Here is a 70,666-nt window from a genome sequence, read left to right as displayed (position 1 = left end):
TGTTTTGATTCTACCTCTTGTCAAGAAGTTTCTCAAGCAAACCCTGTTTCCCACAGGGTGTGGGGGGTTATGTGCCTCTGTAAATCTGCCTTCATTTAGCCAGATAGATTGAGGGTCGGTGCAGCATATGATCCATGTTGAGGGAGATGCATTTGTGTATGTTCACCTTTTGCAACAGGTTGGTTTTGGTTCAGAATTTCAAATTGCAATTTCTGATATGGATTGCTCAACAGAGTTTTAGTGTAATTCAGTGTTGGAGAAGACTCCTCAGATCTTCACACTCATGTTTTTCAGTAAAGAGGTGACCCGTATTGTTTATTACCTACCTGAATGGCTAACTTTTCTGGCAGACTGGTGCTTTGAGTCTATAAGCTATCCCAAATGCATCTCTATTTGGAAAAATTAGTTTCACTTCTTCTGTTGTGTATTTTGTCATAATGATATTCAACACAATTTTATGTTGCATGATGCCTCGTCAGCTGCAGCTAGGTTCTACTTTCCAGCATGTCGTGATGGAAGGTCGAGTAGAAAAAGCAAGTTATAGAAGTGAGAGCATAAAGCTTACAGCTGGGAAGCAGAATGACTAATTTCACCACAGGGTTTATGGGTAAAACAACGGAATGAAACTCTATTCATTTCCTATCCCTGCAGTGATTTGCAGTAGTGACTGTAATAAAGTAATTACGTGATGCTAAATCAGACCGACAGTCTTCAAATCTGCTCTTTTTACTTTTCATTTGACCATGATAGTCTGATTTTGGAGCTGACTGTGTTCAAATTCATCAGTACTGCAGATTTGCCTTGGGCTGCCTTTGGAGGTGTGTGTGGGGGGTGATTTTCTTTCCATACGGAAAGGGCATGAATAGTTTGTAAACAGAAGCTTCTCAGCCCCCAGTTGGGCTTGATTTTGTTGCCTCTGTGTGTGTTTAGCAACACATTAGTAGCTTGGGTATCTAAGACAATCACATGGCACTGGCGGATCTGACAGAGAGCCTGTGCCCTTTTGAGGTGGACCAGGCTGTAACCCTAGAGTGTCTCAGATACCACAGGCAGTCAGCAGAATCCAGTCATATACCTGGTACTCCGGTGATGGGATTTGGCTGCAGGGAGCTTCACAGAAAGGCTTTTAAACACAGTTTTTCCTGTGCATAATGGAAGTCTGAGTTCTTGATATGATCAGTTCTGTTCATGTCTAATGGTTGTGGTGGTAACTGAAAGAGCCATTGGTCTTAAAGGGCCTCTTTTATAAACACTGAATATCTCTAAAAGAAACTGTGAGAGGGTTTTCTTGCATTGCAACTGTTTCTGCGTTACATTTAACTATCCTTTGGAACTATCTGGCTGTGATGCTGGGTGCACCACTGTGGAAGCCAGCTAGTACCAAGTGTTGTTTACACAGTGGCTTTTAGTCAAAAGTAATATTTTTGCATAGATTGCTCTAGTTTTCAGTTTCTTTTGAGGCGAAAATTCAAGAATTTGATTTTGATTAATCTCCAGCTCTTATGGTTTCAACTGCCTTAAAAGCAGCAGTTGAGATTAACTGAACACAGTTCATTGTTGGAATTCAGCAGGAGCTTGAAGTTGTCATCAATATCAGAGGTTAGTCCCCCCTGCAGTCTGATGGATGTTGCTTGTCAGCCCTGCCGGCAGGTTACAAGACTATGACTATTGTTCAAGTTTTCCTTAAGGTGAAAGAGATAAGTCTTCCTAATTTTGGAATAGGTATGCTATACACATGCCACTCTTAAATTTGCACTATCTTCTTTTTTGGAAAAGAGAAGAAAATGTAACTACTGTTGAAAACAAATTAATTCTTAATATGTAGTAACCAATTAGTTCATATGACTGTTGTAAAAGGTTTTCAGTTGCCATGTTGGTTTGAAGAGGCTGGTTTTTTGCACTTCATTCTTCCTGCCAGGTCCAGTGTTGATGCTGAAATGATGTATTTTGAGGTTTGAGAGAGAAAATATTGACTCATTTGTTTATTCAAGTGTTCTCCTAAGCCTCAGTTGTGCATACTATCTTGAACATCAGGTACTTTGATGCTTGTCCTAGCTCTGTGTGACCCTGTTTTAAAAGGCATAAAGCACACAGAACTCTACTCTATATTAAGAGCTGTGAGTGTTCTGTGTGCCTGAAAATTAGACCTGGCTGCCTCCTTGACATACTGAAGATACATCAAAATCTTGGCCTAGTTTCAAAATGAACGATTCAAGCAGTTTTAATATGTTGTGTTGAATCATTCAAAAATGCAAATCTTTATAACATAGCGCTGTTGTATTTTTTTAAAAGTTGTTTAATTTTCTAATGTGCATTTCTGTGTGATCCAACAGGTTTTAGCTGATGCTGTTGCATGCTTGGTTGTAGATAAATTCAGTGATTTGACAGAAAATTTCACATCTCCACATGCCCGTAGAAAAGTCCTTGCTGGAATTGTCATGACAACAGGTAAAGAAAAAAATGCTGTTTTAACTGTCTAAATACCAAAGCTTTGTTTGTATTCTAAGTCAACCAGTACTGAAGTATATGCTACTGTTTAATCTGGAATGTGCACTAAATATAGCAATTAAATATTGGCTACAGATGATTAGTCTGTTTCTGGAGTTGCTATCTTCTGCATAGTTGATACTTCTGAGGTAACTCAGTCTACAAAACAGATCTTTTTGAAGTATTTTTTAAAATGAAGTATGAAACTTTTTGAAAGGAAGTCTAAAATACATTTCGTGACATTGTTCACAAAGATGGCATTCTTGTTTTTGGCATATTATGTAAGATACTATGCTTGTTTTCCAAGTCCTTAAAATTCTGCACTTTGTTTAATTAGTTGTGCTGTATTTTATTCTTAGTGCTTTGTGTCTCGGTTGTTCTAGTAAAAAAGAAAGCAACTTGTGTTTCAGCAGCTGCATCTATTGTGCATGTGCAAACAGCAATATTGTCACAGGTCTCTGACTGCTGTCCTGAGACAGCTCTGCCAGAAAACTGAGAACAGTGAATCTTCATCCTAAACTGACTGATGTTCATTCTTTTCTTCAGTCCAGCTCATCCTTGACTGGACATTCATTTTGTGCCTGTCGCCAATTGGCAATTCATTTTGTGCCTGTCATGAGGTGCCTCCACTTAGTTGTACAAGTCAGACCAAGATCACTGATAAATGTGCAGTCACATTTCATTTGGATGGCCTTTATGCAGCCATGTGCTGTGAGCTTTTTTCTCGTTCTTTTGGTTTACATGTTGACTTCTATTTTCTTGGGTAGTAGCATCCCTTTCCTATTCTGGGGATATTTGTAGGGACCTTTCAATTTCATTTCTGAGATGTGAGGGTGCTAGTAGAAAGTAATGCATACTCTAGAACAGGGAGTGTGACTTGGGGACCTTTGGCCCAAGCCATGTTGCCGGATATCTCTGGCTGGGTTGACCCTCTCCAGCAGCCAAACACCCACCCAGCTTTTCACTCAACACCATCTCTCAGGGAATGGAGAGAAGATGTAAGGAGATAAGCTGAGATAATGATAGCTTAGTAGGGAAGCAAAAGCTGCTTCTAGAAGCAAAGCAAGATAAGGAAACCACAAAATTACAAAATGGTTCTGCAACATTGACTGTTGTAGAAGTCTGACAAGTATGACTGAAGTAAATGCTATAGTTCTGACCAGTTTTGATCAACTGCACCACTCAGCTTGCAGATGAAACCAAGCTGAGTGATACAGTTGACATGCTAGAGGGAAGGGATGCTATCTAGAGGGACCTGGACAGGCTTGATGGGTGGGTTTGTGACAACCTCATGCAGTTCAAAGTCAAGCGCAAGGTCCTGCATCTGGGTAGGGGCACTCCCAAGCCCAAATACAGAGTGGGTGGAGCCCTGAGAAGAAGGATTTGGGCATTGTCCATTGATGAAAGCCTCAACAGGACCCAGCCATGTGCACTTGCAGCCCAGAAGGCCAACTGTGTGCTAGGTTGCATCAAGAGAAGCATGACCAAGGAGGTGATTTTGCCACTCTGCTCTGTGCTTGTGAGACCTCACCTGGAGTATTGCATCCAGTTCTGGAGCACTTAATGCAAGAAGGGCATGGAGCTGTTGGAGCAGGTCCAGAAGAGGGCCACGATGATGATCAGAGGGCTGGAGCCCTGACTTCAGAGGACTGAAGCTTACTTCTCTAACATCCCTAGTTTTCATGAAGTATAATATGACCCATAAAAGCAAGTGGTGTGTTTTTAATACAGGTCCTTAAATGTAAGCTTGTAAAAAATTCTGCTTTCTTCTGGATGATTTAAAAGAAGCCCTGACTGTGGATGTGATTGTTTTCTATCACTGCCTTTCTACTCCAGGTAAATTCCAAGTGTATGTGGAGTAGGAAACCAAAATACTTCCTGAACCTCATTTGATGAGAAACTGCTAGAGAGGAAATGGCTCTGGGAGATGTTATAGCAGCAGTCTACAGGAAAACTGGGAAGGGTTCTTTATCAGGGAGTGTAATGATAGGACAAGAGGTAACATATATAAAAAATGAGTTTTAAATTGGGTATAAGGAAGAAATTATTCACAGTGAAGTTGGTGAGGCACTGGAACAGTCTGCTTAGAAGTTATGGGTACCGTATCCCTGGCAATATTTGAGGCCAGACTGGATAGGGTTGGGCAACCTGGGCTGGTGGGTGGTGACCCACTGGTAGGGTTCCCACCCCATGACAGGGGTCGGGGGCTGGGACTGGGTGAACTTTTAAGGTCCATTCCAACCCAAGTCATTCTGTGATTCTATGGTTCTGTGATTCATAACAATGACCTATCTGTGAAGAACATGCTGTAAAACTGTATTTCTTTTCTCTTTTTGTAAAAAATTTCATTGTACTTAGCGGGGTTTTATAGTATCTGTGTCCAAAATTATCAGAAAGTATGTTTGCCCAAAGAATCAAGACTTTCTTAGCTTACATGCAAGCGCATTTTAATTAACTGAAGAACGAGCTTTACATGGAGTTTGAAACGGGCTTCTCATAGATAAGTTCAATTCCTGGAGGATGCCTGGACTCCCTTAAACAGCTGTTCTGTGTTGTAGCAATGAAATGGCTCCCCACTTCTCCTCTGCCTGAAGGAGATGGGGCAGCTGGCTTCATCCATTTTTGTCAAGGCTGTACTTTGATGAATATTTATTTCATAAGCAGTGAGAGCTGGTAGGACTGTCCATTTTATGGTGTTATTTACTTTATTTAGGTGGATGCAAGGTGGATGTAAGGCTCTGATCTATCTTTCTGAATTCTTAATGGAGCTGACTGATTTATAGTTTAATGAAGATAGTTGTTTGTATAGAAAACATAGAAATCATTTTAAAATTCTATTGTGCTGAATTATTTAACACCAAAGAATACATCTCAAGAAGTCCTGTGCTGCTGATAAGTTCTGCAGCGGCTTAAGCACTTTCTTCATTCTCTAGTTTTACCTTCCATGTTGATGGCTTAATACCCTTTCATTCTGTGTCTTTTCTTAATTAATGCATTTCAACAATAAATTTCTAGAGTTGCTGAGAATATCTGCATATATGGCCAAAGTTACATGCTATAAATCAGCTGGTTGTTTGGGCTCAGATAAAAAAATAATAATAATAATCTTTGGAGCTTGAGCTTGAATAATAATTCGTGAAGCAGTGATTTTTCACTACAGATTTTCAATTTCTAACTAATCCACACTCCAAAATGAAGAACTGTCAGGAACCAGAGACCATACTGGATAAGTCTGTGTAAACCAGTTGGACTAGATGATCTTGTAGGTCTTTACCAACCTTGTGATTCTATGATTCTATGATTGCTTTTAAGAAAGAAGAATAAGATTTTTTTTTTTTTTTTTTAAAGGAACAGAGTAAAAAAGTGCCTTGTTTGTGCGCTACAGGAAGTTCTCATCCTAGATTGTTTGTGATTTTAACTGTATCTTCTAAAATGTTGTTTTTCCAGGTGCAGATGTGAAAGATGCTCTGGTAATAAGTGTTTCTACAGGAACAAAATGCATCAATGGTGAATACATGAGTGATCGTGGTCTTGAATTAAATGATTGCCATGCAGAAATTATATCACGACGGTGACTGCTTAAATTTCTGTATACACAACTTGAGCTTTATCTAAGGTAAGCTTATGGGAAGACAAGCTGGATCCATAGAGCTGAAAAGATGAATGAACAGAACACATATTTGGTTCACTGTCAATCCTGAGAAGGCAAACATGTAGTTCAAAGTCATCTCAAGTGGTCTACTGTGTGATATTGTTTTGTTTTCTGAAAAGTCTCCAAAGCCCACTGTGAAGAATGTAAAGGGCTCTCTATTTATCTTCTCCGTTGACTTTTAGCTTATGTTATTTATGTATTAATTTTCTTTTTGACTTAAACTTTATTCTCTGTTTCAGCAATAAAGATGATCAGGAAAAATCCATTTTTATCAAATCAGAGCAAGGAGGCTTTAAACTGAAGGAGAATGTGCAGTTTCATCTTTATATCAGCACATCTCCTTGTGGAGATGCTAGAATTTTCTCACCACATGAAGCAGCACAAGAGGGTATGGCAGCAGTAATATTTTAGTATTGGTGTTTAAAGTATTATTTGAGCACGTGGAAATGACATGGTTGAAATTCAGACGTCTTCTTTCCTTTTAGTGCAGATGTGTAGTAGTCAAAGTTCTGAGCTGTTTGTATTGTATTGTAGAATTTATAGACTGATCATCCACATGGTCCACATTATTGGCCTTCCAGTATTCAAAAGGAGCACATAAGCAGGAGGGGGAACGACAGTTTACGAGGGTGGATAGTGAAGGGGGAATGGTTTTAAACTGAGAGGGGGGGGTTAGGTTGAATATTAGGAGGAAGTTTTTCACCCAGAGGGTAGTGACACACTGGAACAGGTTGCCTAAGGAGTCTGTGGATGCCCCATCCCTGGAGGCATTCAAGGCCAGGCTGGATGTGGTTCTGGGCAGCCTGGTCTGGTGGCTGGTGACCCTGCATGTAGCAGGAGGTTGAAAAGATGATCATTGTGGTCCTTTTCAATCCAGGCCATTCTGTGATTCTAAGATTTTATGATTCTGTGGTCTTCAAGAGGCAAAGATAAGCCAGTGATTCAGCAAACATAAGCAAAGTGAATCAGCAAGCGTTCTTACTAAGCTAGTCAAGCCATCTCAGTGTTTCTTTTTTTAATGGCTGTTCTCTGTCCTGATCTGTTAATTGACTTTATTGTAATATTAAAATGCCCGAAACACTACTTAAGAATTTTCTGCTGACTGTGCTTCCTGATGGAAAGCTTGGTTTAATTGCAGTTTTAGAAGACATAATGTTTATTGCTGTAACTGAAGTGTAAGGAATGATAGAAATTGTTATGCAAACAGCAGCTATGCAATCAAATGACTTTTATAGACTCTTCTCATTAATGCTGTAAGTAAAATACTTTGAGAATGTTTCTTGGTTGACTGTAAGTAACTTTTGTCATTTAGATCAAGGGGACAGACATCCAAACTGCAAAGCAAGAGGACAGCTACGAACAAAAATAGACTCTGGGGAAGGGACGATCCCTGTGCGCTCTACTACCACTATCCAGACATGGGATGGAGTATTGCAAGGAGAAAGGCTAATTACTATGTCATGCAGTGACAAGATAGCAAGGTGAGAGACTACTTTTCTACTGTTGCCTTTTATTGCTGAATAAGAAAGGAGGGATGCATGGCAGCTTTAACGAATGTGCAGGTTGTTGATTGCTTTCATTGCTTAGCTGTAGCTTGCCTGTAATTCCAGTGATTCTGATTCCTCTCCAGCAGTTGTTGTCAGACCTCCTGCTGGCTTCAGAAGCGAGATGAAAACATCTGTCATTTCCGGTACTTCAAGTCATGACAGCTTTCTTTTGTATTTATATCACAGGAAAATATCAGAGGAATTCCTATTCCCCCTGGTCTAAACACAGCATTAACAAAAGAGTGTTATAAATATATTACATTAGTTAAATTTGAATTAAATCTTCTGATGGTATAAATACTTGTATATCAATGGGACATATGTATTACATGGACAGATTTAGATTTATGCTATTGTAATAGAGAGAGCATATATAAAAATATAAATATATACAAAGTGTGAATGAAAAAAAACAAAGTATACTTTATAGTGTACGTATATACTTATGTATATATATGTGTCCAGTTAATTGATGAGCACTTTTAATTTCTAACGTCAAAATCATTTGAATATTAGATTCAATATTTTTATCGTAATTAAATATTTTGTTTCCAGTGCAAGTACTTTTATTTATATTTTATTCAGTACCTCCTTTCTGGTCATTTGGAGAGGTAAATATTGAGAGATCGAAAGGCTTCTTAAAAATTGGTAATGGGCAGACTCATTATGCACATTTTTGTCCTTTTTTGGTATGTTTTTTCCCTACATTCATTTCAAGCTTTTTGGCTTCAAATAGTTACTTAATTTCTCACAAAACACTCAAGTCATGGTTTGCTATCTTGATAAGAAGAATTAAATTTCTTTTTTTTACCCTTTTTCCTTGCTAGGAAGGCTCTGGGATTTGAGAAGTGGTTTAATTGAGAAGTGGTTCAGTTGTGTAAAGGGGAAGTCATTGGTGGTCTTCTATCATAGAAGAGAGAAAAATATTACTTCTTGTTCTGTTGTGCAAGAATATCATGTACCTGCGTACTGACTTTGGTGTTATTTACAGCGTCTTATCCAAATGGAAGTTTGTAACTCTCTTGCTGTTTATTCCCTTGATGGCTTCTCCTTCTTGACCCCACAACCTAGGTGGGGACTGATGAGGTGTCACAAAAACAACTTGAAAATTCTCTGTGTGCTCACTAAAGGCTGTATGTTCAGCAGCTGCCTATCCAGCTTTTTTTTTGTTTCTGAGTTATTCTAAATGCAGAGCTCCATGGCAGATCTTGTATGCTTTCTGAACAGCAATCAGAAGAACGTTTATTCTGAACAGATCTTAGTCCAAGTGGCCGATTTGAATGACTTACTTTTGGTATGTGATGGTTGTGCAATGCCTAGATTAAAAACCTTAGAGCAAGAGGTAGGAACAAATCAGAGCTGTCTGGTTGACAGCCTAGATGTGCAGCTGCAAGTGAAGATAAATATTATTGTCTGTAGTTGACAATTTGATCTCAGGATGAGTAGAAAGATGCTTTTGAGAAGTGCTGCTGTCAAAGACCGTGGACTTGTTATGCTTATTGATCTAAATTGTGGTGACTATGCCACCTGAAGAAAAAGACTGGCTGCTCTACATGAAGATGTTGCTGCCAGTTGATACAGCGGCTCAAGGAAGGAAGACTGATCATAGACTGAGTTAATCTTTTCAGAAAGCAAAGAGAAATCAGGTTTACACGTGAGAGGTTAGGTGAATGAAATCAGCTCTGCCTGTTCCATCTGCAGGGAACAGCATGTAAGTGGTGAATATATAAGATCTGCTCCAAAAGTAATGCTTACTTTTATGATGTTGGCGTACAATGTCAGAGGCACAATGTCAGATGGTGGTTGTATGGCAGTAGAGGTTGAACCTTTCCACCAATATTCTGTTACATTTTGATGCTGTGTGACAGATGGCAGCAGAAGGGTATCTGACATGGTATATGAAACAAGGGTGTGCTATTAAATTCCTCCTTAAGGAAAAACTTGCACCCACTGACATTCATTAATGCTTGCTGAATGTTTATGAAGACCAAACGGTGGATGTGAGCACAATGAGGCAGTGAGTAGTGCACTTCAGCAGTAGCAACTTCTGGTGCAGATTTTGACACGTGTGGCATTGCAGGCTCTTTTTTATGGCTGGTGAAAGTGCATAGCTAATGGTAGTGATTATGTTGAAAAACAGTGTTTTGTAGCCGAGAATGGGCTCTATCAAATAGTGTTACTGTGCTCTTTGTAGCTGTTGTAGTTTCTGTGGAAATGATACCTGTAAATAAATGTAAGGTGTTCAGCAATTAATTCAAGCTCATCAGCAGAACTGTTCTCTCGGGAAGTTTTTATTCCTGGAGAAGGAGGACATCTGGAGCCTTAAAAGCAAAGTCACCACATTGTACCAGCTTTGAGAAGGAAATAAACTGTACCCTGCTAGGCTTGATAATAGGTGCCATAACAAGAACACAGAGCCAGTTGAAAACCTAGTCAACAGCCATATACATTTGTATGGCAAAAGAGGGTGAGGTCTGTGCCTTTGAATGAGACACAGGCACTATAGATTGATAGTAGGTAATAATGAAGGAAAATTGGCTCACCCCTTTCAACAACCTGTTGATGCTTGGGTGCAAGGTTACTTCTTAGATGAGATAGAGGACATAGCAAAATCTTGGTGACAAGGAAAATCTGTTCTTCGGAAAATTCACAGCTGTAAAGTACCGACACAGGGTGGCCTGAGCTGTGCTCCTAAGAAGACAATTCAGCAGCACTTTTGGATTGGAATAATTTTTGTTTGCATCTGAAATTTTTGAGGTAGTTTGTAAGAGGCCATGCTTTTTACATTACTGTCTCAAAGTCTGCTGAAATGGACAAGTTCAGGGAAGCCTGGCCAAGGTTCCAGAACTGCCTTTGTCTGAGACACACAGAAGGACAAGTCCAGGCAAGTCTGAACCAGGGTTCCAGACCCCCTTTGTTTAAGGGTGACGTGACAGATGACAGACAGATGACAGATGGACAAGTCCGGGAGCTACGAAAGGGAGATAAGATACTGATGAATGGCCCTTAAGTGGTCTTTTGTGTGGGCCTATCTCAAGGAAGAGGGCCATCTCAGAGGGATTCACAGGACTCTGAGCCAAGCCTTCCAGAAATGTCCCGAAGGCTGGGAAGAAGTAGGATAAAAAGAGCATGGACAAACTATGGATTTAGGAGAGGTTTTCTGACATCAGATGCCTCTCTTCATGAACAAGGAGGTTGTCTGACATCAGATGCCTCACTACGTGGACGCCTGCATGCTGAAGAAGATGCTTGCATGAAGAACTCTTAGGTATCTGGCTTCAGATTCCTCCAACGTCGTCCTACGGCGGACACCGGATTCACCTGGGCTTGCTGCTCGAGACTCTGCTCCGTGAGACCTCGCTTCCCGAGACTCTGCTCCGTGAGACCTCGCTTCCTCCCGAGACCTTGCTGCCCTTTCTACCTCCCGCTCTGCGCTGCACCGATCTGCTGCTTGCGGCCTGACCCTCTGCTGCGGCTCTCCCCTGCGCTTGTTCCTCCTGGACCAACGAAACGACGTGCAGCGGGACGCTGCTGCGTTCAGGAGGTGACTTTCCCCGCTTTCCGTAATTCTTGCCTTTTCCACCTTTCCTATCGCTCACTTTCCCTTCCCCATCACCCTAATTTTGATATCCGCCGCTCTCCCTTCCCCATCCCCCTCAGCCGTCTATTATTCCCAATAAACTGGTCGGATCAACATTTGAATGTTTCTCTTCTTAATCTCACGCCGAGCATAATTTATCAAAAGAACCTTGCCTCACTCCTTAATTGGAGCGAGACATAGTTGAACCTTTTTATGCAAAACAGACGCTTATTGTGAAGCAGGATTTCTGTGCAAGAAATTTCTTCATCAGAACAAATAGTCTGTCAGTGCAAATTTGATTTTAACTTATCAACAAAATAATAAGCCTGATACAAAGTGAGAGATGTACATTATGCATTATTTCTTCTTCATAGCAAACTGTGAATATGTGAATTCATATACAATAATAGTGAGTTTAGAGAAGAAAGATAAACATACTTCTTGTAAGGATACATATAATGTGCAGGTGAGGCTGAGCAAATTGTTGGTACTCACATAGTTTGCTGCATCTTGCATTATCTCAGCAGAATGGCTCCACTGAAACTGCTGAGATTATCTATAGGAAGAAGTTTCATTGGTTCAGTGCTTGCTTTCTTTCTAAAAGCTAACTTACTCTAAGCTGACTTTGGGAGTGTGCTTTCCATGGTGTATTTTCTAATGGCAAAAGAATTCTAGGAGCTTACCACTACCCATGCTCAGCTGCTGAACCTCCCCTGCATGCTGCCTCTCTGCCATTTTTTGTGGAATTCTGCTGTAAACTAAACAAAGCTTTCACGGTACAAGGCCAGGGATGTTCCAGTGCTGTGACACAGCACAGCTGTGGCAAGCCACAATGCAGGGATAGGACCTGATAGTGCATTTGTGTTCTGACCTTTGAAGAGTCAAGCTGCTGCTCTTTCTTCCCCTCTTTTCAGAGTTTTTACACTTGACAACCATCTCACTTATAGAAAGCTGTTCAGTCAAATAAAAATGGCCTTACTTGTATACTGATACCATTAACTGTAATGGGACTGAGACAGGTAACTCAAGTAGAGACAGCTCTGTTTAAGTGTTGTCAATCTGTATCTAAATCTTGTAGCTTGTGCTTTGTATCAGCATAAAAGCTGGTATTTAGAATGTCAGTTTAGCTTGTAATTTTATAAAGCTTGTGAAAGAGAATCTCTTGGTTCTTATGGTAACTTTAAGTCAGTACATTATCATCTATCATTTATATCATAAGAGTGAATATCATCAGAATATGCTACAGAGGGCATATCTTTTATACTCAGATAGACAGTCTTTTTCTGCAAAAAGTTTTACGTGGAAGGATGTCTATGTGCCTGCTGAGGCTCTTTTCTTCCATGAAACTCTTATCTATGAGCCTGTAGACATGTCAGTATTTCCATTGGCATAATGCAACAGCCAGTTTCTGCTTAATCTTGTGCTTTTTTTTTTTTTTTTTTTTTTTTTTTTTTTTAATTGTAAATGCAGAGCTGTTTTTCTGTTTTGATGTTAAGAAAAGGTACTGCCTAGGTCTGGTTCACTCTGCTCTTCCCAACAAAACTTGGATGCAGGATTAAGACATTTTCTGTGGAAGTTTTATATTTTTGCCTATGGCTGCTGCAGAAAAGATTTCAATTACTAAATTAGTGGTGGAGAATTTTCTTCCATTACCCCTTTATCTAGCCAGCAAACCAAACTGCTGTACCTGAGCACTGTACCATGGCCAGGATCTGCATCCAGTCTGCTGCAGTCTGGTGCTGCAGTGTGGCATCGCTGTGGAAAAGTTCCTTTCTGTGTTAGCAACTCAGCGTGAGCACTAAAAGATTTGAGTTTGCAAACTCGATTTACGCAGCTTCTGTTACTCAGCTTTTTTCTCATGCTAATTATATACTGACGTGAAGAAAAAATCGTATTTTTAAATGTTTCACTGGCTTGGTCTACCAAGGTAGAAAAGCTGAATTTATTAACATTTTTTTAATAAATCTTGCACTCTGCGCTCTGTACCTCATGATTTAGAGAGAACCTATGTAGAATTTAGTCCATTCATTTCAAAAGAAATTGTGTTTTTAGTGAATTTTAGTGCTAAATTGATAACTTTTGTTGACAAGTGTTCTGAGAAGTCCTGCTTGTGAACTGGGATGAGTCAATTTTACCATGTCAGGTTTCAATAGACCTGTGGCTGTTGGAAAATCAGTGCATTGTATTGTTATAACTTATTCTCAGTATGTATCTGTCTGTAGAGGAGGTTTTAGTGCATATACTAATGGGAGCAAGAAATTGTTAGCCAGAAAGAAATACAGCTAAATAGGAGCAAGAAAATCTCTGTGTAATCCTTCCTTTCTGCCACTGTTGCAATGTATAAAACTTGTTTTAAGTTTTGTGTTTATCTGAGTCACTAGCAGTTTCTAAAATAATTATGTATTTCTATAGATAATTACATATTATTTCATTGAAACAATTGAAATTTAAAGCAAATTTTATAAATTCAACCCCAGCCAATAGATTTTAAGAGCTTAAGGCTTTGCACAAATGAATGTACTTGCAGCAGGCCAGTTGCACTGAATCCAGTAGGGACACACCAAGGTGATAGAAGTGATAAAACTCATTTCAGCAAAACCAGAGACATGGGCAAGTTACTACAGGATAGCTACCGTAGTACAGCTGTCATTTTCTGTGCCAGCCAAGATCACTGGGTGTGTGTGGGAGATGGGAGGAAGCAACAAAACACATACTCTAGAAATACTGAAAATGGAAGCCAGGCAGAGGATCTGGCAAAAGTTTGATTGAGGGATACTATGTATACCTATGTATACCAGAGGTATACTATGGCCTTTAAAAAATGTCTATCCATCACTCAAATACTGTTTAGGAAAAATAACACCTGATATGCCTAACCAAAAGAAGCTTAAACTTTATGTCTGTAAACTTCAGATGCAATTGTGAGAACCTAATTTGCAGTGTTTACTCTTGATTTTTTTCCAGATATTTCTTACATAATATCTGCCTGAGTTAGTAGTCTATATGCTTCTTGTACGTAATACTGCCAATATCAAGACACTATTGCAGTTTATTTGGCACTTGAAGTACCTCTGTGCTTATAAAACTCTAGTCATGGCAAGATCTGTAGAAGGGTGTCAAGATTCTGGGAAGTAATAGTTTTCTCTTGATATATTTAATCTTATGTTTGACTGTTTTGTGCATTTTCACCATCACAAAAGATAGATTTTTATTCAATGTAATATATAAACCTTATTTTCTGTTAGTACGGTATTTTTATTCATACATTAGAGCAAACTTTTTTAATGACAGTTGTGTAAGCTAATGCACACTTCTTCCATTTTCATCTTCAGTAAAGATATGCAAATAAATTGTTTCATTGTGGTACAATTTTTTTCTACTCTTTTTTCAACATTTTGCAAGCCAAAATGTGTAGTTCCATCATTCAAAGTAATGAAGCAGTTGTAATATATACAGTTACTAGTACAAGGCACAATGTTGACACACTCCTCTTTTCTTAGGGGAACCTTGTAAGACAGTTTAGGGCGTACATTTTGTTAAGGATGACAACCAGTCCATATGAGCACAAGAACTTCTGTTATGCTATTTTTTATTTTTATTTTTATTAAACTCCAAAACAAACTTGCCGTCTGCTTGTGTACCCAGTTTTCTGAGTGTTGCTGTTGTACTCAGTTGAACAATTTTAGTAGTGCCAAATTGTTTGCAAGTATACCTCAGAAGAGAGTACAGTGGAGTACAGTCTCTACAGGACAGTCTCTACAGGAGACTGAGGTTTTAAAAGGTGTTTCATGTGATAGTCACATACAGATTGAGAGCTAAAACTTGATCAAATTAACACAGACACAAAAGCTCTTCAGGATTTCGCTCTTATACATGTCAGATTCCTGTTGCCAGACTTGGTCCAATGTGGATCACAATTATGCAGACAGATTTATGGTTGGAATCTATGGAACAGCTGAAGTAGGCCAAGAGTTTATTTGCCTGGAGATTGTTTTCACCCTGCTCATGAGTATTGCAGCCAAGTACAAATATCCTCCTTGGAAGCAGGATGCAGACAGTTTGGTTAGGATTTAAACAGCAAGCTTTCCTGTACAATGATGAGGTACTGAAGTCTTGCAGTTGCAATGCTTGCATTCTGGGATGAATAGTTTGTCCGCTGCCAGGTATCTTGGAGGCACCAGCTACTGTTTGTGACTGAGGATCATAGAATCACAGGATCATTAAGGTTGGAAAAGATCTCTAAGATCTTTTAGTCCAATTGTCCACTTAACACCAATATTGCCTGCTTAACCATGTCCCTAAGATCTAGACATCTCTTGAATACCTCCAGGGATGGTGACTCCACCTTCATAGACAGCCTGTTCCAGTGCCCAGTCACTCTTTCAGAGAAATTTTTCTTAATGTTGATGTTACAGTTTGGATTTCTCTGACTGAATGTTCCTGTCCATCTCCTGCATTAGGCTGCAGCTGCAAATTAAATCACCAGACATGTTAGCACAGAAGTAAGGTAATGGAATTTGTTCCTGAAAAGGATGCTGACAGTGGATCTTGGTTGCCTTGCTCAGGATTTCGCTAAGCTGATCTCTGAAATTCTGTCAGGTGTCATAGCTATATTACCGTAGTCATGTTCTTTTCAAGAAAGGAAGGGTTGAAAGTCCTGCAGAGAAAGACCTGGGGGTTCTGGTGGATGAAAAACTGAACATGACCCAGCATTGCGCTCTTGCAGCTCAAAGGGCCAGTGGTATCCTGGGCTCCATCAGAGGAAAGGTGGCCAGCAGGGACAAGGAGCTGACTATCCCTCTCTACTCTACCCTCGTGAGGCCACAGCTGGAGAACTGCATCCAGATCTGGGGCCCTCAATACAGGAAAGATGTGGAGCTGTTAGAGAGGGTCCTCAGGAGGGCCACGAAGATGATCAGAGGACTGGAGCACCTCTCCTATGAAGACAGGCAGGGGGAGCTGGGCTTGTTCAGCTTGGAGAAGGCTGCGAGGTGACCTCATTGCAGCCTTCCAGTATTTAAAAGGGGGTTATAAACAGGAGGTGAGTCAACTTTTTACAAGGGTAGACAGTGAAAGGACAAGGGGGAATGGTGTTAAGCTTGAGGAGGGAAGGTCTAAATTGTATGTCAGAGGGAAGTTCTGTGCAGAGAGAGTGGTGAGGTGCTGGAAGAGGCTGCCCAAAGAGGCTGTGGATGCTACATCCCTGGAGGTGTTCAAGGCCAGGTTGGATGGGGCCCTGGGCAGCCTGGGCTGGTGCCAGATCTGGAGTTTGGTGGCCCTGCCTGGGTGCGGGGATAGAACTTGATGATCCTTGGGGTCCCTTCCAACCCAAGCTATATGTGATTCTGTGATTCTGTGAAAGTCTGGTCCGTTGTGATTGACTGCTGTTATGTCTGGCAGATGATTCTTGTTCCGTTAAAAAGAAAGTTTTTTGTTTTGTTTTGTTATGTTTTGTTTTTCCCTTCCTCTTAGGTGGAACGTATTGGGTATTCAAGGAGCCTTACTTAACCTCTTTGTGGAGCCAATTTACTTCTCTAGCATCATCTTGGGGAGTTTCTATCATGGGGATCATCAATCCAGAGCCGTATATCAGAGGATAGCAGAGATAGAAGATCTACCACCTCTTTATACACTCAACAGACCTTTACTTTGTGGCAAGTATCTAATGGAGAGAGCCATACCGGTAACTGTTTGTTCCAGTAGCATTGTGATTTTGCAGTTCTCAAAACCTTGGAAATTAAGTATTGTGAGTAAACTGGTTTCTGGTTACAACACAGAAGATGCAGTGTAAACCTAATAGGGATACACAGAGATACCATATCAAAAACCCGTCGTCAGTTAAAAGATGCCAAAAAAAGCCAAGGTATGAACTGAATGCACTTTCACATAAGGTTCATAAAAAAACAAGCTTAAACATACACATTTATGAAGTCAGTGTTCAGATTCCTTTTGTTCCTGCTCTCAGTTAATAGTTTTTTTAGGTGTAGACCTTCTGTTGTGTGACTCATGGAGCGGTAGGGTTTGTTTGCTCTGCAGTGCTTGGTCTTTAATGGCACAGAAGAAGCTGTGTTGTGCATGGTTGGCTCCAGTTTTCATGTTACTCGATGCACAGATTTTTTGGCAACCGCTCAGAATGGACAGCAGAAGTTGTGACAATCTCACCTGAAAGAAAGTGGAAAATAATAATAAATAATAAAGTGTGCCTCCGGTGGCGCAGTGGTAGAATTGCTGCTTGCAACACCAGAGGCCCGGGGTTCGAATCCCCCCTGTGGCACAAGTGGCAGAAGTGCCGCTCTGCTACACAGGGGGGCTTGAATCCCGGGAGTTGGACTCGATGATCTCTAAGGTCCCTTCCAACTCGCACGATACTATGATATTATGATGCTATGATACTATGATACTATGATAATAATAAAGGAAACTGTCATTCTAATTCAATTATTTCAACTCCTATTTTAAGCAAATGTTGAATGGTGGGACTATGGCACTATATATTATTTATTTGGCTTACTGTCACAGTGACTAGGTTGATGTAAGTCAAGCAGAAGAATATATCAGCATCAGAAAATTCAATATGATCAATATTTCAAAATGTTTATTTAGTAAGTGAGGAACTGGTTAACTGAATTTTGCTTTATTTTGAATCTAGGACCTCATAGCTCTCACATACTCTCATCTTTGTATCCTACAGGGGGCTGTAGGACCCAGAAGTGCTGTAAGACCTGGGTCAATAAACAAATCTTGCGTTTATCTGCTTTTGGCTGACTTAACTTTGCTTATTAGATTGTATTTCAAATACCATCAAGAAATGCATCTTGCTGCAATGCCTATATTGAATTCATACAAATTTACTAGATTATTTTAGATGTTGGACCTAGCAAAGACTCAGTACAAAATGGACTTTCAAAGAATTATATTAAAGTAAGATGGGGTTTTTATTTATCAGAAAAAGAAAAAAGCAAACATCCCTGTCTCCTGTCACCTTTCTCCTCCCCTTCTCTTGAGACAATTGAGACATATGAAGTTTCACCACGGCTGTAATGTGTGTGAGGCCACCATGCTGCACAGTCATTCCATGGTGCTTAAGTTTAAGTGCAGCTTAAACCACTTGCTGTACCACTGGCCCTGGCTGCTGCCTAACAGCACTGGGGACATGCTGAGAGCATTCCTGAGACATACAAGAAATGGGCTGTGACACTTGAGTCACAGTTACCGGTTCTGGACATCTTAAGCAGTAATGAGCATGTGGAGCGGAGAGGCAGCTGAAGCTGCATTTATGACAAACGAATCAAGGGTCTGCTGGTTTTGGCTTTCTGCATGGGATGCTGAGTTTGGGTCTCACTTTGTCTAACCTGGATTCCCACAGCTTCTCTGGCTGTGCCCGTGCTAGCTGCACCATGTCCCTGTGGTAAGAAGGAAGTGCTGTCATGTGAGACATCCTTTGCTGATGAGAACCAGATTGAGATCAGACCCCCCTGAAGCATTCCTCATCTCACAGCTATTAGGAGGGAGGTTAATCAATAAACAGAAGTGTTACTGGTTCCTGGCTTGTCTTTTAGGCACTAAGGCTTGCATTTGAACATGAAAAATATTTATGCAGCATTTATTCAGCACTGAACAACCTTTTAAGGCAGTTGTATTTATGTAGTAATATTATGTAGAAATAATGGTAATTTTAATGAAAGATAGTGTACATCTACTGAAATGTGGATGCCTTGATGCCTTAGTTTGCAAAACTTTGTCAACTCATGCCACCGCTCTGATCTAACTCCATTTTTTTACAATGGAAAGGGAAAAAACACATTGTAGACGCTTGTAAATAGGATTGACAGCTTTAAATAAGACTATAGTTCCAAGTTGTTAGTTGAATTGGAATTGTATGTGCTGAGACGTGATGAGAGTTCATAATTCTGCACTGGTTTTAAAATGAGAAGTAAAACATACACTTACTTGAACTCTTAAAGTAGCAGAGTGAAAGGGAATTAATTGATTGGACAGTTACAGCCATGGAAACTTGGCTGGATCTTCTCTGTCCGGAACTCAGCTAGTGTTGTTACTGAGTGGGCTCTGAGAGCAATGGCTACCTGTGCAGGATTCCAGCAACACTACTTCTTCTTTGTAGTTATTTGCAGGTTAATAACTCATGAATTGGTTTGCTTTGTAAACCAGACTGGATAGTCCTGAAGTGTGTGTTGATCCAGCAGGAAGCTAAGTATCATGTGGCTGCCCACTCACTCCCCCTCAGCGGGTGGAAAAGAGAATTGAAAAAGATAAACGTGTGAGAATTCCTGGGCTGAGAAAAGGACAGTTTAATGTGAAAGAAATAATAAGACGAAATTTAAAAGAGAAAAAAAAAGGCAAAGAAGACAATTGCTCACCAGCTGCTGACCAGCTCCCCACTGGACACAGAGTGAATGGCCAGCTCATCAGCATTCATTGCTGAGCATGACACCTTTGGTATGGAATATCCCTTTAGCCAGCTTAGGTCAGCTTCTGGTTTTGTTCCGTGCCAGTTCCTTATGCCCCCTGGCCTCCTCACTAGAAGAACAGTCCTTGATTTGGTGCAGCACTGCTCAGCAACCCAAAATGCTGGTGTGTTACCAGTGTCATTTTCATCCTGAATCCCAAACACATTGCTGTGCCAGATGCTCTGAAGAAAATTAACTCTATCAACCAGGACAATGTGGTATGGTCCTAATATCACTGCCCACATGGAGCTATACTACAGTCTTATATGTAATCCTCCACTGAGTAGGCTGGTTTCTCATAGCTCCACCTATGCACAGCTGCCGAGCTAGAAATGGCAGTGAGAGATGATTTTTAATCACGATGAGGTTGAAATATGCATGTCAATATTTCCATGATTCAGTGAGAAATCTTCAGGAGAATGTCCCCATAGAATAAGAATTGTTTGTGGTGTGATTTCAGTAGCCTATTAAGAAGAATGATCAGGAGTTAGTGCTTACTGTTGTCATTAAATGTCTCATCCTTCAGTTATTAGCAATGCGGAAGCACGCCAACCAGGGAAAGCACCAAACTTCAGTGTAAATTGGACGGTGGGAGGCACTGGTCTTGAAATAATTAATGCTACAACTGGCAAAGATGAAATGGGACGTGCATCTCACCTCTGTAAGCATGCTTTGTACAGCCGCTGGATGCATATTCATGCAAAGTTATATACTCCAGACTGGAACATTTTTCACTTTTGATTTATTCCTTATAACATGTCCTGAAATCCAGCCTATCGAGTTTTCACTCCGTCCTTAAACACTCAAATAGTATTTGACTTTTCACGGTAAATGGCTTTTCAGTATCTAGATTTTTTCTGCCAAAGGATATGGGTAATCCAGAAGAAGCTAAGGGCTTTCTAAGTGTAGTGGAGCTACCGCAGCACTGTTGAAAAGTGAATTCCAAAGATTGCTTCTCTCTGTATGTGGTTTGGTTCTGCAGGAGGGTATGTTTTGCAAGAGGAGAAGTGTTGATAGTTGCAGTGAAACTGAATACAGAGCTACAATAGCTCGAAGTAGTACATTGTGGTTTTGGCTTGTTGCCTTTGCCTGTACGTTTGGTTGAGTAGTTCATTACCTTGTTTTCTTATTGGTATTTTAATAACTCAGTTGCTTTCCAAATGTTTGTCTGCATAAATAATTTCCTCTCTTCTTGTCTTTTTCATCTGTACAGCTTTCATCCAGCTTGCGCTTGAAGATCTTCAAGCCCAACCTGTAAGGAGCATGGGTGGAGAAACCCATAGAACAGGATTAGTTTTCACTCACTGTCTAATACACAGACTGCACAACAGTTTGGAACAGGAGTCACTTTGAAAATTCTGGTGTCCAGCATTGCTGTCTGGCATTTCCACACCTGTTAAAACATCTTTTTATTGTTTGGAGTCATCACTTTTTCTTTTTTGAAAGTTGGTAGTAACTGTCTTGGTTTTGCCTAAGTACTGAAACTCAATAATAATCTGACATGTAATTGTATATTTTGTTATGGGAAAGAAATTTCTGGTGTATTTCTAGAAACTCTAGAAAATCTGCAGTAAGGGTGTCCTCACAGTATACAATGACTCATTTTTTCTGGGTTAAAATAGTTGCTTTTTTAATTCAGTGTCATCAAGTGCATGAAGAAATGAATATTTCTTTAGATTTTACACCACACTTTTAAGAAGTAGCTTAGTTTCTTAAAAGGAAAATAGGCAACAAAGTTGATCCTTCACCTCTGTTTTTGAATTGCAGGTGTTGCTAGCATATAGACCACTGAGCCAGAATGAAATCTGGACAACTAGTTTTCCCCACTCCTTCGCTCTTTAAAACCAGCTGCTGAGAAATTCATGTCTTTGATGTATGTATTTATTAGTCTGTCATCCCATTTTTAACATGCAGCTTTCTATTCCGGTTTTAAAAATACAGTTACCTCCCATTTACACACATTGTGAAGTCTTTTTTTTCAACCATTAAAAACTGGAAACAACAAAATGATTATTTGTAAGTTAAGAAGTTTAGTCTATAATGTGCAAAACTCTGTTTAGAAGTAGATGATTTGTATATCCTTTGAACTCATTAGAACACAATAATAACTACAACATGACAAAAAAAATTTGCTCATTTTGAGGTCACTAAGCTTGAATGGCCAAAAAAAGTCACTCAGTGAACACTAATTTCTCTCTTTTTGATGAAATGAAAAGCTCTTGTATGGACAAAAAAAAGTTGTTAAAACTTTTCTGCTTTCATTCAAGTTGTTGTGTCCCTTTCATTACCCTTTGTCTTCATGAAACTAATTAGGTAAGTCACTCTTAAACGTTGTTTAATTTGCTCTGACAATTAGTTAGGTCTTCTTCATAAAGGTGTAAGCACTTCAGCTTTATGTAAAAATGTAAAATAGAAAGAAAATATTTTGAGATTTGTTTGACTAGCTGGTGTACTGAAGGCACTTTTAAAAACTCTTTTTAGTATTTGGTTGTGGATTAGAGAATGTCTGAAACCAATTATCTGCCCCCAAAGTCTATGTCCAAACATGTCCTGTGGCTCAACCTGTTCAAGTGTCATGCTTGCTTTCTGGAAGGTCCCTTGGTGATCATTGTTCTTTTGCAAACAGTGAAGGTGATGTTCGTTGACACAGAAGTTTGTGACACAATGCCTAAGCCAAGTATGTTTAAGCTGATGGGCCCTGTCCCTCAGCTCTACCTCCCCACTTCTTGCCTGTGCTGCACTGGACATCGGATCTATGGGTTGGGCCATACTTTGAAGTCAAGTTAGGGGTTGTTTTTAGACCCATGCAGGGTCAGATATGAACCTTTGGGTTGTGTTGGAACATCTGTGGAGGAAGTGAAGTTGAGCAGAGCAATCCCTTCAGCCAGCTCTATGGCTAAAGCCTTTGCTTTCTGAAACTTAAATTATCGTTACTCAGACCAAGCATCTCCGGATGCTTGGATCTGGATGATCCAAACAACTGGATAAAAATAAAGACCTGGTTTTCCTGGGATTATCTATTAGATGAAACACCTTTGAGGCTGTGCATACAGATTTCTGCAGGACCGAGGGAAAGCTGCTTGCTTAGATTTTAAATCATGTATGAGCATTGTACTCTCAAGAAGAAATGAGCCCGTGAAATCTGGATACTTAAAGGTGATCTGCACCCTGGTGTTAGACTGTGTTGTTAGAGTTTGCATTTCTTATCTCATTGGGTTTTAAAGCTTTTAGTAAACTTAAAAAGATGGGAGTGTTTGTTCTTAAAATAGGAATATTGTGTTTTTCTGAGCAGAGCATCTCTGAAGCCCAAGTGTGGCACTTTGAAAAAGGAAATTCTTCCAAGCGTGAGTCACGTGCAAGCAAAACAGGGCCATAAGTAGGCTACCTAGAATGGAGCTGGGTCCCAGTGATCCTTCTGTATGAGATATATCAAGAGGATACGAACAAATGTTTAATGACTGTGAAATTCCTTTTTGGAAATTAATTGAGGAATTTCTACTGATAACCAATAAAGCTTTTTTTCATTACTTTTATTTTTATTTTTATTTTTATTTTCCCCCAACAGTAAGGAAAAAGGAATAATTCTTAGCCTAGAATTGTGCTGTTCATGGAGTTGCGAAATAAACACACTAAAATAAGCTCATCTGGAGTTATAAGCTCAATGGTGCCATGCTTATTTGGAATTTCTTAAATTATTTTTTAAAGAAACTAAGGAGTATTTAAAAAACAAACTGATGGAAACACACACAAAGAAGAAAAGAAACAAACAAACAAAAACAAGAACAACAAAAAACCCCTAACCAATCCAGACTCCTATCTTATTTCACTGGAATTCGCTTGATAAGCATTAACCCTTGGCAGCTGGCTTTGCCATAATTGCTTCCCAGAGCTAGGCCTGTGTGCTTCTTAATAACATTATGTTTGGGTGGCTGTGGGTGGTGATGTCAGTCCTGAGATCTGTTAAACTTCACACTTGGGTTAACACAAACAGTTTTTACAGGTCGTCCTGGCTCACCAGCACCGTGGTACCATTCCTTTTGACGCCTTCATTCATTCCTTTTATCAACCTGATGATGATTTACATGTAACTATCCATGGTATATCCAACTCCCTAAAAAACTGGGAATGAATCAAGGGACCTATCTATTATCTGTTAGATGTGGTCACAGAAGAAACCCATCATAAAATCCTTTGCAACGTGATGTAGTGTTATGGAGTCATTGATTGTAACACCAGTCCAGGAGTTCCATTTGGAACACGGTTGTTGGAAAGTGTCTGAGTTTTGATAAGAGATGTGTATGTGCTGGGGTTGCCCTCTTGTAGTTCATATTGTGGGGTGCCTTACGCATGCTGTTCTCTGAAATTTCTATAGACTATATCAATACCTGAACTGGCCAAATCAGTATTTATCCTAAACCATTTGAATTGCCTTGGAGATGCTCAAATGGAAAATTCTATTTGTATTTAGCCTCGGAGCAATGTTCAGAGTTGTAGTGTGGTATGGAGATACTGCTGCCCAAATCGAGTGTTCAGTTCAGTTCAAAGATGACTGCTGGACTGAGAATCAATACGATAGTAGAGAACATATTTGCTCTATAAATTGTCCTGGCAAAACATCGTCATCTTTGAAAACACCACCTGGCAATTCCACATGTTGTCAAATTGAACTAGACATGCTTTTGAAGAATTAAACTCACAAGTGCAACAAGTATTGCAAATGGCATTGCAACAACAATTAGTGCTTGATATGTTAAGGCTTAACAGAGTGCATGTGGCATGTTAAATTTAACCAAAGGTTTAGCAACAGGGATTAGTACATCAGTTTAAGAACCTATGTATTAGTTTAGCAAAAGGAATCCACGAGTGATAGTTCTGAAAACTCTCAGTTTCAGCTGTAGTGGGTGAATAGTCTTCTTTTCCTCAATAATTTTACACTGGGGACGTAGTAGAATGCTTTCATCTTTTGCCTCAGAAGGTGCAAGGAAGAACATTTCCCTTGGGTTCCACATACACTGTTGTTAAAAAGTGGCTCACTGTGTCCTAATAAGTAATGGGAATCTTCCAAACTGGAGAAAGTGGGTGGCGGTGGGTCAGAGGTCTCAGTGATAAAACTGATGGTGGAAAATGGGGAAGAAGTAGGTGGGCACTTGACCACCCTGGATAGCACTAAGCATCCAAAGGGACATCAGCACATATCTATGAGTCCGTGGAAAACAATGAATTGGTATGCCAGCAAACTGCATATGCATGTCTGAACTGTTCAAACATGGAACCTGAGCTCTCAGAGGGTGCACTTGCTTGTCATGTCACCTGTTATGTATTGCGAGGAATAAAGGATTGGCACTTTCTACAGCACACTGCAGTTAGTTTTCTTCCTGGATTTCAGATAACACTGCAACCAACAGACTGATCTGATGGATTCTCACCCGGGTCCTGGTTTACCATTCTTTTATAGATACTGGGACTCATGGCATGGCGAAAATGACTGGCACAGATGAGACTAGCTGTGATAATTGGACCTCTATTTTTCTTACTTAGTGTAGCTATTGTTAAATGTATGATTACTCAGCTACTTTCTTTTATCTCTTCTCACTCTCTCCCTTCCATTTGTCATATCATATATAAGTCACCTCTCTTGAAGATGAACATTTTGCTGCTCAGTGATTTGAGTCACCAGGTGGTGTCTGAGACAGGTGGGGAGCATCTCAAATCAACATGAGGCCATCAACATTATTTTGTAGACAGTTTTACACCTGAAAGCATTCCTTTGCCTTGGAATGGGAGGACTCAGGAGTGTTTATTAACTGAAGACTGGGCCCGGAAGCAAGTGAAAGCAGCTTAATACACGAGGTTGGGAGATGATACCATTGTATCCCGTGAAGGCAAGATACAGGCTGGCATCTCCCTGCTTCCTCTTGACTGCTGACTTAGATTTGCAAGGCCTGGAAGACAAAGGAATTCCTGCTGAGATCCCAAAGCTGGAAACTTGGCTGCTCTGGACCACAAGTAAGAATTCGTACCATCAGTTTTAGTTGTCAGCTGAACAACACAACCTCCAACAACCCATCACTACTGCTGAAGATCAGCACCTGACACCACGATACCACTGATCGAGGAGAGGTGAACTGCTTTGCTTTGCTGGGTTTGTAACCTCTTTGTCTGCCTCTCTGTTTAATAACCTTTTCTCTTTACCTTTAATTTATCTATTTATTAAATTCTTTTTGTAGTAGCTGTTGCTATACTGAGACAATATTATTGTCTTACCTGCAAGACTTATTGCTCATAATTAGCAAATAAGCCAATTTTGCCTCCAAGTAGAGTAGCTGTTGTTAAGAAAGCTCTCAATAAATGGCTGTGCATTTTTCCTCCAGGTCTCCAATGAGTCCGTTGTGGTGCCAACTATTGCCGAATTTTCAGCATGCTGCAGAACAAAATGCATGTTAGTCTGGAAGTAAATTTTAAAAATATTTGTTCCAAGTCTGTATGCAGTTCAGTAACAAATCAAGTCATGCAGCTTGTCGTGTTTCCATGGCAGGAGACACACAGCAGTGGTTCAGAAGGTTGTCTCTTGATTCAGATTTCAGTGAGCAAGTTCTGGGCCTTTTAACTTATGGCAGGGACCGAAGGCCCCTGACTGTTAAACTGTTTTGACAGGGAACTGAAATTTCTGGCCATAGCTGCAGGATGGGATTGCACACATTTGTGTGAGGAGTGTGTAAAGGGGTGGAGTTGCACATGTAGTCACACACAAATTGATGTTAGCTGGAAGTTTTCTGCACATAGGTGTGCAAAGTGATGGGGTTGCACATGTTTGGGTGTGTATGCAGGGACAGCCTGGAACATATGTGCAAGTGCATAGGAGTGTGCAAAGGAATGGGGTTGCATAAATGTGTGCATGCATGTGAATGTGTGCAAGGATGAGGTTGCACACGCGTTTGCATGTGCATTTGTATACAAAGGGATGGGACTGCACGTGTATGCATGCATATGGAGGTGTTTGCACATGGGTATACAAGGCCTGCACATGGGTTTGTGCAAGGGCAGGTTTGCATAGATGCAGGCATGCAAATGGATGTGTGCAAGGGAGGCCTTGCACATAGGTATGCAAGACGGTTGAGTTGCACAAGTACAGCTTCATCCTTGCACACAACTATGTGCACACATGCACTTCTGCAACTCTATCCGTTTGCACAACATTGTGTACACACACACATGTATGAAGCTTGAGACCCTTCTGTCTACCCATGTGCACAGACACCCATATGTGCCACCCAGACCCCTCTGCATACCCACATGCATGCACAACCTTGCACACCCTCATTTGCACTTAGACATATGTAACCCCTCAAATCCCTTTGAGAATGCACATGCAAACATCCTCCAGAGAACATCCAATTACATGTGAACATATGTGAAACCCCACTCCTTTGTACATCCCTGTGCAAACACGTTTTCCACCCCATCTCTCTCTGCTCCTGCAGGCTGTCCCATATCCTCCCCAAATCCTCCTATCTTCCTGTGCCCCCCATGTCCCTTTCACCCACATCTGCGCTCTACACCTTCTCCAGCTCTGCATTACTTTTCTGCAGCAGCTGCCCCTGCCCCCAGATACCAGCTCTAAGGGGGAAAATAGGGGTCAGGAGGGGTCCTAGGTGTCCTATGGGGTCCTCAGATGGCAATGGAAGTCCTGTCAGGTACTGTGGTAGTCTGTTATATCCCAGGGAAGTCCTGGATGGGGTTAAGGAGGTCCAAGGGAGTAAATATGGGGTTCAGAGGGCATCCCAGTGGGGATATGGGGTGCTGCTGGGGACTCTGGTGCTGTGTGAGGTCCCAGGCTGGCTGTGAGGGAGGTCTCCCGTGTCTGAGAAGGTCACCAAGGGGCTAAGGGGCGCTGCTGGGGTCTGTGGACTGGCTACATGGGTATAGGGGGGGAAATGTTGGGGGAGGGGCTAATCATAGAATCATAGAATTACCCAGGTTGGAAAAGACCTCAAAGATCATCAAGTCCAACCGCAGCCTAACCAGTACTCTATCTCTAAAAACCCTCTGCTAAATCACATCTCTGAGTATCACATCCAAACGGCCCTTAAACACATCCAGGGATGGCGATTCAACCACCTCCCTGGGGAGCCCATTCCAGTACCTAACCACCCTTTCTGTAAAGAAGTTCTTCCTAATATCCAACCTAAACTTGCCCTGGCGCAACTTGAGGCCATTTCCCCTTGTCCTGTCACTTGTCACCAGTGAGAAGAGACCTGCCCCACTCTCACTGTAAGAACCTTTCAGGTACTGGCAGACGGCAATAAGGTCTCCCCTCAGCCTCCTCTTCCTCAGACTAAACAGACCCAGCTTCCTTAGTCTCTCCTCGTAGGGCTGATTCTCCAAGCCCTTCACGAGCCTCGTTGCCCTTCTCTGGACCTGCTCCAGTACTTCCATATCTTTCTTGTGCTGAGACGCCCAAAACTGGACACAGTACTAGAGGTGAGGCCTCACCAATGCCGAGTACAGGGGCAGGATGACTTCCTTAGTTCTGCTCACCACACTAATGCAGCTCTGAGGGAATTACAGGTGGGCTGTCATGGGACAGCGAAGGACTACCTTGGGGAAAGCAATGGGTAGCCTCGGGGATGGAAGGAAAACCTACAGGAATGCAAGGGGAATCCAGGGGGAGGCAAAGGGACAGCTAGGGTAAGAAATGGGAATGTCACAGTAACTGTGTTCTTTCAAAATCCACACGTTCAGGTTCCTGACTTAGCTGGAAAACTCCTGGAGGAGCTGCAGTACCACTGCCTGTCACCTGCCTGTGTTAGAAAGAGATGAGTTAAAGAGAGTTAGTGGGGTCCATTTGCCATTAGATTTTAAAAAGCCAACTACATAATTTCATTCACAAATCCATCACCTTCAGTATCTGTCACAGGTAGATGACCAAACCCTTGCAAAGAAACTTCCTACAGAGCAAGAGAAGTCCTTCGCTGTCTTAGGATGTGAGTAACACAGAGTAACACAGGCCCCAAAGCCTTCAAAACATGCTATCAAACCACCAACTTTGGATGCTAAATACATGCTGAGTAGAGTTTAATTAGACAACTTTAAAAGAGTGAGACCAGGAGAACTCACACCGTGCCACGTGTGTTTGTGGAAAGAAGCCTAAATTCTGTTTTATATATTTTTAATTTTGTTTAGAGAAAATTGGGAACCACCAAAATTTAGCAAAGGAACCTTAATGGTGTGGTTGTATCAGGCGCATCTGATTTCGTGGTGATGCATAGTTTTTCTTGTCACAGAGGAGTGATGCACTGCACTGAGACATTCCTTCCTCTGTGTTTGATGCGGTAGATGCTGTTACATAAGGACGTTAAGGCACTGGATCTTAGCTTCAAAGCCCAGTGAAGGCAGTTGAAAGGTGACAAGTTGGAAAAATAGCATGAGCTCAAATTCAGCAAACCATTACTGCAAAACAGGGGTCTTAGGCATATGTTTTAAGTTTTCCTGATTCCTACAAGACTTAATTATCTGTTTATTCCTTCACAGAATCGATGCCCAATTGGCCTGTTTTGCCTGGGAGGATGGCATGCTTGTGGATCTTGTGTGCTCTTCAGCAAGGACATGATAAAACCAGTCCTGGATGTTTGGTGAGGGAGCAGCAGTGAGAGAGGAGGCCCCAGGTAGTGATTGGAGTTCTGAGTCACTGTGTTTCTGTGCCTCTGTCTAGAGCAAAGAGGTTTGGAAATGTTCAGATGAGCTTTGGTTAATCCTCTGACCTTCTGGATGCTTCTCCTAACCAGGATTTCCTGCATATTGCACTTTAAAAAGCACTATATTACACAACATGCTCTCGCATGCAGGGGCCGAAAATATGAAAGAATAAAACCTTGTTTGATCTTGAGAGCTGAATGGATATCATTTGACCCATCCATGATGCAGTCCTAGACCCTGGACATACCAGATGGTTTTCCACTCAATGAGTGTCTGCAGCACTCACTTCTCTCTTCCCTGCCCTCTTGTTGGACAGGCAGTGCTGAGATACTTCCTGTTATGGGCTGCCACTCTGGCTCTCGTGGCTCCTGGCAGGGGTAAGCAATGGGGTGGGAATGCACACGTACACACACAGATAGATGTTTCCTGGATGGTGTTTGCATGTGGGTGTATGAAGCTGTGTTACACACGTGTAGGCATGCATGTGGATGTATGTGCCTGAGTAGCGTGTGCAAGGATGTGCTTACACATATATGTGTGCACACAGGGGTGTGCAAGGATGGGGTTGCATGTCTGGGTGTGCATTGCACATGGTGTGTGAAAGAAGACATTTGCAGGTGAACTGTTGGTTTTCAACGTGTGTGCATGCACATGTCTGTGAAAGGCTGGAGCTGTGCTCATGTCTTCATGCATGTGGCTGTGCAAAGGAATGGGATTGCTTATGTGTGCACGCACATATGTGTGTGAATGAACATGGGCGTGATGTCACTCGACAGGATGTGCAGCGGATGGGTGATCACCGTGTAAGCTATGGAGGCAGCAGTGCAGGACTGGGGGTGGCCCCTCCCCCCATCTTAACTTAAAGACCAGATGGGGATTGATTGGGGAATAAATTCCAAACTCACTTTAAAATAAGTTTTGTATCAGTTCTGGTGTTCTGAACAATGTATTCCTTGCAGTAACTACCACCAGTGGTACAGCAGTTTGGGCAGTGATGTTGGCAGTATTTGGCAGATGCTGCTAGTGAGCTGTGTCTGCAGGGGCAGCACGAGTGCCATTCTGCTCTGCTCCCAGAGCTTTTGGTTTCCAAAAGCTCTCTGCTTTTGGTCTCTGCTTTGGGTTTCCAAAGTGGCATTTTTTGTAGAAAATGGATTCTATTGGGATGAGAAGAGATATTTAAGGAGAAAATATCCTACTGGTGGCATCAAATGAATTTTGGTCAGGAAATGTTTTCTTTGGGAGATAAAAATCAGTATTTGTGGGAGAAAACTTCCTATTTTGGGAATAAAAAGCAGCATTTTGTGTAGAAAATGTTTTATTTTGTGATAGCAGTGTTTTGGTGAGATACTATCTTATATTTGGTAAAAAAGATGATGTTTTGGGGAGAAAATGTCTTATTCTGGGGATATAAGGTGGCATTCTGGGAAGAAAATGTGCTATTTTTTGAATACTACACTTGATGACACTGTCTCCCATGCTGTCCTCCTGCAAAAGCTGGCAGCCCGTGGCTTGGATGGGTACACTCTGTGGGAATCAAATGTTGTTTCTGCATTTAGAATAAGATAAGAATATTTTATTTCAAGATCTCATTATATAAGTGAAGCAATTTGTAGTTATTAGGTAGAAGTCATAGGTACAAAACTGCAGCTCCTGTCCAGCTGTCTGAAATAGAACTACTGATTTTTGGTGCTGGACAAATAAGACCTGAGTAATAAAGGATCCAAAGAGGAGAAGTTAAAATAATTAACAATATACCTGTATAAACTAGCAACAATGTATGTTTTAATGTTTTGTTGTACGCATTGCAAAAGTATGCAAGTCGTGACATACCTAAGGATGTGCCTGAAGAGATATCGGGAAGGACTGGAATCAACCCCCCTCCCCGGGCTCTTTGTTTAACAAAGGTCTCTGAGACAGAATGGACGAAGCTTTGAAAGAAATCAACATATCAATACGATAAGAGCACCGAGACATCTTGGAAACAACAGCAGGATGGCGACAGACTGCACCTGAATTAACAAACTTCAGAATGTAATTAACAAATGCAAATCTCGGGTAAAATTGTAACCTCGAATACCCAACCAAAGGGGAAACGGGAGGGCAAAAGGTATGGGAGACAAGGTATAAATGCTGTAACATCGTGTCCTTAGTTGCGCTTCTGCTATCAGGGCGCCCGCCATTGCAATCGCGAATAAAAACTGCTTTTATCAGAGATACCGTCCTGACCAAAAATTATTGAGGATATTTCCAACAATTTGGGGGCTCGTCCGGGAGCATTATCGCTTCTTGGGGTGTGCCCACTGCACTGGACAGGATAAGTGCACTCCGCTGATTTTAGCGGTCCTGTCTGGGTGGTGAGGTGACTTCTCAGGACAGCCGATAGGAAACCGAGATTGTTACAGAAAGGACGGGCTCTGTAAAAGCCAAGGGGCTAGGCAGGCACAGGTGTTAACCCTTGCAGACCCGGAAACTTCGTGCACGGATCAAGGTAAGGGAACTGAATCCTTATCTTGGGTTGAGACTCTTGAATGTGTGTGGCTGAGACGCACTTTTAGTGCGAAGTGAGTGCGGAGTCCCAATCCGCGGTTCCGTTGTCCCGCGAGGGGCGCGGCCGGAGACGGACGAGGCGGCTGTGGTGCTGAAAGCAAGAGTCTCGGGAAGGAGCTGTTGGTGTACGGTACCCTGCGCACTTGACGAAGATGCCAGCAGTACACCCCTATTTAATCCGAGAGTCGGAGCGGGTGCTCCGCAGGGATTGGGCCCAAAAATCCGAGAATCGGAGTGTGATAACTTGTGAGCTGGGTAGTTCACAGTAGCACTCCGGAGGGATGGGTAATAGGAGCTCCATAAAACAGGGTAAAAGGGTCCCTAACACTGTGCCCAAAGATAGCCCCTTGGGGAAGATGCTTCAGAATTGGAGCTGTTCTAATTGTGGGTTCGAGTCCCACCGGGATTACTGTGCGTGCACGAGGAGAGCTATTTTTACTTCCCCTTGAGGAGGGGTTGGTTGGTAACAAAGTATAGTGAATATTGTCAACGTTAACCTGGGTTTTCCTAGCTGTATTAGCAGGAATTGTTGTGTATTTGGCCATTATTAACATCTCTTATTAGCGCTTGTTACTGTACATTTGAACTAAGTGTTGAACCAACAACTTTGATATTTTCCGAGAAATGTTGTACCTTGAACTGTGTAAAGACCGGTCTTGTGCAGTCTGTGTGAGTGTGGGTGTGAGTGAGACGCAGCCCAACTGCGGGGCGAGTGCGGAGTTGCGACCCGCGGTTCTGTCCTGCGAGGGAAACGGCCGCGAAAGGCCTCTATGTTCTATATGTTACGATGTTTTTGTATATGTTGCGATGTTTTTGTCTTATTAATTGTTGTTAATATTGTGGCAACTGTAACGCACATAATAGTGAAGTGCATACGGAGTAGGGTGGTGGAAAGAAAGCCCGCAAAAGGCAAACCACAATTAGTATCGAGACCCTGTTGCTTTTGTTGTAGAGAATACTGCGGTCTAAGGGTGATAAAGATTCAGATTAGGGATACAATAGGGTTGTGTTACCTCCGCTTTAACGTGTTAACTTTACGAAATTTGTTTTGAACCATTGTTCCCCCTTGTTGTGTGTGTACGAATCAATAGAAAACAGAGTAATGGGGAACTCAAGGGAAAGAGATACCTAAGAAAACTCCCTTAGGATGTATATTGGCATATTGGAGGGATATTGCTGGGAAACCGGGAGGGACTCTAAGCAAGAACACCTTCATCAAATACTGTAATCATTGGTGATTAGTGTATAAGTTGGAGGACAGGGAAAAATGATCCCCAAATCAGGAAAAGAGGACAGGGAAAAGATGTTTAAATGTTGTGTACAGATATGGCCTAGAGAGCCACTACAGGGAAAATCAATATTTTGGCCAAAATATGGATCTGATGAAGGTTGGGTTTGTCAGATCTTGAATTTATACGTATATATATATAAGAACAAAACCCCTTTTCGAAGGAGGAATCAGAATATGCTGTCTGTTGGATACAAGAAATCAGCCTGTTACCAGTAAAAAAAGAAAAAAAGGTCCAGACCAGGAAGGAGAGGAACTACAAAAGGGAACTAGTCAATGGGACCCTCTAGAGAGTCTCCCCCTCATATAACTCCAATGTTGCACAAAGGGAGGCAAAGGGAGACAGGCACTGCCCCAGTAAGAGAAAACGGTAAAGCACATGGGGTCATTTAACAGGAAGGGGGGCATGTTGGGCTCAGGAGAAAATTAAAACAATGTAAAAGGGATATAAAAAATTTTCCTTTCCCAGACAGGTGTACCAGCACCTCAGTGTACCCCTTATGGGAGGTCCCACTGGGACAAGGGCAAATATGCTATGTAAACTCCCCACTCACTAGTGGAGAAATTAGAAATTTTAAGAAGGAAATGAAATCTTTATTTGAGGATCCAATAAGAGTAGCAGAACAATTAGATCAATTTCTGGGGCTTTCAAAACTTTGGTCCCACCAGGAGCTTCTGGTAAATATAAAAGTGGGACCTGAGGGGGAAGAAGTTGTGATTTTAGTTGATACTGGGGCAGCTCATTCGTTGCTGGCCCATAAAGTATCAGGATTCAAATTAACAAATGAGGCCTTAAAGTTATCAGGGGGAGAGAGAACCTGGATGACAGTACCAATTTTTGAGAATATTAGTGGATAAAGATGAAATTTGGAATCAAGAAAAACATGAAATAAGGTCATAAAGATAAGGGTGGAACAGCCCAGGGAACTGAACAATATGGATTGCTAAGAAAAAGTTGTATGGTATTAAGGGTGTGGAAACTGAAAAACTGTATTGCTTGATCTGTGGGTTTTGAAGGGAATGGGACAAACTGCTTTGATGGTCTAAGAAAGAGTATTTGCTAATGGCATACAGGAGTATAATTGAGGGTGTGTGGAAGTGTATCTGAAGGTACAAATAGTGGAATTGTGTACAAAGGAAAAAGGGTTAAAGAGAAAGTGCGTTTATCTGTGCTGGTATGAGAGCAGCCCCCTGCACTGTTCCCCCCCCCCCCCCGCAAGAACTCTTGAGTGAGAGAGAGCCGGGGATGGAGACTGTTGCTGTAAACAGCAAAGGGGGAGGTGGAGAGGAAGGGGCAATGGAAGTGAGAACAGCCTTCATGTGCAGAGATGTAGGAAACCTGAAATCCCAGTGTTAGCACTGGACACCTCTGGAGAGAAGGAGGTGAAACTGAAATAGAATGTTAGTAGTTTATGTAACGATGAGAGTTTGGAAAGTGAGAAAGTTTGGGAAAGACACAGGCTGAAGGAGGCAAGGACTGGCAAGGTATAACAGGGATGGCAGGACTGAAGACAGGTGAAGGATAAGAAAACAAAACAAACAAACAACAACAACAAAAACTGTTTGACAAACAGATAGAAAGGGAATTGGTGATAATAACAGCTGTTATTGTGTTGTGCTAAAATAGGGTCGTAGGGCCCAGAGATCCCCTCGGGAAGAGGTGGGGGGGGGGTAGGAGCTTGAAGAGCCCAGGGAGGGCTCTGCCCCCACTGGAAGGAAAGCAGTGTGCAAACTGCAACGGGAAATTGCATTTAGGGAAGCTGGATAAAGAGGTTTATTTTCTGGTGGATATGGTATTCTTCTTACCACTCATAGATGGCTTTATAACAGTAGTAGAAGTTACTGCCCAACAAGAAAATGTTTTTTTAATTAAGTAAATATAAGCTAGGAAAGCAAGTAGGAATACAGGAGTTCTTGTACCTGCCAGGTTACTCGGCAAGAAATTTAATAAAACTAGAGCTAAGAGTCCAACAATATTGACTGATTAAGAATTGTAAGTTTTAACACAAACTGGGAAAAACAATGTTGTACCCCCAGGAGTCACAGCAATCTGAAATATGATGCACTTAGGGGTGTGGGCATCAGGGGCAAACATGAAGCCCTAAATAGAAATTAAAAGCAAGAGCTTGCCCAGTCAAGGTAAAGCGATGCCCTTTGAGGATATGTAACTGTAGAAGGATAAAAGAAATAATAGATAACTTTTTGGAGTTTGGATTCCAATTTTGCAAAAAATTTTAGATAGCAAGTGCAATAGTTTGGTACAAGACTTGAGAGCAAGTAATGGAATTGTTGAATGTGTACATTCAGTGGTAGCAAATCCATGCATTTTATTAACCCACTTAAGGAATGAATAGGTGGAGTTTACCTTCTGGATTTGAAGGATGTCTCTTCCGCCTGGTTTGGCCAAAGGAAGCCTAAGGTTATTTGCCTTTGAATAAAAAAATCCCTAATAGAAGGAGAATAGACTCAGTTAATGTGGACAGTGTTACCCAGGATTGTGAGAACAGCTTAATGATTTTTGAGAACTGGTCAACTCGTGAGCCTGAGACCTGGGATCCTCCAGCCCAGGGTGGAACTTTACTGCAGCACCTGGATGCCATAGCAACAAAAGAGAACTGTGTAATGGACTGTGAGTTTGCTGAGTTTCTTGATTTACAGAAAGCACAACTAACTCAACAGCAAATGACATATTTGGGAGATTACAGCTGGACTTTGAACCTTAAGGACTGCCAGGAAAGAAGCCATCTTCCAAACCCCTGAGCTGCAAATTGCCAAGGAACTCCATACATTCCCAGGAATGACAGAGTGGTGCTGACTGTGGATACTTAGCTATGGACTGATCGTAAAGCTCCAAACAGCTTGATGAAGTGAGTAAGGGATGGCCAGGGTGTCTGAGGGCGGTGGCTGCACTGGTGCTCAATATTCAAGAAGCCTGTAAATCTACATTGGGTCAAAGGATACCGGTTTTAATATTTCATACAGTGTTTACTGTATTGGAGGCAAAAGGGGGACATTGGCTCTCACCCCAAAGATCCCTGAAATACCAGGCCCATCCTGATAGAGCAGGATGATGTAGAAATAATTGTAACTAATATTGTCAACCCAGTATCTTTCCTTAGCGGAACACCTGGAGAACTAGTATCTCCTGACTGCTTTGAAACAACTGAAGCTGCACATTTCAGACGGTCAGTCAGAACTGAAGGACAAACCCCTAGAAGATGCAGAAGTTCCTGGTTTACTGACAGCTACAGTTCTGTGAGACAAGGAGACTGTAAGGCAAGGAATGCAGTAATTGCTACTGACCAGGATCCAAGGACTATTAGCACAAACATCATCCTTGAAATCTCCAATTCACCCATTTCAAGCTGGGGACTGGATCCTGATGCAGACGGGGAAGGAGACAAAGCTGCAGCCTGACTGGGAAGGACCCTTCCAAGCACTTATAATGACTGAAACAGCTGTGAGGACAGCAGTGAAAGGATGGACTCACTACACACTGGTAAAGGCATCCACTAGCCCTGAGGCGTGGAAACCGTAGCCACAGAAAAACCTTTAAAAGATAAGAATTAGAAGGAAATAATGAAAAGTTTTTTTTATATATGCATTTTTTAAAAAAAAAATTATTATTTTAACTAACCTTTAACTTCTCCTTGAATAAGTGAATAAATTGTATATGTAAGTGGGAGAGTATTATAACCTATATAGAACTAATGCTCACAAAAAGTTTTCCATGTCATGACAAGAAGTTTTTACTGCTGTAACAGAGTGTATCCCATTTATTACCCTGATAATTATCTGGAAAATGTAAAATTTGACAACAATGCAGGGGAGGGACCAACTGGTAGTTTTGATATGAATAAGGGACTCTCTTGTAGCGTATGGAATGATGTATGGTGGAAAACTGCCTACTGAGGCTGGACATATACACCTGGTATATGTGATACTTTGTGAGCACATAAGGGAGTTGTCCAGCCAGATTGCAAACCGTTGCAATGTAACCTGGTAGAAATAACAATTAACAAGACTGACAGCATTTGTAATACCACTTTTGGTCTTGGGATAGATATGCATGGAAAGGATCCAACAGCGAGATTCCAGATAGCTGTGTGGGATACACTTTGTGAAAATACCCAAATTGTCCAGGATAGGGAAGAGGTTAAAAAGGGGTTAGAAATCTTCCTAGAAACCCTGCAATTGTGACAACTAAGGAGATTAAAGATCTTAGATAAACATTAGAAATCAAAACAGGATATGGGGACATTAATGCCTGGGTAGAATGGATTAAGTATACTGTCCAGAGTCTCAACTATAGCAATTGCTATGCTTGTGCATCTGGATGGCCCATAGCTCAGGTGGTACCCATTCTGCTGGGATGGACCAAGAACCTCAAGGGAATGTGATGCATGATTGCACTGTACCAAGAAAAAACTGCCTGGGGAAACAGAGACTGCTGATCTCTCTCTCTCTTGTTTCCTCCAATGCTTGATACAGATGTCAAGATCCCTCCTGCACTCTCTACAGTGGTAGGTAACCATACATCTTGCCTCTCATGGCAGGGTGTGAAGGCTGCCAGGCCTATGGGAAACTTTTCCTTATGCAGTAAGGTCTTGAATGTTACAGAGGATTTAGCAGGAAATTATTCAAGATTGGGAATCTTCAGAGCAGATCTCTGGTGGTACTGTGGGGGAAAGATTTTATGGTCCACCCTACCTTCAAACTGGGGAAGCACCTGTGCACTTGTTCAATTAGTTATACCATTCACCCTGGCATTTGAAAAAGGAATATACAAAGATTCTGGAAGAACCAAAAGGAGTTTAGGGTTATAATTTGATGATGCAATATATATATATTCAGTCGGGGTACCAAGAGGTGTCCCTGATGAATTTAAGGCAAGAAATCAAATTGCAGCAGGATTTGAGTCACTGTTTTGGTGGGTGGACAATCAACAAGAATATTAGAGGAGATGGTTAATGAAGGAAGTGATGAATAGGAAGAGGTCTACAAGATAACGCCTTAAAGAAAAAGCAAAACTTGCAGAAATCAACAGTGTATAAAGAAGAAAAGGGGGGATTGTGGGAATCAAATGTTGTTTCTGCATTTAGAATAAGATAAGAATATTTTATTTCAAGATCTCATTATATAAGTGAAGCAATTTGTAGTTATTAGGTAGAAGTCATAGGTACAAAACTGCAGCTCCTGTCCAGCTGTCTGAAATAGAACTACTGATTTTTGGTGCTGGACAAATAAGACCTGAGTAATAAAGGATCCAAAGAGGAGAAGTTAAAATAATTAACAATATACCTGTATAAACTAGCAACAATGTATGTTTTAATGTTTTGTTGTACGCATTGCAAAAGTATGCAAGTCGTGACATACCTAAGGATGTGCCTGAAGAGATATCGGGAAGGACTGGAATCAACCCCCCTCCCCGGGCTCTTTGTTTAACAAAGGTCTCTGAGACAGAATGGACGAAGCTTTGAAAGAAATCAACATATCAATACGATAAGAGCACCGAGACATCTTGGAAACAACAGCAGGATGGCGACAGACTGCACCTGAATTAACAAACTTCAGAATGTAATTAACAAATGCAAATCTCGGGTAAAATTGTAACCTCGAATACCCAACCAAAGGGGAAACGGGAGGGGAAAAGGTATGGGAGACAAGGTATAAATGCTGTAACATCGTGTCCTTAGTTGCGCTTCTGCTATCAGGGCGCCCGCCATTGCAATCGCGAATAAAAAACTGCTTTTATCAGAGATACCGTCCTGACCAAAAATTATTGAGGATATTTCCAACACACTCTCAGCTGGGTAAGGAGCTGGCTGGAGGGCCAGGCCCAGAGAGTGGTGGTAAATGGAGTTAAATCCAGTTGGAGAACAGTCACGAGTGGTGTTCCCCAGGGGTCGGTGCTGGGGCCTGTCCTCTTCAACATCTTTATTGATGACTTGGATGAGGACATTGAGTGCTCCCTCAGTAAGTTCGCAGATGACACCAAGTTGACTGGGAGTGTGGATCTGCCTGAGGGTAGCGAGGACCTACAGAGGGCTCTGGACAGGCTGGAGAGCTGGGCCGATGGGATAAGGTTCAACAAGACCAAATGTTGGGTCCTGCAATTCGGCCACAACAACCCCAGGCAGCGCTATAGGCTTGGGGCGGAGTGGCTGGAGGACTGTGTTGAGGAAACGGACCTGGGGGAACTGACTGATCCACGGCTGAACATGAGCTCACAGTGTGCCCGGGTGGCCAAGAAGGCCAACGGCATCCTGGCTTTCATCAAAATCAGTGTTACTAGCAGGAATAGGGAGGTAATTTTCCCCCTGTACTCGGCACTGGTGAGGCCACATATCCGAGTACTGTGTTCAGTTTTGGGTCCCTCACTGCAAGAGTGACACTGAGGCCCTGGAACGTGTTCAGAGGAGGGCTACGAAGCTGGTGAGGGGTCTGGAGCACAGGCCTTGTGTTCAGCCTGGAGGAGAGGAGGCTCAGGGGAGACCTTATAGCTCTCTATAACTTCCTGAAGGGAGGTTGTAGTGAGCTGGGGGTCGGCCTCTTCTCTCGTGTAATCACTGATAGAACTAGAGGGAATGGTTTCAAGCTGCACCAGGGGAGATTCAGGCTGGACATTAGGAAGTATTACTGATCAGATAGGGTGGTCAGGCACTGGAATGCACTGCCCGGGGAGGTGGTGGACTCATCGACCATGGGGGTGTTCAAGAAACATTTGGATGTTGTGTTGAGGGATATGATTTAGCTGGGAAGTATCGGTGATGGTTGGACTGGATGATCTTCTAGGCATGGATGTAGTCCTGGGGCTGTTGAGAACTGGCTGTGTAGGGGGCTTGGGGCGGCAGGGCAAGTGGCTTCCATTTTTTTCCATTTGCAGGCATGGATGAAGATATCATCATCGACATCTAGACCAAACTAAATGTTTCCCAACGTCAGCAAGTTCTGATCACCTAAAAGGTCTATGGAGATGTGTGAAGGTGGTTGTGTCACTTGGGTGAAAAATGACAAAGGACCCAATCTCCATAAGAGAAAGGTTGGTGGAGAATTTCCTTGACCTAGGTTGTTTTGTTTTTGTTCAGTTCAGGGCAGCTGATGATGCAAGGAGGGTTAGAGCCTAAAGAGAAGAGGTGAACGGCTCAGTTCTGTCTGTCCTGGAAGGCCGTACCTTCTTCCACCTCCTTCCTCCTCTCTTGGTTTTCTAGGATTTGATTGGTGACTTGAAGTGGTTGCTGAGTGGGAATTTTGAGCGGGTGGTGGTTGGGATGATGACTCCCACCGCCATGTCTGATGTGCACGAAGTAAGGAGGGCTGTGAAGGTTTGGAAATGTTTCTTTTGTATTGCTGAAGTTCAGGCCAAGGACTTACTGCTTTACTATGAATGTCTTCTTAATTTATTATTAACTCTTAAAGCGACCTGGTTGCATGTCAGGAGCGGTTGTTGGTATCTTAAATCTTGCCTTGGCAATTCCCTGGGGAGCAGGAACAGATGAAGGCTGCCTGATGGAAATTCTGGCTTCTCGCACCAGTGAAGAGATTAGTCTCATTAATGAGAACTCCGGGCTTTATGAGTAGTGCAAAAGGCCTGGCCTTGTCCTGCTGCCTGACAGTCAGTTTGTGTGTGTGCAGGCAGGTGTGAGAAGGAAGGAATCTGGGGAGCTTGTAGGTGTGACATGTTGGCCAACCTAGCTGTGGCTGATTGTCCCGAGAGAAGCTAGACTAGAATTTCACCAGCAAATGAGCTGATGTAAATAAATTGGGGAGGAGGGATTGTATGTGGATGATGCTCTTGCTCAGCAGGATGCTCAGGTGTGTAGGAACGTGCTTCCTTGCAAGAGCTATCTGTCCTTGTGCATGTGATGTGTGGTGAAGAGAAGCCAACCCGTGAAATGGGAATAAATGGGTTCTGGTCTTATTTGCAAGTCTCTAATGAGAGGTCTGTAGGTAGACTGGTTACTTGGCAGGGGCAATGACATTTCAGCTGTGAGTTGCCATGCCTGGTTGGTGCTTGTTGGAAAATATCCATGATCTGGACAAGTATGTTCCAGCAGTTCTCTAGCACCAATGAATTAAAGATCTCGTGTATACCCAGTCTTCTCCATGAGCCTTACTTTGTCATCCATAATAAGTGCCTATATGAAGCGAGGGAGAAGAAATGGGGAACAGATGAGGTGCAATTTATGTCTGTCCTCTATACATGGAACAGGCATCACCTCCTGAGAGGTAGGACCCCTCCACAGCGTCCTGGGTTTTTCTTCCCTTCCTTGTTTGTGTGTGATGCTTGTGTAGGAGCTTCATTGGTGTTGAGTAAGTGCAAGCTCTTCTGGGTCAACAGGTGTCTTAGCGAGAGCCCCATTGCATCCATTCCCTTCGGTCTGTTTTATTCCCTTCTGAGCCTGGAAGGGATTTCAGAAACCTAAGTACAATTTGCTGCTGCTCTAGCATGGAAAGCAGAGATCGTGGAGTGTAACCACCATTGGGGCAGGGGGGAGAGGAGCTGAGAAATTCACCTGCCAGGTCTTGAAAATGGGAACAGTTGTTGTAGGCCAGTTAGTAAGCATGTTAGCAATGGAAACGAATTATTCTAGTGGGAAGGTCCTGATTTAGCTGGCAGTGCTGCAGGAATGATAGAATGTGCATGCAGCACGTGAGGAGCTTGTTCTTGCAAAGTGGTCCTTTGGATCTCTCTGACTCACTACCATGGACTCTTCCTCCTAGTTTTTGATGTGTACAGAGGCATTGCTAACAAGGACATAACAGACAGTATTAAATCTGGGAGGTCAGGAGACCTGGAAGATGCTTTGCTGGTTGTGGGTGAGCACTCTGCTTTTAAACCTTGCATGCAGAGTAATGAAATGATGAGAGGTGCTGTGTGTCCCCTTGAGTGGCTGTTACAGGTTCCAGGGGGTAGACGTGGTTTGTCTTTGTTTATGTGCTCAAAGCCGGGCTGGGTGGGACTTGGAGCTCCCTGGTGTAGAGGGAGGTCTCCTTGCCTACTGCAGGGTGTTTGGAACTGTGTGATCTTTGAGGTCTCTTCCAACCCAAACCATTCTCTGCTCCCAGCTTCACACCTACTGCCTGCCCTTCTCTGTTCCCTGCTCGTGCCCTCCAGGCTTTTCCTCCCCTTGCTGAGCAAAGCCATGCCCGGTAGCTACCCTGGATCCTCCTCCGCTCTTTGCCTTCTTCCACACGGATGCTTGCTTCTGGCCAGCACTTCAGCCACTGCCAAGCCTATGCACCTCATCTCTTGGGGAGACAGCAAGGTGGCCTGGAGCGGCCCACAGCTCCTCCCCGGGCATGGCTTCTCAGCTTTGCTTCGAACCCAGAACCCAAAGGAGTTCCTCTTACATTCTGGCCCAGATTCTTTTCCTCCCATGCAGCTCCTGTGGCAAGCAGGGGCACAGCTCTTCCCCCATTCCTCCATTCCTGCAAGTTTGCTTTTTTCCATTCTTTGCCTTGCTTTGCTTTCCTTTGTTGTGCTGTGGTTAGCTTTCCTACTAGCTTTCTCTTTGTTGCTATCCGTTACTTTTTATTCTCTTTTTGCCTCCGTGTTTCATTATTTTCCCTTCAGCCTTTGTTCCAGGAATGTCCTTACGGCCAAGCCAGGTGTTGTCACCGGTACAGGAAATGCTGCCGGCCATCCTGTAAGCTGGCAGATGATCACCAGCAGGTGTTTAAGTCACCCAGCCCCAGGCATCTCACTGACATCTACCTGATGGCGCTGGAAGGGCTGCACTGCCCACGCCGGCCTCCCTTTGCTATTTGCTGCATTGATTCCTTACTTCAGCACATGGCAGACCTCAGTAATGCAAATGACTGATAAAGCAAGCATCAGCGGTTTGCAATGCGCTGATGTTAGAAAGGCTTCAGGGAGCGGCAGTGCATTCCTGTGTGCAGCGGTGAAGAAAAAGGAGTAACAAGAAGGTATACATAAAGGTACTAAATTAATTTATTAATGACTTACTCCTAACACTAACATCTAACAGTATAATGGGCAAAAGCCCAACTGGATGAAGGGAAATGGATCAGAAGGAAACCAGCAGTTGGCTGCTCTTTCTCCTCCCCTCCTGTACCAGGGAAGCAACCACGGCCTTCCAGACTTTGTGTCTTATTCCATGATGAGAGGGGTTGTGTAGAGGGAATGCCGGATCCCAAAAGTGGAGGCAGGCGCCTGGGGCTTGATCAGCGTCACCTGGAAGGGCAGGCAGAAAGGCAGATCAGCAAGGGCCCTTCTTTGCTGCCCTTGCTCCCTGCTGTTCTGCATCCCTCCCAATCCCAGACAGTCCCTGGTGCCTCACTGGGAAGGGCTGAGCGCCAGTGCAGAGCTGGTGTGGCTCCCTGCTAGAGCAGAGCTGGCTCAGGGAGGTGTGCTGGCCTTACATGTGCTCTTATGGGCCCCTCATGTGCACCTGGGACCTCACAGCTAACTCTCCTATGCTGGGGGTGTGCTGCTTGGAGCCCCTCTGAGCTGCATCCCCCCCGAAGAGCTTGTGAAGGACCAGCATGGCCCATTGAAGGGAATAGGAGCAGAGGGAGGAAAAGCTGCGTGCTGCGCTGTTCCTCACTTCCTCTACTTGGAGGTGGCACGAGGGCAAGGAGCAGGCCTGCTGTCCTGCACTTGGTTCCTGCAGCCAGAAGCTGTTTGGCTGGATGAAGCCTCAGGGAAAGGGGGAGAGGCATGAAGGCTGTGCTTGTGAAGCAGAGGGGAAGAGCTGAGCAGCTGCCTTACCCGGCCTACGCTGTAGTCTGCTGGCCCGGGCTTCACTGCTTTGCCCTCTCCCTGTTTTGGTCGGGCTGGCATCGTGTATGCGGGCGCCCTGGTCTTGTACACATCCACAGCCACTTCGGGGAGCGCCGCAGGACCTGGAGTCTGCAAGAGAGGCATGGCCACGTGGGGCTGGGGTCACATTCAAGGCTCTCTCTTTCCCTGGAAGGCTGCATTAAGCAAAGTTGCAGTAGGGTTGGAAGCCTCTGTGGCACAGGGAGCGCAGCCCAGGTTTGGATGCTATCATGGAAAAGAGGAACAGCGGAGCTCACCTTGGCAAGGTCCTCATCAAAGCGACCGCGCTGGCTCCTTCCCCTCATGGAGTAGCAGGGGCTGGCCGATGTGTAGGCTGTGTTGGGCCCCATCAGCCTGGGCAGTGTGTAAGTGCCAGGACCTGCAGGAGGAGCAGCAGAGAGTGTGTGCGTGAGGGGATGGAGGAGATGGAAGCAGCAGCGAGGGGCAGCCTGCCCAGCCCGCTGGTGGGAAGTGGAGGGACATCTTGCCCCTCTGCCAGTTCCTTCCTCTCCTCTGACACAGGGCCAGTGCCAGAAGCTTCGAGCATGAGCAGCTGGAGACGCTGCTGGCCGAGAGGTGGTGGTCATGTAAGAAAGCTTGTGGCCCAGCACCACATCTTGCAGCGCAGGCCATGCAGTAGGCCCTCTGCTGGTGCTGAGCAGCAGCCCGTCCCTGGAGGATGCTCAGGCTGAAGGGTCTGCCTTTGCCAGGGTCACGTACCTGGAGGGCGGTCTGTCCGGAGGGGCTCCCGCCGGAAGGCTATGGACTGTACCGGTGGGCACTTGAAGACGTGCCTGTTGGCAGCTTCGGTGCGGTAGTCACCTGGGACAGAGGAGAGGAGGAAGAAAGCTGTGAAGAGCTGGTCTCCTTCTGCAGCCAGAAAGGGTCCTCTGAAGAGCTGTAGAATTGCTGGGGGACACAGGCAGCACGCGGGGACACTTCTCTGTGCCCCGCCACTATGTCCTGCCTTGCTGTCCCCCCTGTCAGCCCCCGGCTCCTTGTACTTTTCAGACATAGTGCCTTGTGCCCTGGGCCCATGGTGCTGGGCAGCTGTCCTTCTCCGAGGGCATTTATCGCTGCTCAGAGCAGCTCATGCTCTCTCAAAAAAGACCTACAGCTCCATCAGGGCGTGAGCTGACCCCGGGCAAATGTGCTGCGTGCTCGTGTTGTCTGGGAGAAGTGCTGCAGCAGTGCTACTCACTCGGTCCGGGGGTGACAGTGGTCTTTGTTGTGGGTCGTCCCCGGAGGTGGGTGCCTGGAACCACGTACTTGCCATTCCTAGTGATGGCCGGCTCCACAAAGTAGCAGGGACCTGGCCCACAGCTCTCTGCCGCAGGCCGTTTGGTCCCTCTAAACGTGTATGCGGGGGCACGGTTTTTGGTGGGGCTGTGGCCCACGTAACCTAGGAGGAAAAGCAGAAGAGAGCACACCCCTGTGCAGCTGCATGTTTTGAGCTCCTTTGGACCCAGACCAGAAGCAGGCCCCTTTGTCCTTGGGTCACAAGGAGCAGTGCCAGCAGCATTGGCCTTCCTCGGCCAGGCCTGGCTTGCAGCTGCACCAGAGAGCCAGGAGGCTCTGACAGAACGGGGCAAGGCTGGGGAGCTGCTCTGCCCCATGATGTCCCCAATGCGCCTCACACCCTGGGGATGGTTGCTGTACCTGTTGTCCCCGGGATGGAGTACTGGGGCCCGGGGCTGAGGAACTGGGCCGAGATGAGGCCACGTGGGCGATGAGGTCTCCAGGTCCCCACCCAGGCTCCGTCCATGCTGGCAGGCATGTGCCTCCAAACCTAAAGGCAAGAGCAGAGCAGTTACTGATGGGAGTTCCTGAGCAGGAAGGTGCTCACTGCCAGTCCTGCCAGCCTCGTGCTACACGCCCCTCACACACACTGCAGCCAAGCCCGCATCCTGCAGCTGGGCTCTGCAGCCTGAAGTGTGCAGGAGCTCTCCCTCACCTCTCTGAGCCTTGGAGGACGAGCGCGATGAGGCTGAGCTGCTCTGCTGCTGGGGCTGCTCTCAGGCACAGGGCACGGCGAGCGGCTGCGGGCAGCACAGCTCACAAATGAGGTGCCTGGAGCCAGTGGCCGGCTGTCCTTGGGGAGGGCCCGGCGTCGTCATGGCAGCGCATTGTGACAGCACACAGGCTCCGGGTGATGCCATCCGTGCTGTGACATCTGGCTGGCCTGGAGCCACGCCCTCCACGCCTTCTCGGCCTTGCACCCCAACCTTGCACCCCAACCAGTAAGAAGTCGTAGCTCACACTGCTGACACCTGCAGATGGACTGAGCTCTTAGTTAGATCACACAGCAGAGCTCAGCTTGGTCCTGCTGGCTGTTCAGATTGGTAGTTTTTCTCTCGTTTTCTTTTTAATTGTTGGATTAACACGTGTGAATGGGAACTGCTGTGCAGTCAGGATCGGTCAGTTATGGAAATGTCACATGCCCAGAAGTGTTATGAAAACGTTTGTCCAGGCAGTGAGAGGTCCTGGTGGGACAGAAGGTGCAGCAGAGATGAGAATTACCTTTAGTGAGGTTGGAAAGGAGGAAAAGAGGAAAGAATACAGCAAAAAGGGGGATAGATTTATCTCAAAAAAATTCAGTAATCTATGCATAACCTGCCACGTGTGATGTCTGCATATTCCCCTAGAACATGCAACAATTTTCTGCTTCTTGTTGTTTGGAGCTCTCCTATGGCTTGATCAAGTTAGTCTTGATGCCAGCCACGGGTGCACCTTTAGCCATTCTCAGCAGAATGGTAACAGAGGTTGCTGAAAGGGAGAGAGGAAAGGAGGAGCTAAACTGAAGCCAACACTTAGTTGCAAAGAGCTCTGCCTGCATTCCATGTCAGCACCCAGACATGAGCCGTACAGCCCTTGCTCTCAGCATACACACCTCTTCTCTTACCAGCTGCTTGCATTCCTGCGCAGCGCTGCTCAAAGCCCTCCTCCAGCTCTCCCTTCACAAAGCAATACGCAGTCTCTCCCCAGCCATGAGCTCTGGGCTGTTTGATGCCTGTGCCATCAGCGGGACCTGCAGAACAAACCTTGGCTTCAGAGCTTGGAGGAGACAAGCGCTCTGTCTAGGAACATTCACCATCTGAAGCACTTGAAAGCAGCAGCTTCTTGAAAGCCCTGGATCTGTGTGACACATCAGGAGATGCTCAACTCAAGCCGCAGCCCTCTCCACAATGGAAGGGCTCTTCACAACCAGCTGGAGGGGGAGCAAAGACGCACAGAGGTCTGACAGCTCTGAACCAAAGCAGGGCAGCTGCTGCTGCTGCAGGCAGGGCTTCCCGTGCCTGCCCAGCCTGCAGCCAGCAGACAACGTTGGCGGCCGCCTGCTGCTCAGATAGAAGCACAAGTGCTGCTGGAGGAGCAGTGCAAAGCACAGCCTGAATCGCTGCTACCTTGTGCTGAGGAAAGGCTGAGATGCACCACGGCCTCACCTGCTGCCTTCTTGGAAGGGGAGGTTCAGCATCAGCTCCACTCATCAGCAAGTCCTCCAGAAACTTCCTTCTTTCTTCCTGAGCAGGAGACTGGATGCTGAAACCTTCTCCACAGTCATTATTAAACAGTACCTGGACCTGAAGCCCCAGGAGAAAACGCAGTTCAGATCCAAGACCACAAAACAGTCATATTCTAGTCCAATACAATTCCAATTCTGATTTAAATTTCGGGACTAGCTTTTCACCCACCCTGCTATGGAAGGGGGAATGGAGGGGGAAAGGGAAAGGGGAAGCGAGGGAGAGCCTTCTAGCCCCACATGCCCCTATAACCCACTCTGTAGCCCCATATCACCCTATAGCCCCATACATCCCCTATAGCCCTGTATTCCACTAGAATCCTCCTACTGCCCACCCACAGCCCCCTAGAGACACATATCCCCCATAATCCTCCTATAATCCACCCAGAGCACCCTACAGGCCCCTTTTAGAACCTTATAGATCCCCCCACAGCCCTATATAATGTTGCAGCCCCCCAGCTCCCTATAGCCCCATGATCCCTTGTAGCCCCCCACAGCCCAGCATCAGCCCTGTATCCCCTCCACAGTCCCCTATATCCTTCCCAGAGCCCCTGCTGTCCCATATCCTCCTATACCACGTCAAAAGTTCCAGACAACTTTCTAGAACCCCATATCCCTCCTATGGCCACTAGGAAGCTCCCCATAGCCCCATATACACCTACATCTACCCCTGCAGTCCCCCTAGCTCCCTACAGCCCCATATCCTCCTATAAACCCCGCACTGCTCTATATCCCTCTATAGCCCCCCAAAAGCTCCCGATAGCCCCAGATCTCTCCCGATAGCCCCTCCATACCTCCACACCCCCCTACATTCCCACAACAGCTACCTACATCCCCACATCCCCCGACAGCCCCCATATTCCTCTCAGAGCAACCCAATTCCTCATATCGCTTGGTATCCCCCCACAGCCCACTACAACCACCTATCCCCCACTATTCACCCCTATATCCCTCCCACTGCCCCCCGCAGCCCCGTATTACCCTATTCCACCCCCCCCCCCCCCGTACCTGCATATTACTCTATACCCTCCCTATAGCCCCATATTACCCTATGGTTCCCCCACAGCCCCCTCAGCTCCCCCATCCCCCCCACTCCTCCCCCACTGCCCCCTACACCCACAGCCCACCTCAGCCCCGGGAGGCACCGGGAGCAGCTCTGGACGGCTCGGGGGGGACGGCCCGGATGCGGGCAGCAGCGCTGCGGCGGTGGGGGCCCCGAGTCCTTCAGCCGCCCCAAATCCCCGCATCCCACGCCGGAGGGCAGGGCGGGCCGCTTCGGGCCGCGCACGGTTCCTCTCCCCGGCCCCGGCCCGGAGCCGTTCTCCCGCACACCTCCGGCGCCGCCGTGCTCAGCACCGCTCCCGTCGTGCCGCGGTTCCGCCTCGGGGCTGCCCGGGCAGCCTCAGCCAATCGGAGCCGGCGGTGCTGCCGCTGACCAATGAGAAGTACGATCGGGACGGAACTGCCTCTGACCAAAGAGTGGCCGGGGGCGGGCCGGAGCTGCCCATGACCAATGAGAGAGCGGGGGCGGGGCGGAGCGGCGGCAGGGGCGGGGCTTGGGATGCGTTCGGATTTGACCGGGGACGGGATGGGGGATTGGGATGGGAATCGGGATTGGGACTAGGAATGAGGGATTGGGATTGACAGGTGGGAGGTGGGTTGGAGATGAGGGACTGGGAATGAGATTGGGAATTGGGATTGGGCTGTGAGATTTGGGATTGGCACGTGGGCTGTGGGGATGTGGATATGCGATGGATACGGGATAGGATATCGGAAATGGGATAGATATGGGCTGGGCTCTGGATATGGGATGGACTTGGGATGCATTTGGGATCATGGAATCCTAGAATTGCTCCAGCTGGGGAAGAGCTTCAAGGTCCTGCAGAATGGAGGGGGAGGTTGGGGGGGCTGTCCTTCCCCGTCCAGTTCTGCTTATTTATGATGAGACGAGGGCTACAGCCTTCCCATTTTCTCTATGCATAGGCACAGGTTGCACACATTTGTTTGGCCTGGCGGTGCATCGCTTTGTGTTGGTTTTGTCCAGCCCATACTGTGAGGCTCTGGAGCTGGTGCTGAGCAGGTGCATGGAGAAGAGGCGGACGCTGCTGCTGTGCGGGCAGAGCATGTGGGTGTCCTTGGAAAAAGCCCAGGCTCATGCAGATGCCATGTGGCTGCTGACCAGATGAGACCCCGGGGCTCCATCTCACCATGTTGTGCATGGCTGTGCTGAGGGAAACAGCTGCCAGGACCCTTCCCACACACCAGGGGGAGTTCGGGCAGAGTATCGCCTGTGTTGGAGCAATGAAAGTTGTGAGTCATTGCCTGTGTCATTCCTGCGTGACCATATACCTCCTGCTTGTGCTCTGTGTGCAGTGTCCTGCTCCACAACCAGCTCATCTCAAGGGCTGTGATACGGTCCCTGTCCCGGTGGCTGAACTGCCAGTCAGAAAAGCTTCAGCTCCCAGCAGCGGCTCTCTTTGCTGAGGTGAGGCAGCTGCAAGAGGAGAGTTCTTAAGAAACTGCTGCTTGGCTTGTCTCCTTCTTTGAGAAGAGGGTGACAGAGCGGAGCGTCATCATTGAGACTCCACAGGATGCTCCTTTGTAGAGTGCCTGTTCACGTGCTGTGCCAGGGCTTAAGCTGTATCTTGGAGCTCATGGATATGTTGCTTTATTTTAGCTGATGAAAGAACCACCCATCACACAGAGGAGGTTCCTGGAAAGCATCCTGGACGTCCTGATGGAGAAAGCACAGCACAGACTCACTGCTGTGCGACGGATGGCAGTGAGAAGCCTGAGCAACACATTCAGAAGAGCATATAAGAAGGTGAGACCAACGTTTCCCCTGTCTGACTGCAGCTCCTCACTAAGGAGATCCAAGTGTGGAGCTCGGGTGGGCGAGCTAAGGCCAAAGGGCTCTTTTCTAAGGCTGTGCTCTTTCTGTCACCAGAACATTCCAACTGAACAGAAATGTTCACTTGTGTGATGAAGCAGTGCCTGGAAGCTGACAGCTACAAGGGCTGGTCCTTATCCACCTTTGCTGGATTTTCTTCCTGGTTAATGGAGTCAGTCTGTCTTTTTACCTGTTATGGCTCCTCATGTTGAATGCTCATCTCCAGTTTAGCATTAATGACTGCTTTTCTGTTTCTAGAAATGACCACTCACTCCACAAACACAGCTGTTTGTGCCAAATTGAGACCACCCCTCAATTTGTCCCATCCAGATTTCTCCCATTTGCACCCTACTCATCTTTTCCTTGGGTACCCCAAATCTCTTCTCTTTGCAGCTCCAAATGCCCTCACATTGGGTCCCAGTATCCCATCCTTTTGGAACCAACTGGTCTCCTTTCTTTGGCAGCTCGATTCTCATCTCTTTAGGTGCCCAACCCCCTGCGTTTAATTTTCCCCCATTCTCCTCCCATTGAGATCCCCCTTCCTCTATATTTGGCACCCCCAAGGCTCTGGGCACCCCTAATTCCTTCTGCCCTCCCCCCCCCCCCAGACTCCTGCCATGTCCCTATGTCCAACTCCAGCCTCGGGCTCCTCCATGGGCAGAGGTGCACACAGACCTTGGCAGCCGTGGGGATGGGGGCAGCCCTGGGACAAACCAGGAGACTTGGATGGGGTCACCCTTTGATCCTCCAGTCTCAGTTCCCTCATGGCTGCACCATGCACTTGGGGAGACCCTGGGTGTCTTCGCAGCCCTGAGGACCAGGAATCAGGGGCTGGGAATTAATTGATGGCATGGAGGGGACTGTCCGTGGCCTGTTCCAGGGGGACCTGGGCACTGTCACCTCCAGCCCTTCCTTTGCGCTCTATGGGGCTGTGAAGAGGAATGGATCTGGAGGAGGCAGGCTCAGGGTGCCCTATTGGATGGCCCAGTCACCATGCAGGTGGGACAGGGGATGTGGCTTCTGTCCCCAGGGGACTCAACGTCCTGCCCTGGGTCTCTTGGCTGCTGCAAGTCCTTCTCCTGCCCTGAGTCCTTGGGACAAGGCTCCTCCTTGCCAGTGCTGCACTCTGACATCCTCGCATGACCAGTGAAGACCCCGATGATCAGTGACATCCTCTGATGATCAATACATCCCTCAGCAAACCTACACTCTGTGTCCTTGTTGTCATGCTTAGCAGGGACTGCTGGGATCTGTTCCTGCCTGGCTGTGGCCACCTCCAAGTAGTCGGTAACTCTGTGTATATATATGTATACAGACCCGTGTGCATATGGTGTTTTGATTATTGTTTATTTATAGGTAGATGGTTATATTGAGTATGATGTTGTGATGTAGAATAGCAAGAGCAAATATTACTAATATTATACTAATATTACATAAGACTATATGACAGTCTTTATCCCTTGTCTCAAACACTTCCAGCAGTAGGGTTTTGCTCCTAAAGAGGCAAGGGGTCTTGGAAGAGTCCTCACTCTCTCTCCTTGTTCCTTTGCTTTTCTTCAAGGAGGTGGTGTGCAGGAATGACACAAATAGGTCTCAATGACCCAAATGGGACTCAGTAGCTGTTAAGCAGCCTCCGGTGGAGCTCTGTCTGTCCTGGGCACCCCATGCCTGCATCAGTGTGTGTTGGGTGTGCTCTTCCTGCGGAATGGGGCTTCGGTCTTTGGAGACTGACGTCTGGGAGACCCCGTTTCTTCCCTTATGGGAGGTAGAAATCCAGATCTGATGGTTGAGGACTCCTCGGGTAGGCTGGACTCAGCATGAGATGCTGCTGCTGCCATCTCTTGCATGGGAGACCCCATTTCTTCCTTTATGGGTGGCAGCAACCCAGATGGGACAACAGAGGGCTCCTTGGGCAAGCTGGGCTCACCATGAGATGGTGCTGCTGTCATCTTTCTAGTGGGAGACCCCGTTTTTTCCCTTATGGGAGGCAGCAATACAGATCTGTCGCAGGACTCCTCGGGCAGGCTGGTCTCACCACGGGATGTTGCTGCTGCCATTTCCTTGGCTTGTTCCCACTGTTCCCTGCTCTTCTCAACCCTCTTCCTCAGAAGTGTCACCGAGTCACATGCCCGAAGCGCCAGCCTGGATGGTTTGTCTGGGGTCTCATCTTCCTGCAGTTCGGGCAGCGCACCCTCATGCTGGGCTTCCTCTGCTTCTCCTCCTTCATCGAGGAACTTGACCCGTCTTGTTCGGCCCAGCCCTTCTTGGTTATCCGTTTCCTCCTGGCCCTGCAGCTGGCAGCTCATCGGCTGCTGTGGGGCTGCAGGCACTGCCCGGATGGGTGGCAGAACACTGAAAGGACAGAGCGGGAGGGGTCCGCCTAAGTGGCTGTTGGCTTTGGGGCCGCATCCCTCAAGACTGAGCCAGGAGCCTGGGCTGTAATGCAGCCTTCCCCACAGACAGCTGACCGGCTGCCCCAGGGCTCTCCGGAGATGTGGAGAGGGGCCAGCCCTGTGAGCTGGGGGGATCCTGGCATCCCCATCCCAGCACTCTTGGGCGACCACAAACAAGCAGCGACCCTTTGGTGTTAGGGATTGGGCTCTCGTTGGGTCACCTCCATGCACAACCCAGCCCACAGCCGCCAGCCTCACCTGCAGGCAATGCTCTCCCTCCGCAGTCTGTTCTTTATCTTTCGCAACTGCCCTCCATCAACAATTGCAGTGCTCAGGCGTCTGATGAAGGTTGGAGTCTTGTCAAATCTTACTGCAGTTGGGAAGGAAGAGGAGATTCGCCATCAAACCTTTGGCTCGCTCACAAGCAGCACTCAGGCCTGTTCCCAGAACCTGCCCTGAAACCATCTCTGTCCCCACTCCTCCTCTCTGCAGTTCAGCTCTGCTTTGGGGCTGCAGGAGGGACGCTGGCTTTGGGAAAGAGGAGCTGTCTGGTGACAATAAGGCGGCAGGGTGACTTTTGATGTCCCTGCCCTTCCACTGGGGGAGGGCAGGGCCTGAGATCCTCCTGCCATAGTCAGGGATGGGGGTACGTCACACCCTGCACCTTCCTTTTGGACTGGCCAACCATAACCTAAGGGGAAGAGGCCGTGCTGAGCTGGCACAAAGGTTTGATGCACATCAGAGCCCTGGGCTGATGGTCAGCAAGGGACTGCCCACCTCCAGTTGGTTGCCCGTGCTGTGGAAAGGAGCTGGAAGCCACTTTACCTTTCTTGCCCCCAGTAAGAGGTGGCAAAGTCTCTACTTTGGTTGCTTTCCCTGACCCAGAGAAGCTCCCGGAGGACTGGCGGCGTATCAGGGGCGGCAGTTTGGGGACCAACTCCATTTGAAACCTGTAAGCGAGGAAAAGGCAGTGAGCGGTGTGACAGTGCAACAGCAATCCTTGCTGCTCGCTCTGCTTGTCTGCTCACAGGCATGTTTTCATGCTGCATGAAGGCTTTCTAAAGCCGATAGCAGGGTCACTTGGGATAGGAGGAGGGGAAACAGTTTCAGGCGGAAAGAGGGAAGACTGGCTTTGGATGGGAGGAAGAAGGTTTTGGCTGGAGGGTGGTGAGGCACTGGGATGTCTTGCCCAGAGAGCTGCTGGGTGCCTGGACAGGCATTCAAGGCCTGGCTGGACCAGGCTCAGTGCAACCTCATTTGGAGGTAGGTGTCCCTGTTCCCCGCAGGGCAGTGGCACCGGGTGCTCTTTTCGGGTTCCTTCCTGCTCCAGTCATTCTGTGATTCTCTGGCACATCCTCCTGGGCAGGACACTGACGGACACGAGGCACAAGCACTACGGAATGAGAGCTGAGCAGCTGCATCAAGCAGCAGAAAAATACTCACTTGGGTAATACGACAAGGCAGCCAGAGAACACCAGAGAAGCCACCGGTGTCACACGGGACACCCCCATGTCCAGCAGCGAGGGGGCCTGCAGGGGAGGAACAGGGAGGTTGTGAGATGTCCTGGTCATGGCTGAGGCACTGGGGACACGAGGAGCCCGAGGCAGGGAGAGCTGACAGCACCGCAGCACCTGCACGGCTCGAGCAGCTGCCCAGGTCCTGGTGGGCCGTGTGCGGGCTGAGTGAGGCTCACGGCACTGCCCGCGCTATGGAGAAACCTACGGCTCACCTTGCGAACGGCTCTCCTGAAGTTCTCTTTGCCCGACAGCGTCTCGAGGAAGTCATAATAAAACTTCATTTGGAAGGTCAGCCCGTCAATGAGCAGCACTCCAACATCCTTCAGAACCACAGCCACGTTCTCCCCATTCTGCAGGCAGCTGGAGAGCAGCGACACGGTGCTTTGGATGCACTTCTGTGCTGTCTTCCAGCTCACAGAGGCGGCTGCGGCCACCTGGCTGCTCTTCAGGGCCTCCACCTTCCTGTCAACTGAGAAAATACCAGGGATGGGGTTGATGATAAGGTTGCTCTTCCACCTAGAACTGCTTCTAAGGGACATCATCCAGAACGGCCCCACGTTTGGACGGGCTCCTCAGAGGGGGAGGTCTGCTTCTGAGAAGGGAGGCGGTGGCCCTGTTTGCCCCATCCATGAAGCCAGCAAGGGTTTAATCCCCCCTCCTACCTGGCAGGGACCCCCTGCGGGACCTGAGGCGGTGCATTGCAATGAGGTTGCTGGCCAGTTGAAACACGGGCCAGCACAGGGTCACGGTCCTGTCCTCCATCCTGATCTCCTTGGAGATGATGTCAAAGGAGCCGAAGGTGGGAATCCAGACCCCCTGCGAGCGGAGGAGGAAGAAAGGGAGGAAGAGTTAAGGGCTGGCTGGAGGAAGAGCTGGAGGTGGTTCTGTGTAGGGACAGTGCTCAGGAGCCCCCTCCTGCTGTTCAGAGGCACAAGCCAGGGCAGCGGGGATGGCTTTGGGGCTGCACAGCCCGCTCCTTCTCCTCGCCTTTCCTCCCAAATGCAGCTCAGCAGGGAAACATAGGGTGAGTTTCCTGCTGTGTGTGCAGGGGAAGGCTCAGAGGAAGTCCCGGCTGAGCCAGACAGGGCGAGGAGGAACCCGACAGCCAACAAACACACCTTGTGCACCAGGAGCTGCTCTCGAATGAAGGCGGCCACCGCATCCCAGACGGCAACTCGCTCTGGAGGGCAAAGGAAAAGCAGGTCACACTCTGCATCTGCCTCTACCTGGCACCTCTCCCACTGCTGGGCAGGATGGAGGTGGCAGATGGAAAAGTGTCATCTCCATCCCAAGACTGGTTGCAGCACTGCTCCCATGGTGGCTGTGGGCCCGTGTACCTTCAGTTTCACTGCGTGTTCGTCCAGAGGCATGGCCCACCTTGGGGCCGTCCTTGCTCATCCCATGTTGCTCCTTGTTGGCATCAGCCATGCTGGAGCTCATCCTTCAGATGCGTCTGCTCTGTACCAGATGCTCCTTCAGGATGCAGGACCCACCTCCGTGCTCTGCCTACACCCCCCTCCCGGGTGGCTGTGTCACAAACGCCACCACGGCAACGCGGTGACATCATGGCCAGCTGCCCATTATGATGCTGGCACTGCTGCCTGCCCCGCCTGGCACTGCTGACCCATCTCTTCTTTCTCCCTCTCCCAGGCCTGTGAGTTGAGGTGTGACCCTGGGGTGAGGATGGGGCTGGGATGTGTTGCTGTTCTCTCAGTTCCCTGGGCCTTGGGGACACCCCTGGTGTTCCAAAGCCTCTGTTGGGCTCCCTCTTGCCATGGGTGGGCAACAGGAAGGGGAAGAAGGCAATGGGGGGCAGTTGGGGCTGAGCAGGCTACATGACCGTGACTTGGCCATGTAGTTCTAGTGCTCACAATGGGTCCCTGCACCACAGGGCACTTGGGGGACCCTGGGTGTCTCTGCAGCCCTGAGGACCGGGCATCAGGGGCTGGGAATTAATTGATGGCATGGAGAGGACTGTCCGTGGCCTGTTCCAGGGGGACCTGGGCACTGTCACCTCCAGCCCTTCCTTTCATAGAATCATAGAATTACCCAGGTTGGAAAAGACCTTGAAGATCATCAAGTCCAACCGCAGCCCAACCAGTACCCCATCTCTAAAAAAAAAAAAAAAAAAAAAAAAAAAAGCTAAATCATATCCCTGAGTACCACATCCAAACGGCTCTTAAACACATCCAGGGATGGCGATTCAACCACCTCCCTGGGGTGCCTATTCCAGTACCTAACCACCCTTTGCGCTCTATGGGGCTGTGAAGAGGAATGGATCTGGGGGGGGCAGGCTCAGGGTGCCTTATTGGTGGCTTCTGTCCCCAGGGGACCCACGTCCTGCCCCGGGTCTCTTGGCTGCTGCCAGTCCTTCTCCTGCCCTGAGTCCCTGGGGACAAACCCTGCAGGGACAAGGCTCCTCCTTGCCAGTGCAGCGCTCTGACATCCTCTGATGACCAGTGCTGCCCTCTGGTGAGCAGTGAAGACCCCGATGATCAGTGACACCCTCTGATGATCAATAAATCCCTCAGCAAACCTACACTCTCTGTGTCTGTGTCCTTGTTCTCATGCTCAGCAGGGACTGGCCACCTCACAGTTCTGGGAGGCCTCCCCAGCTCCATGCCATGCACACCATGTCCTGCACCCCTGTGGGCTTCCCCTCCCTCACTCATCATCCGCTCCAAAGTCCTCAAGGATGGAGCTCCTCATGCTGCCATCAACCCCAGTACCCTCCCTCTGCTCTCTCTCAGTTCCTCCGTACATTTCCTCCCAAAGCCTTCACCCTTTGATCCGCCTCTGCATGGACACAGTGTGACCACAACACCCTACTTTTAGCCCCTCTCTTATTGCAGCCACTTGTCACTCCTTTGGGTCTGCTTTAGGCCGCTTGCCTCAGCGCCCCAACCCCCTACCCATCACCCAGAACAAGGTCTGCATATCCCCTCCCATGGACACCTCCAATCTCCCAATGAAGACCTCTGATGACCTGTGACATCCCAACTCAATCAATGAAACCTTCTGATGGTCAGTGAACATCTCTGACCAGTGGAGCCCTCTGACAACCAGAAAAGCCTTCAGATGACCGCAGCCACCTTCTGACGTCACAGCAAGCCCTCTGGTGGCCAGCAGCTTGCTGCTTCATGTGCAGGGAAGTGAAGGGTGGGAAGATGTTGACATCAGTAATGGTCTGTAATGTTTGTGTCACCACTCCTGCAGAACCATGGGCTAGTGTCTGTGACAAGTTGGTGATGTGTGCTGTTGTAACTCAGACGTTTGTACTTTGTGTGATCCCGTGTTTTATTCAGCTTACACAGCGCGACGTATCCTCCGTGTGCTTTGTAACCACTGCAACTGGTGACAGACAAGGCCAACAGGTCAGGGCAACATTTGTAACCAAGCCCCAAAACTCCTTTGGAGCAATTGTGTCCCACTGAAGTCCCTCTTCCCACGCCAAGCGGGAATGAGATGCACAATCAGCCAGGGTTGGCCTTGCCGTGTCTGCACCCCATCATGTGGGTACCTGCAGTGCCCAGGCCAGATGATGTGCCCGCCAGTGCAAAGCCGGCCCACGTGTATGCAGATGGCAAGGAACGTGCCTGCAGCATCGTGCACCGACCGGGCTGTGTGTGGAGGGCGTTCCACATTGCAGCTCCGTGCTCCCTGTTGTGGTTTGGGGATGTTTTGTAGATATCCCACATCAGAACATTATGCAGAGCAGTGGCAGTTCAAGAGTTCACCTTCTGGTCCTGTGGCCTGCCTTCTTTGGGCACAGTGGCTCTCAGAAGGGAGGGGAGGAGTGGCATTTCCCCACAGGACTTTGAGCCCAGAGGAAGAAAGATGGAGCTCCCGGAAGGATGCCAGTATTTGACTTACGGAGATATTGTTACAGTTACCTGCGTATTGGAAATTACAATACAAGGAAATTTCAACAATGAATTTCAGTACAGTATTTTACCATCCAGTGCTGCTGATCCCAGTTCATGGCCTTGTTCATTAGAACACATATACACACACAGTCTGGAATCCATGTACAAACTTTCAAGTCCTCCGAGAACTGATAATGCTAATACTGCATCATCAGTTCATCACCAAAAATGATAAGTACCATCATTTTCAAAACCCAGTTATTTTGTACCTCTTCCTGAGACACCAAAGAAGTCTTCAGAGAAAACTGACAGCATCGTGGAAGAATAACACTGAGGATAACGTCCATTAACACTCCCGACAGGAAACATCAGTCTGCAAACGGGAATCTAAGTTGAATCAGTGCAATCCCAGGTGGTCTTGTCTTTTGCAAAACAAGTGAACATAGTTTGAACACAGTGTGAACATAGTTTGAAAAGTTAGATGTGTTACACAGAAAAAGATCAGAACTCCTCAGAGGGCACAAGCAAATCTCCAGCAACTTTGGGCAGACGGTTCTTTTGCTGAAATTAGCAAGACTGTGAGGAAAACAAAGCAAAGCTACGCCCTGGATTGGTGCCACAGTTTGACATCCCCTGAACAGCAGTCTGAGTCCCACTGGCAAGTGAGCAGACTCCAGGCAAGGAAATACAGTCCAGCCACACTTGAGTTAGAAGAATAGCTTAAGCGATGAATTTGCTCACAGTAGGCAGAGAACGGTTACAAGCCGGCTCTAATAACACTGCTGTCAAGAGGTGATGATGTTGCTGCAGCATTGCAGCTACTACTGAACTTCCCAGTACATCAGTAGCCAAATATGCTACTGAATAGGAAAGACAAAACTATTTTAAAAAAATCTCTCAGTCCTTAAGGACACATTCTAAGTGACGAAAGGTAAAACAAAGCAGAGCCCACAGCTGTATTAAATCTCTACTCGAGTCACAATTCCTTTGTCGCCATATCTGATTGCTCTTTTGGTTTCTGAAAGTGCTCGGTAGAAATCCAGAGTTTACGTGGATAAAACCTCAGGATAACATCCATTTACTTACACGCTACTATTGTCAAATAATCCAAGTCAAGTCTTCTTTACAAGGAAGTGTGCAACAAGCAGAAGAAGTGAAGAAGAACGTCACGTTCAGTTCACATTCTTCAAGGTGCAAATTGCAGCTATTCCTGCCCAAAACCTTCTGTTTCTTCAATTGCAAATAACAGCTTTTCCTTCAGCTGCTCCTAATTCTTCTAGGGTGGAAGGTCCAAGCGACTGAAACTGAAAACAAAGAGAAACCTGAAGTATTGAACAACAGTTTAGACCACCAAAAAAATCCACTAGGAACACAGGCATATGAACTGTCCTGTTCAGAGGAATAACTGCATTTGTACCCTCTAAAACAGCTGTATCTTGACGTGCACTTGTCTGTGAAAGTGAGAGTTAAAGCACAACAAGCACTTGAGCAGGGATAACTTTCCAGAACTGGCAACGTGTTTAGTAACAACTCTCACCTTATCTCTCTTCTGTATCTGAAATTTAAAATCTGAGCATCTTCACAAAGCACCAGCAGAACTGAGAAACTGAGCAGAAGCTACATTTTCTCCAGCCAAGAGGGAGCACGAATGCGGCTATTTGTTTTCATTGCCAAGATCGGGTATGGCGATCATGAAAGATCGATCCCAGACTCTTTAGAAGAAATACTACCTTCAGTACTAAAAGTAACTTTATGTTTTTAGTGGTGTGCAAATCCACGGCATTTACAATGGAATCAGCTCCACAACAAAACTGCTTTTCAGAAGTTCAACTATTACTCAGCAGAGCTTACTGCCATCACCCAGTGATTTGCTTTCACACAATCTCAGCTACTTCCATATCACACCCACTTCCTACAATCTAAAAGGAGATTGCCATCCGTAAGAACAGAACCACAGCAGAGTTTGATCCTTCGTACTTACCAGGAGTGACTTCTAGGGAACCAGTTTTCCTTCCCAACTTTCTCAACGCAAAATTTTTGGGGTCCGTTGCTCCCTGTACAAAAATCAAACAATGAATTCTTAGGTCTAACTGCCCGTGTCTACCAGTAGGTAATACATGACAACAGCGCGAGAAAGGCTCGAAAACAAGATTAGAACTACTTGCAGAGCACAAGGACATCTGTCTCTCACTACATCCCTCTGAAGAAATCCACGTAGTGAAATGCAAAACTATCAAGCGGTTTTCAAAGAAACTCAACCACTGCATCACATTGTTGGTTTGGTACTGGAAGGAATCTCTGGAGTTTACCTAGTCCTTCCACTCGGAGCAAGCAGGGATACCCAGAGCAGGCTGCCCTGCCAGGACCACGTCCAAACCATCTCTCAAGTCACTGATGCAAGGCGTGTTCACATTCCCTCTGTCCCTTTTTCTGTCACAGCTCTACCAATATGCAAGACTAAGAAAAAAGATTCCAAATAAACTCATTAAAAAATACCCTTAAACACACATCTTGGTCCTTATTAAGAAAAAAGGAATTAACACAAGCATAAAATGCATTAAACAATAACCTACTCCTGACTCAAAAACATGAACAATAACCTACTCTTAACACTACAACTAAACTTAACATGAAAAACAACAATAGAAACAGGGCTAAGATGGGACATAGGAGGGTTAAGATGGGACCGGGGACCCGCAGAGGAGGAGCAGATGTTAAATGAAGCCTCCCGGCTAACGCCGGGGGCAGGGGCTGCGCAGATGGGAAGGAGCCCTGCGCCTGGACCAGCGATGCTGCAGCCCTGGTGGTACTGATGCGGGGCCTGGCACGGTGGTGTGGTGCCAGACCAGCTGTGCCGCGGGCGGATCCACCTCCATGGGCTCGTCCAGAGGTGGATCCACCTCCATGGGCTCGTCCAGAGGTGGATCCACCTCCATGGGCTTCACGGAGGTGGTCACGGGGCTGGTCCAGGCGCGATGGGAACGGGCTCTCTTGCCTGTCTGCTGCCCGATGGTCATGGCGGGCCCCCTCTTCCTCTTGGATCCTGCGGTCCCCGGCTCCATCTTCCCACCTCCATCCTGCCCATCGTCCAGCCTCGCTCTCTTGGCTGCCCACATGGCTGTTGACGGCCAGAGCTCGGAGAGGCGAGTGCGTTGCACGGGGCAGCGGTGACGAAGGCAACAGCTGTGACATGGCCAGGGTTCTAAAATGGCGGCCGCGCTGCTGGCACTGCTGGCACTGGCGTTCCACATGGCATGAGGAGGGGGCTGGAGGGCAGGGCACGGCACGGCAGCCAGAAGGCACTCGCTGTGCCCAGCGGGCAGCCCTGCTCTCCGGCCAGCAAGAGGGCACAGAGGAGCCGGCCCTGAGCAAAGGGCCCTCGGCCTCCTTCGGCCTCCTTCGGCCTCCCCCTTCCACCACAAGGGAATCTCTTCGGGCTGCCATACGCAGCACGCAGCACCATGCTGATGGGGCTCCTGAGCTCAGCGCCAACAACAGCAGGCTCCAAAGCGGACCTGACTACGCCTGCCTCCTGGGACACACAAGCTCTGCTCTCCATGTTGCCATCCAGCGCCTCTCCTTGGGCGGCCTCTTGGGGGATTCAACCACGACCCACCATTAATACCTCCAGCTTCCACATCCAACAGACTCACAACAGCAGCAACAAGGCGGGCAGGAACGGGCCGTGCTGCTGACTGCGGGCGCTTGTCAAGCCTCCCTCTCGCTGCCCCCATTCTGCTCGGGCAGCCGGTCCCAGCAACAAACACCATCGCACACAACTGCAGTCCTGACTCGTCCCGCTCGCCGACAGCCAGAGGAAGGACATCACAGAATCACAGAATTATAGGGGTTGGAAGGGACCTCTAGAGATCATCGAGTCCAACCCCCCTGCCAAAGCAGGCTCCCTACACCACGTCACACAGGTAGGTGTCCAGGCGGGTCTTGAATATCTCCAGAGAAGGAGACTCCACCACCTCCCTGGGCAGCCTGTTCCAGTGCTCCGTCACCCTCACCGTAAAGAAGTTCTTGCGCACATTCGTGCGGAACTTCCTATGCTGGAGTTTCAGCCCATTGCCCCTAGTCCTGTCCCCCACGCACTACTGAAAAGAGACCAGCCTCGCCACTATAGCTCCCACACTTCAGGTATTTATAAACCTGGATCAAGTCCCCTCTCAGCCTTCTTTTCTCAAGGCTAAACAGACCCAGTTCCCTAAGTCTCTCCTCGTAGGGGAGATGGTCCAGGCCCTTCACCATCTTTGTGGCCTTCCGTTGGACTCTTTCCAAGAGATCCCTGTCTTTTTTGTACTGGGGAGCCCAGAACTGGACACAGTATTCCAGATGAGGCCTCACCAGGGCAGAGTAGAGGGGGAGGATCACCTCCCTCGACCTGCTGGCCATGCTCTTTTTAATGCACCCCAGAATGCCATTGGCCTTTTTGGCTACAAGGGCACACTGCTGGCTCATGGCCAACCTGTCGTCCACCAGGACGCCCAGGTCCCTCTCAGCAGAGCTCCTCTCCAGCAGGTCTTCCCCCAACCTGTACTGGTGTATGCAATTATTTCTACCGAGATGCAAGACTCTACACTTGCTTATGTTAAACCTCATCCGGTTTCTTACTGCCCAGCTCTCCAGCCTGTCCAGGTCTCTCTGAATGGCCGCACAGCCTTCAGGCGTGTCAGCCAATCCTCCCAACTTCGTGTCATCAGCAAACTTGCTGAGGGTGGCCACTATCCCCTCATCAAGGTCGTTGATGAAGATGTTGAACAAGACTGGACCCAGCACAGACCCCTGGGGGACACCACTAGTCACAGGCCTCCAGCCAGACACCGCACCGCCAACGACAACCCTCTGCACTCTGCCAGTCAGCCAATTCTCGATCCACTTCACCGTCCACTCATCTATCCCATACTTCCTCAGCTTTGTTATAAGGATGTCATGGGGGACCGTATCAAAAGCCTTACTGAAATCAAGGTAGACTACATCTACCGCTCTCCCCCCGTCCACCCAGCTAGTGACATCTTCATAAAAGGCCACCAGGTTGGTCGAGCACGACCTCCCCTTGGTGAACCCATGCTGAGTACTCCTGATAACCTCCTTTTCTCCCAGTTGTCTGGAGATGGCATCCAGCACAAGCTGTTCCATCACCTTCCCTGGGACAGAGGTGAGGCTGACTGGCCTATAATTACCCGGGTCATCCTTCTTGCCCTTTTTGAAGACTGGGGTGACATTGGCCATCCTCCAGTCTTCAGGCACCTCCCCAGTTCTCCAAGACCTTTGAAAAATTACAGAGAGCGGCTTAGCAATAACCTCCGCCAGCTCTCTCAGCACCCGCGGGTGCACCCCATCAGGTCCCATGGATTTATGGACATTAATGTTTCCTAAGCACTCACGGACCACCTCTTCCCTGACTAAAGGGAAATCTCCCATTCCCCAGATTCTCTCATCAACCACCGGGGACTGGGATTCCTGGGGGAGAGCCCTTTCACTAAAGACAGAGGCAAAGAAGGCGTTCAGTATTTCCGCCTTCTCAGCATCCCCCGTTACCAGAACACCCCCCTCACTTAGTATGGGGCCCACATTCTCCCTAGCCTTCCTTTTGCTGTTAATGTACTTAAAAAACCCTTTTTTATTATCCTTTATCTCCTTAGCTAGATTCAGCTCCAGGTGGGCTTTAGCCTTCCTGGTCGCATCTCGGCAGTCCCTGACTACATTCTTATATTGTTCCCAAGTGGCCAGACCCTTTTTCCACATATCGTGTACTTTCTTCTTTCTGCGGAGCTTGCACATGAGTTCCTTACTCATCCACGCAGGTCTCCTGGCACCTTTTCCTGACTTCTTAGTTACAGGGACGCACCGATCCTGAGCCTGGAAGAGGAGCCGTTTGAATGCTAGCCAGCTCTCACAGGCCCCCTTGCCTTCTAGCACCCTGGCCCACGGGATGGCCCCAAGTAAGTCCCGGAGGAGATCAAAGTTGGCTCTCCTGAAGTCCAGAGTAGCAATCCTACTTTTTGTTTTGCTTCCTCCGCTCAGGATCTCGAACTCCACCATCTCATGGTCGCTACAACCCAAGTTACCCCCGACTTTTACTTCCTTAACGAGTCCTTCCTTGTTGGTGAGAATAAGGTCCAGCAGCACCCCGCCCCGTGTCGGTACCTCGACCATCTGCATTAGAAAGTTATCTTCAATACACTGCAAGAATTGTCTGGACCGCGCATGCTTGGCCATATTGGTCGTCCAGCAAATATCTGGATAATTGAAATCCCCCAGAAGTACCAACGCCCGGGAGCGTGATGCTAAGAATGGATTCACCTTCCTTCAGCTCCGCACTCGCTGGCACCGCACGCATCGCCTCTGCGTGCCGCCAGCACCGCGAGCTGCTCCGCCGACATCCCTCCGTGCCCCGCACCGCGGCCCGGCCCCGCTGGCAGCACACAGCCCGCTCCTACCGGCCCCATTCAAACTTCCGCGCCGCCACGCCGCGCTGCCCCGGAAGCGCTCTCGGCCGGCAGGAAGCACTTCCTGCCCCGGCCCTAGCAACCGCCTGCGCCGTCCCGTTGCTAAGGGCGGCCTGGGGCCGGCCCGGGCCTGTGGGGGGGTTCGCTTCCGGATTCCTGGCGGGTGGCGCCGGCGGCACGGAGCTTTCCTTCTCCTTTCCTGCTCTGGCCTTTTGGACTCCTCTTTTCCTTTCCTTTCTTTGCCTTCCTTCCCCTCCTCTCCTCCTTTCCCTTCACGTTCCGCCCACACTCAGTACGCAGATCTCCAACGGAGGTGCCTGCAGAAGCTCATCTGTGCAGGCAGTCAATGGCTCATGCTGCGCTTCGCTGCTTTGTGCTCTTCAATGACCGCTCTGTTGTGCCCTTTCCTAACCCCTTGTGCACTATCAGGATGGCCCGGCTGGCTTTGCTGCAGAGCCTCATCGGAGAGTCTGCAGACGTGGGGGAAAAGCTCAGCAGCTGCCGAGGGAAGGTTTCATGCCCTGGCCTGCACACAGCCTGGCCCTCCCTGCTCTGCGCTCCTGGCGTCCCCTGCGGCCCCTGTGCTGTGACCAACACGAGCGGGGCTCAGGCCCAACGCCCTCCCTGCTGCCGGCCCTCCCCCATGCCCATGTGCTGCACCCACACCGGCTGCCCCAGCCCCGCAGCCCTCCTGCAGGCAGCACAGCCCCAGGCACCGGGCTCGGCCCCAGCCCCGAGGTGCTGCTGCACGGGCTGAGCCCAGACCTAAGATGCAATGACCACTCACAAGTATTTGGGTTTCCCTCATTTTCCCCCTTTGCTGCACCCAACCCGACAATCCTGTCTCCCATCTCCAGCAGCGCTTCTTGCTGCCAGGCAGGCAGGCAGGCAGCAGGAGGCAGTGCCTCGTGGCTCGCTGTACCGAGTCCACCGTGCAGGCTGGAGGAAGGAGGAAGAAGCCAACAAACCAATTGAAAATGGCCACTAGACACTCTTGTCCTCCAGCCTCTCCTCTTTTGGCTCTCGCTCAGCAATGTGCCCTTGCTGCCCCCTGGCACTAAACACGCGGCGCTGCCCATCATTAAGCCATTGGACTGAAGCAGCGCAGCACGGTGTAAATGGGTTACCTAGATTTACCTGTGATAGAGGCTGCTGCCCTTGGAAGGAGGGGAATGGACAAAAACAGTGGCAGCAGTCTAAGGAGAAAACTTATTTTACCAAATACGATATTGGAATACAAGATAACACAATATGATACAATATAATTGCGGCTAATAAATCGAACAAGACAGAGAGAGAGACAGAAAGAGAGAAAAAGAGTCCCCAAGAACGGGGGGGCCTACTGTGATCTCTAGGCAACGGGCTGGAACGTTGCTGATAGAGGGAGACGGCAGGGATGGAGCGCTCCAAAGCGACAGATAGAGCGAAAAGAAGGACGTTCCAGCCTGGGAGTGAGATTATATATGTGTCCTCCTCCGGTGATTCGTCTCTGGCCGCGTCGTCCCCTGGGATATGTAGTTTCCTCCAAGAGCTGAGTACTCGGGATGCTGCCATTCCACAGAACGGGAGCATGAACCTTCCACATTTCCACATACCCTCTGTTACACTTCCACATACCCTCTGTTATACTTCCACATACCCTCTGTTACACTTCCGTATGCCATTAAGAACTACACTTTCTTATACCACCAAAACAGTTTGCCACTATTTGTACCCTCAGTTAATGATTCATACTGCACATGATGTCATGATGTAGAATATTGACAGCAACAGCACAAAACGATGACACACGGCTCGGGGTCCTCCTGGCTCCTGGTGGACTCTGCTCCGATCCACTCGGTCGTTCCCCGGCAGAGGCCAGGTGTCGCTTCCGTGGCGGTTCGGGTGCGCCGGCACAGTCTACCCGACTCCAAGCGGCTGTCCCCAGCTGGGCTGGCGGTGTGGTCTCCATTAGGAGAGGGGTGGCCAGCAGGGATAGGCAGGTGATTGTCCCTCTCTACTCTGCTCTTGTGAGACCCCATCTGGAGTGCTGTGTCCAGGTATGGAGCCCTCAGTACAAGAAAGACATGGAGCTGTTGGAGAGGGTCCTGAGGAGGGCCATGAGGATGGTCAGGGGGCTGGAGCACCTGCCCTATGAAGACAGGTGGAGGGAGCTGAGCTTGTTCAGCATGGAGAAAATAAGGCTGCGGGGTGACCTCACTGCAGCCTTTCAGTACCTGAAGGGAACCCATATGCTATATCCAGGGGGTGATCTCATTGCAGCCTAAAGTACCTGAAGGAAACCTATATCCAGGAGGGGAGTAAGCTCTTGGAAAGGGCTGATAATAGCGGGACAAGGGGAAATGGATTTAAGTTGAAAGAGGGCAGATTTAGGTTGGATGTCAGGGGGAAGTTCTTTGCTATGAGAGCGGGGAGGTCCTGGAACAGGATGTCCATGGAGGCTGTGGATGCCCCGTCCTTGGAGGTGTTGAAGGCCAGGTTGGATGAGACCCTGGGCAACCTGATCTAGTCAATAGTGGAAGTTTGGTGGCCCTGCCAGGCATGGGGGGGTTGGAGCTTCATCATCCTTGAGGTCCCTTCCAACCCAATGAGGTTGAGGTGCAGCCGTGAGGGGTCTGGAGAACCTGATGGGGCTGATGGGGAGCCAGGATGGGTCAGCGTGGAGAAGAGGAGCACAGGGGAGACCTCAAGGCTCCTGAAGGGAGGTTGTGATGAGCTGGAGGTCGGCCTGTGCTCCCGTGTAACAGTGATAGGATGGGAGGGAACGACCCTGAGTTGTGCCAGGGGAGATTCAGGCTGGACGTGAGGAAATAGTGCTGCTCCTAAAGAGTGGTTGGGGGCTGCAATGGGCTGCACAGGGGGTGGTGGAGATGGAGATGTGTCACGGGGTTCTCTCTAGAGCTCCCTCGTGACAAGGGAACAAACCCAGGGGAGCAGGAACAAAAGTACCTCTCTTCCCTAACAGCGCGGTGCGGCGCGGCACGGCGCGGCGTGGCACGGCCACGTGCGCTCCGGGAGAGGGGACGGGAAGGGAGACCGCGAATGGGTCTGGGAGGGGAAAAAAAAAACGAAGAAAGGATGATCTGAGAACGAACGGGAGTTTAATAAACCCAGTAACACTAAACAACAACGAGAGAGTTTCAACAATGAGAAAACCAAATCCTAATCTCACCGACGGTCTGTGGGAAGCGGGAAACTCCGACCACGCTGTCTCCTCGCCGGGCGCCGGGGGGAGAGAGAGAGCCCGTCCCCTTCCTGACCTCCCCTCCGGTGCCGCTCCCCACATGCCCATTTAAGGCAGCCCACAGAAAAAAAACTTGTCCCCTTAACTCCCATTATCCTACATGATGTTTTGATGTGGAATACCAACACCAACCAAATTATAAAACCATAACATTCCACCCCTTATTCCACATCACTACATCATGCTTAATCAACATATAAACAGAACAGTAGTTAACATGCATTACATATGTACATACATAGATATATATACACACATGGAATCACAGGCTGCACTCCCCCAGCATCAGATTTTCCTGTGGCACACACTGAACATCCCCATCCTTCTGCATCACCCACCAAGTGCACCCAGGTCCCTGTGCAAAAACAGTTCCGCGGAGGGGTCTCCCCTTTCCAGAGGCTGGGAGAACCCAAACCGCTTTTCCCAGTATACTCTTTACATGCACCACAGGGACCTTGTCTCCCTCCACGGTATGCAGGGAGTTGGACTGCGTAGGGCCGTCTCGGTTGGCTGATCCTCGGGTGTTCACCAGCCAGGTGGCTTCTGCTAGATGTTTCTCCCAGTTCTTAAATGTTCCACCACCCATCGCTTTCAGCGTGGTTTTCAGCAAACCGTTGTGGCGCTCGATCTTACCAGCAGCCGGTGCATGGTAGGGGATGTGATAGATCCACTCTATGCCATGTTCTTTGGCCCAAGTGCTCACCAGTGAATTTTTGAAGTGAGACCCATTGTCTGATTCGATCCTCTCTGGGGTGCCATGTCGCCACAGGATTTGTGTTTCCAGACCTAGTATGGTGTTTCTGGCAGTGGCATGGGGTACCGCATATGTCTCGAGCCACCCAGTGGTTACCTCCACCATGGTGAGTACATAATGCTTACCATTACGAGTCTTTGGCAGGGTGATGTAATCAATCTGCCATGCCTCCCCATATTTATACTTTTCCCATCGCCCTTCCCCCCAGAGAGGTCTCATCCTCTTGGCCTGTTTGATCATGGCACAGGTGTCACAGTCATGGATAATGTGCGCAATAGCGTCCATAGTTATGTCCACCCCTCGGTCTCTAGCCCACTTATGTGTTGCATCTCTGCCTTGATGGCCTGAGGTTTCATGGGCCCACCGAGCTAGGAATAACTCTCCCTTATTCTGCCAGTCCAGGTCTATCTGGGCCACCTCAATTCTGGCAGCTCGATCTACTTGGTGGTTATTTTGTTGCTCCTCTGTCGCTCGACTCTTGGGCACATGGGCGTCTACATGACGCACCTTTAGGGCCATATTCTTTGTTCGGGCAGAGATGTCCTTCCATAGTTCAGCGGCCCAAACAGGTTTACCCTTCCGCTGCCAGTTGTTTTCTTCCCATTGCTGCAGCCACCCCCATAAGGCATTGGCCACCATCCATGAGTCAGTATAGAGGTAAAGCACTGGCCATCTCTCCCGCTCAGCAATGTCTAGGGCCAGCTGGACAGCCTTTACCTCTGCAAATTGGCTCGATTCTCCTCTTCCTTCCGTGGCCTCTGCAACTTGTCGTGTGGGGCTCCACACAGCAGCCTTCCATCTGCGATGTTTCCCAACAAGGCGGCACGATCCATCAGTGAAAAGGGCAAACTTCTTTTCATCTTCCGGAAGTTCGTTGTATGGTGGGGCTTCTTTGGCGCGTGACACCTCTTCTGCCGGTGGTGTTCCAAACTTTTTACCTTCAGGCCAGTCCATGATCACCTCTAGGATTCCTGGACGGCTGAGGTTTCCCATCCGGGCCCGCTGTGTGATTAATTGTCATGGTTTTGCAATGTTGTAATTTTGCTATCAGTATTCCACATCATAACATCATGTTAAGCATAGATAATTTTGACGAATCTGCTGCTCACAGAAAGAAGACTACATGTCCCAGGGAGCACCACGGTCAGTCATATGACCAGGACTATATAATCTCACTTCAGTGCTGGACTTGCTCTCTTGGATCCTGCCAGCCATGGGGGAGTGTGTGGAAGCGTTCCAGCCGTTTCGCCTAGAGTTACAGTAGGCCTCTCGGTTTTGGGACTCACTCTCTCTTATTTTACTTGATTTGTTAGCCTTAATTCCAATTATATTGCATTATATTGTGTTATTCTGTATTCCGATATAGTATTTAGTAAAATAGTGTGCCTCCTTAGATCGTTGCCGCTGTATTTATTTTCTCTTTCCTTGTTTTCTTTTCCTTTTGGGATAGCGGCCCTGCAGGCCGTCTATACCCCTGTCATGGGTGCCGGTAGATTTTAGGGTAACCTGTGACATAATTGGTGGAGGATGCGGGCAGATTGCCAAGAAATTTGGGCAAAAAGGGGCAAAAGTGGGCAAAAATTGCAAAAGCTGCTGTTTTTCCTGCTGTTCCTTTAGCTTCTTACAGAGCTACGAGTTTTTTTTTCGTTAAGGAGCTATCTAAAGTTTACGTTTTTGCACCTGGGAGCTTGACCTTGAAAGTCCAGGCGGACTGCCAATACCCCAGAATATTTTGTAAACTTTTAGCTCTGCTATCTCGTTATTGAAGAGAGGAAAAAAAATGTGTGCTCTGTTAAAACTGCTTGTAAAACTGCCTTTCAGGGGACTGCATGCTCCTTGTCCCTTCCCTGAATCCATTATGCAGTTCTTGAATGTCCATTTGACCACACTGTTAATTTCCCTGAACATACTGTTGGTTATTTTATTAATCTCACTCAGTATCTGGATTTATAACATTCTGAGGAAGTCTTCCCCAG

The 70,666-nt window shown here is 47.0% G+C and overlaps 1 protein-coding gene, 3 long non-coding RNA genes and 2 pseudogenes across 6 annotated transcripts; 2 read left to right on the top strand and 4 right to left on the bottom strand.

Moving 5' to 3' along the window:
* The first annotated feature begins 40,153 nt into the window (after positions 1-40,153).
* Positions 40,154-42,919, top strand: LOC140258360 (annexin A4-like; annotated as a pseudogene).
* Positions 42,920-43,213: 294 nt separating this feature from the next.
* On the bottom strand, positions 43,214-46,261 carry LOC140258218 (ciliary microtubule associated protein 1A-like; annotated as a pseudogene).
* Positions 46,262-46,351: 90 nt separating this feature from the next.
* On the bottom strand, positions 46,352-48,996 carry LOC140258219 (uncharacterized). 3 transcript variants are annotated; one of them, XR_011905202.1, is made up of 5 exons: positions 48,699-48,996; positions 47,495-47,632; positions 46,942-47,079; positions 46,665-46,817; positions 46,352-46,534 (listed from the first exon to the last, which is right to left on the bottom strand). It is a non-coding gene; the product is annotated as an uncharacterized lncRNA (long non-coding RNA). The 3 variants fall into 3 exon arrangements; XR_011905201.1 differs by having other exon boundaries at positions 46,354-46,534; positions 46,954-47,079; XR_011905203.1 differs by lacking the exon at positions 46,665-46,817 and having other exon boundaries at positions 46,361-46,534; positions 46,954-47,079.
* Positions 48,997-49,193: 197 nt separating this feature from the next.
* On the top strand, positions 49,194-51,151 carry LOC140258313 (uncharacterized). The gene is made up of 4 exons (XR_011905238.1): positions 49,194-49,696; positions 49,945-50,056; positions 50,249-50,395; positions 50,519-51,151. It is a non-coding gene; the product is annotated as an uncharacterized lncRNA (long non-coding RNA).
* A 983-nt stretch (positions 51,152-52,134) lies between these two features.
* LOC140258359 (uncharacterized) lies at positions 52,135-55,811 on the bottom strand. The gene is made up of 9 exons (XM_072348565.1): positions 55,709-55,811; positions 55,490-55,551; positions 55,034-55,187; positions 54,584-54,840; positions 54,298-54,383; positions 53,680-53,804; positions 53,113-53,224; positions 52,500-52,813; positions 52,135-52,301 (listed from the first exon to the last, which is right to left on the bottom strand). The coding sequence occupies exons 1-9, from the start codon at positions 55,809-55,811 to the stop codon at positions 52,135-52,137; spliced, it is 1,380 nt and encodes a 459-aa protein (XP_072204666.1).
* A 1,838-nt stretch (positions 55,812-57,649) lies between these two features.
* LOC140258225 (uncharacterized) lies at positions 57,650-64,731 on the bottom strand. The gene is made up of 3 exons (XR_011905209.1): positions 64,547-64,731; positions 60,219-60,291; positions 57,650-59,541 (listed from the first exon to the last, which is right to left on the bottom strand). It is a non-coding gene; the product is annotated as an uncharacterized lncRNA (long non-coding RNA).
* Between the last annotated feature and the right edge of the window lie 5,935 nt (positions 64,732-70,666).

Source organism: Excalfactoria chinensis, chromosome 13, assembly GCF_039878825.1.
Source record: "Excalfactoria chinensis isolate bCotChi1 chromosome 13, bCotChi1.hap2, whole genome shotgun sequence".
In the NCBI taxonomy this organism is placed as follows: Eukaryota; Metazoa; Chordata; class Aves; order Galliformes; family Phasianidae; genus Excalfactoria; species Excalfactoria chinensis.
The sequence above is the reverse complement of the archived record's forward strand: the minus strand, read 5'-3'. Positions and strand labels throughout refer to the sequence as shown.

Excerpts from the sequence above, each read along its gene's own strand:
- LOC140258359 (XM_072348565.1), bottom strand. The coding sequence starts at position 55,811 with ATGAGCTCCAGCATGGCTGATGCCAACAAGGAGCAACATGGGATGAGC. Across the intron at positions 55,188-55,489 it reads AGCAGCTCCTGGTGCACAAG|GGGGTCTGGATTCCCACCTT; the intron begins GTGTGTTTGTTG and ends CTCCGCTCGCAG. Across the intron at positions 53,225-53,679 it reads TCTTACTGGGGGCAAGAAAG|TAAGATTTGACAAGACTCCA; the intron begins GTAAAGTGGCTT and ends TCCCAACTGCAG.